The 71,833-nt window shown below is 44.4% G+C and overlaps 1 protein-coding gene and 1 pseudogene across 1 annotated transcript; both read right to left on the bottom strand.

The window, feature by feature from the left end:
• Positions 1 to 741, bottom strand: part of LOC119251120 (high mobility group protein B1-like) — a 2,542-nt pseudogene extending 1,801 nt beyond the window's left edge.
• Positions 742 to 34,740: 33,999 nt separating this feature from the next.
• LOC119251971 (popy Class I histocompatibility antigen, A-1 alpha chain-like) lies at positions 34,741 to 38,484 on the bottom strand. Its single transcript, XM_054698461.1, has 8 exons — positions 38,394 to 38,484; positions 37,830 to 38,099; positions 37,333 to 37,605; positions 36,124 to 36,399; positions 35,903 to 36,007; positions 35,482 to 35,514; positions 35,297 to 35,344; positions 34,741 to 35,134 (listed from the first exon to the last, which is right to left on the bottom strand). Exons 1-5 carry the CDS (start codon positions 38,455 to 38,457, stop codon positions 35,904 to 35,906), a joined length of 987 nt encoding a protein of 328 aa, XP_054554436.1. The 5' UTR covers positions 38,458 to 38,484; the 3' UTR covers positions 34,741 to 35,134; positions 35,297 to 35,344; positions 35,482 to 35,514; position 35,903.
• Positions 38,485 to 71,833: the final 33,349 nt, after the last annotated feature.

Raw genomic sequence — 71,833 nt, 5'->3', positions numbered from 1 at the left:
ACACAGACCTTCCATTCTCATGACCCACATGGTGTGATGCAGGGAGGCTGACACACCTGTCCCTTCACTGACGCCAACATGACAGGACCCTGGACTGTGGGAATTACCCCACTTCTGAGCAGATTCTCATGAGAGGCCATGGGAAGCCGTGTGCCTGTCAGGGTCACAGGATCACCTGTGTCCTGGTCCTCAGAGGACGATAAATGGGACTCTTTTCTCTGTAAAAGGATCCTGAAAATAGGGCCTCCCCTGGTGGTGCAGCGGTTGAGCGCTGGACTGTGAAGCTGCCCGCAGCCTCTGCAGCACCAGTTCGATCCCCGGCCACTGGTGAGGGTCCCACATGGCGCGACAGACCTCTCCTGCCGCCCGCTGCTCCCCTCAGCAGTGCACTTTGGTCCTTCTGCCTGTTCTGTTCCCTGCTCTGGCTCTGGTGAATCCTCTCACCCTCCCGTGCTTCTGACTGTACCCAGTGCTTGTATAAATAAATAAATAAATCTTAAAAAAAAAAAAAGGATCAATGGTGGCCTGTTTTCTGCATTAGCAAATGTCATCCTCTTTTTTGAAATTCAAGTTCACCTTTACAATTGGGGATTTTCTGGGGTGTGAGAGCCCAGAATTGTCCCCTGGTGACCATTCACAGCCAAGGTGCCCTCCTTCTGCAGAGGGGGATTCCTTCTTTTCAGTCAGTGACTCTCCAGCCACCCCAGATGCAGTGTCCCCATATGACAGTGTCACCATCATGGCGAGTCTCAGAGAGGGACCCTTTCCCTTAGCACATAGGGGCTGGTGTCCTGTCTCTTGAGATGAACACATGGGCCTGCCAGAGAGATGCTCAGTCACACATTACCCATCCTTGGAAACCAGGAACTTTGAGTGAGGTGAGTCCCTCCAGGGCCTCTCCCACCGCTGGAGACAAGACTGAGGTCAGAGTCACTGACCCACACCGGAGCCCCAGGCCCTGCACCTGGGAGACTCAGAGCAGATCACGTCAGTCACCTGTGGCTCAGTTTCCCTCTGGCACCCAGGATATGCCATTATTATTAATGAATATTATTGAAACAACTTAACTCATTTTCTTCTTACAACGTACACAGAGCACCTTTACTGCTCACGGTGACTCTGGAGGCAAAAGGGAAAGTGTGACTTCTTCCCAGGAGAGAAGCAGGTCTCAGAAGGGAGGGTCTGTGGGTCACTTGCTCCCTCAAGTAGAAGAGCAGCTCTAATGGGGCCCTGGAGGTGACCTTACCCCTGTGTCTGCAGTGTCCCTGTGGGGAGAGGGGTCTCTAGGCATCTCTGCCCTTGATGTCCATCCTCACTGTCTGTGGCTGCAGAGGCCGTTTTTGCCTGATGTAGAAGCTCAACCTGAGTTCAGAATTCCTCTTGTCCTTTGCTCTCTGGTTTATGACTTGAGCACATTTTTCTAACGGAAATCATCATTTCTCTTAAAAGTCTAAGCTATTCCTTCACTAGAGAATCTCAAACTTCCCCAAGATGCTTTTTAAGTCCAGATGCTCCCCCATCACAGATCTATGAGCATCTTCCATGACTTCATTCACATTTGCTAACCGCCTGCACATCCACCAGGAAAGAAACGAGCATCTGCATTGACTGTGGACCCTAAATAGAAGCCTCACCCTGGAGAGCTTCCTCCTGCTCCTGCGCTGTGTCCACAGGGCGTCTGTCCTGAAATCCTCCCCATCCTATGATAATAGTGTGTTATGTCACTTCACCACCCAGGACTCCCACAAGTCCGTATCCTTTTGATATTGAACATTGATTCCTCATTGTCCCTCTGTATCAAATTTACCATTTTGTGCGGAGGTTTGGAATGTTTGCAGAAAAAATAAAAATCTTCTGCTACTTAGCTCTTAGGATGATATTCTCATTGTAGTTTACAGCCTGTGTTCAAATATCTCAACTTACACTCAACCCAGGGCAGGAAATAAGCCCCTAGACAGCTAGCTTCCTGTGGCCTAAATACTTCTCTCCTTTTGGATCCTATATTTTCCATGAGAGACGAGCAGGAGGAGGTGAGTGTCCAGCTCCTTTCTGGGACCCTCAGCCTCTGTCCTCCCTCAGGCATCAGGGGACAAGCAGGGACGGGGAGTCAGGGTCCCAGCTGTGTCCAGGTTCTGCCATCACTGGCCTGACGGTCTTTTCATTGATTCCCCCTCATGGGTATAGTGAGAATGACTGTGAATATCTTTCCAGCTCAAGGCCTCACATGTCCCACAGCCCTGACTGTCTGGGGCGTCCCCTCCCTTATTTAGTGTCACTTCTCAGGGCTGAGCAGAGAAGGGAGGTGCCAGGTGGCAGCACACACCCTGCAGGGACAGTCACCACTTCCAGCCTCAGGTCATGTGGCTGCAGGAAAATGCCCACTGGCCGAGTCTGCCCCAGAAGGGATGGAGGTGGGGGTTGGGGGTGGTGGTGGTGAGAGGATCTTGCCTCAGGCCAGGGAGAGGTCACCATGACTCTCTGTCCCTCCAGCAGCTGGATGTGGATCCAGAGTCTCATCAAGGCCATTCTATAAGCCCCTCTGCCGGCCACCTCCTTTAGCCTGTGTGCAGGGAGTAGCTCTGCGTGGTATTTTCACCAGCCCTGGGAGCAGGACGCAGGCCCCATCACCAGGAATTAGATCCTGGGCCCCTGGGGTGTGGGTATCAGGCTCTGCCTGGCCCCACACAGAATACTCACATGGAGGTGCCAGCAGCCCTGCCTTTTCCTCTGCTCTGTGACCTCATGATGGTCCCCCTTGGAGGGAGACAACAGCGGGATGAACATGGGGGCTCCCCTTCCTGCAAATCCCTCCTCCCCAGGCCTGGGGGAGCCAGTGCTGCTCTGAGTCTGTCTGGCCACATGTCTCCTGGGCGCTGGGCTGTGGAGTTGGAGAGGCAGCCCTGCAGGGGTCGGGGAGCCAGGGACGGGGGGCTTCTGGCTCAGCAGACTCCAGGCCTTGAGATGGGGACATGGGGTATTTCCCTGAGCATCATCTGCTTTATCAAGGATAGAAGGTGCCTGGGGGGATTACTGTTGGGAGGATGTGAAATTATGTCTGAAAGTGTTTGGGGGGAAAGGATGTCCTGAGCAAATTCCATACAGGCTTTGTGGACTCCACCCCCACTCCGGACCAAAGCCATCAAGACATTGGGAAAGACAAATCCCATCACCACCCAAGGGAGGGTGGCTTGAACCTGAGGGTGGAGTTAAGCAGCCAGGTTTGGTATAAAACCAGACACGTGGGCCTTGGGTCTCTCTTGGCCTCCTGGCTCTTGGCTCCCTGCATGTCATTGGGTTTCCAGGTCGGCAGTACAGGTAGGACGCATTTAAGACTTTATTTCCCTCTTTTCTCCCTGAGCTGTACATTTCCTCATTTCCCCTTCCCTTGTAAATAAACCTTTTATTAACTTTTTGTGTGCACCTGCAGTTGAGTCCCTTTTAAGCGAGCAGGTGAGGACCCACAGTCAGGCAACCTGTTTTATATCAGGGTTGCCCTGTAACAAAAGGACTTGACCCACAGAATGTGACTGATAAAGTATATAATTTATTTCCTTGGACACATTTAAGAGTCACTAATTTAGTAAATTTATAATGTTCACAAAACTGGAATATTTACCTTAAGTTCTTCTATTAATTCTCCATCTAGTTTGACCTTGTCTCATTTATTATACTTAGAAATGGCCTAGACCTGGTTGTTGTTGGGTATTTCTTTGTTCTCTTGCCAGTTGGGAATTCCACATTTTTTGGCTGGAAAATGCTTGATAAGATTTCATGCAGACACTGTGCTGAGGGATGTGACAAATTTACAATTGTCTAATCTTACAGAATTTTTTTAAAAACTAGATAATCAAATTGCCCAGAAGCAGTGACAAAGCCTTTTCTGTAAGACCTGCAAGTTAATCCCTGTAGACTCTGAGAACGACTCTCAGGGACACTCGGAACCTTGAGAGGCCCCTCTCTCCTGGGCCTGTGGGGATCCCAGCACCAGGAACCTTCCACAGTGTGAGGAGGGAGGTGCTGACCAGCTCCCAGCGTCCATCACTCAGGGGGAGGAGACGCTTCCTCAGGTTATGGCCTGGGTGTGACTCATGTTCTTTAGCTCACCAGAGGCCTCACCTCAGGGTCCTGGTGCTTGTTCCTGCTGCTAAAACTGCTCCCAGATTTTCCTGGTGTTGCTCTTGGTCAACAGCTGTGGCCTCAGGAAGAAGAAAAAGAGGGTTGGTCACCACAGATGGATATTCACTGAAAAGAGGGAGAAGGGACAGAAACCCTCCTGGAGTGACCCTACCTTTAGTGACCCCATTACAGCAGATTCCTGCTTCCAGCTCATGAAGTTGACAGAACTTGGTTGTCCTTGTGGGATCATTTTGAAAAGCTATAGAGTGTGAAACAGCAAAGAGCAAGATTCATTGAAAACTTCCTTGGTAAGGAAAAAGGACATGAGATTATACCCTGATTCTGCTCCTAATTGTGCAATCTTGAACACATTACATAATTTCTCCAATCTCAGGCTTATCATAAGTTAAATTAGGGGTAATAAGTCATGTGAGCATATTGAGGACACAGCTATGGGACTGGAAACTGCACCCCCTTCCACCTGAGGGAAAGAAAGTTCAGTAATTGGTGACCCCTGCACACCCCCTCTCAGGATCAGAGGGTTCCCAAGCCTGAGAGACCCTCCTGCTATCACCTGGGAGGGATCCTTGATGAACAGACCCTCCTCCCTGGCAAGCTGAGGAAAGAGGATGAGGGAGATGGGAGACCCATGATCATTCTAGAACAGACAGCAGGACACTGAGGGCAGGGCTGAGAGCAGAGCCAAGTGGCTTTTTGATACTGACCCAGAACGAGCCCCCATCAGGTCAGTGCTGGCCCAGGACAGTCCTCCTTGGACAGGCTGGTCCCAGCATCCAACAGGAGCAGCAAGGGGCACAGGCCCTGTACAGGGGCACTTGCACCCCTGCTTGCCTTTGGCTTGTTCAATAAGTGGATGAAACCCCATGTCGACAAGACTGAGTTAGTTTGCCACTTTCACCAAAAAAATGCCTGATGAATATATCAAGGTCACATTTTTTCTAGAAATAACACAGTGCTTCTGTTTGCCCACACACCCCATCTCACGCAAAGCTCTGTCTTGTCAGGGCTATTGTGTCCTGTTCCTTATCTATCCCATGATACTTCTTTCTCCCCCAGAAATCTCAAGAGGATCTTGGGGTGTGTGTGACATCTTAGACAACCCTGAAGCTCCTCTGTCCTGCAGGTGGAGCCATTGTGATGCTTCTGCTGCCTGTGAGTTTTAGGAGGGAAGTCATTCTGCATCCACGAGTCATTTTTACCAACAGTATCCAGGGCTGACAGAGATGCTGGTGTTGCATGCAGTACTGGGTTGAAAATGCAGGAGCTCATCTCTCTAGAATAGTGCTCAAGTTCATCATAGAGCAAGTCATTGAAGATTTTTCCCAAACATAGACAGTCAGTAAAAGACTTCACTTTATCTCCTATGATCTAGAATGTTCAGCTTTTACAGCACTGGGCGACATTTATGCTTAAGGTATTTGTAAAACACTCTCGGGAATTACTCGTCTTCCTGGAAATAGAAAACTACCTTTTCCTGTGCTGCTCACAGAACCACAAAACTGACCAGAACCCAGTGGGGCTGCTGTCCTCTCTTGGGTGGCTCCTGGCAGCATGGACAGCACATGGCCCTCGGTGGGTCTGAGAGTGACTTGGTTGTGACAAGCCTGGCAGAAGCTGTGGCCACAGGAGGTGCTCCCCGGGCCCCTGTCCCCAGGCAGACGCTGCAGGTCCCCTCTGCCAGGAGGGTCCAGTTGTGGCCCCAAGGTCATGACTGTCCCGCAAGGTGGGTGAGTAAGGGGAACAAATGGTGAGAAGAGGAGACACTCAGGGAGGAGGTGACCACACCTGCCCTGGTCAGGCTGCAGGAACCTCCTCCCTGCCCCGCACACTCTCACCTCTCCACTCTCTGCTCCCCATGGCGCCCCAGGCCTGTCTCAACATGGACCCTCACCTGCCTTCTCTGCTCCCCACACCAGGCAGGGAGGGCTCACAGGACCTGGCATCACCTCCATTATCTCCCCCACCTCATCTGCCTCCATCACCAGAGCAACATCGGGAGGATTTTTTTTTTTTAATTTGACTTATCAATAGTAGGACGGCCTGGGCAGGTAGTGAGGCACATGTCACTAAGAGGATTCAACCTCACTCTGGATGTTTCCAGTGGATGTGACCACACTGAGGCATCACCCTCCTCAGCTCTGAGACCCTTCCTCACTGCAGCTGCCACAGCAGGGGGTGGGGGAGGGGGCCTGGGCTGAAATGTTTATTTTGATTTTTGTCCTTTTGTTCTGTTTTTACTGTTTGTTTGGGTCAACATTTTCTCCCTCTCCCACAGTTTTCTTTCTTTCTCTTTTTTTTAAGATTTATTTATTTATTTATTTATTAACCTGGGTTATAGTCTAGAGCTGCAGGGGGGTGAGAGGATTCACCAGAGACAGAGTAGGGAGCAGAACAGGCAGACTGACTGAAATATACTGCTGAGGGGAGCAGTGGGCGAGACAGGAGAGGTTTGCTGCACCATGTGGGTAGTTCCCTAGTCAACCTAATGGAACTCATGTTAAAATGATTGGCAATAGCTTGATAGCTTTAACCCCAGGGAGGTTAAAGCAACCAGGGAGGTCCCTCCCACAATTTTCTATTTCACATCAGTATTACCACAACAAAAATAATAGAACTTTTACAGTAAAAAAGAAAACACTTAACTCCAATCCTGGTAGCTAATGTGGTAACAACACTGTTTTTCACCTCCTCTTCCAGTGTGGACCAGGACAGTCATCCTGAGCACAGCAGTGAGGAAGGGAGGGAGGGAGGTGGGGGAACCAGCCTGGGTTTATCTGAGATCCTCTCCCTGCTGCACATGGAGGGTGACCCTGGGGAGATGGGAGAGCCCCAAAATGAGAAAGAAACAAAATTCCACCCAATCTAACATTTTCCCCTCCTCCAGGAGCTGAGGTAGACCCTGCTCCATCTCTGCCTCCCTTCCTGGACTGTAGACAAAGGCTCAGCTCAGTAACTGGGGTGGCCTGTGCTAATCCTGCCCCTGGGCCAGGCCAGCAGGGCACATACTCCTCCCTCCCCCTGAGGGACTCCCTCCAGCTCTGGTCTAGAGAGAAAGAAGCTGCAGCCCATGGGTGCAGTGACCCCCTGGGAAACAGAGGGGCTGCCAGGCTGGAGCTCCCTGACTCCAAAGAAGATGAGCCTGGAGTGAGCATTAGAGGAGGAGAGAGGGAGCTGTCAGGGGGGGCTGCCCCCACAGCCCAGCAGGGTCCCACCCAGGCTCCCTACACCTAACATGAGAATAGTCCCAACCCTCTCCTGTCTTCAGATCCTCTGATGCCTCAAGTCCTGCTCCAATCCTGCTTCTCCATGGAACTGTGGTTATTGGGGTGTTGCCTGACACTACTCTCTGTGGGATTTGAATTCATTTATGCCGGAGCTTGATGTACAATTGTCCTCCCATTGCCTTATGTGTGTGCCCTGTCTCTCCTGTCACACACACACACACACACACACACACACACACACACTCCCCTCTCCTTGGGAACCAGATCCTCACTCAGCACTGGGGGTTACTCTGACCCTCTGTCTCTGGTCCCCTCAGAGCCGCCCTCTCTGCAGTGTCTCTACTCAGCAGGTCTGAGCAGCCCCAGGAGTCCCTGCACTGCTGGAGACCCGCCCCAGCTGGAAGTCCTGTCAGGGATCTCAGAAAGGAGAGGACGGAGTCGGTGAAGTCTTTTTCTCTTTCTTATCTTTCTCTGGAAGGGCTGACGGGAAGTGGAGCGAGGTAGGAGTGAGGAAGACACAGACACCTTATTTCATGCAAGTATCTCCCGCTGAGGGTCTCAGCGGGTCTTTATTTACACCTTTAGGCAAGCGGTGGGATTACATCAGTGTAAGCATCGAGACAGAACAGAAACAATCAATACATATTTTCTCATAAACATGCAAAGACTCCCTAGGTCTCACACCTAAAGGGCAATACTCTGGTGACCTTAAGAACAATTAGTTTCCTAGGTACAGCTCATTCACTAACATAATCAATCATATATGACAGCACAACATTTGTCAGCAATTAAACTTTCCCAGTTATAAAGTGGGTGTAAAATTCCTATTCTATATTCAATTACTAAAATCAATATATCTCAATTAACTTGGTTAATATATTGATTACTTCAAAGTGGTCTGAAACAACTCATCAAATTTAAGTAAGTTCCACTGAAGTCTAACTCCTAACTAGAAATTCCTAACCTCCACATGGCCTGCGAACTATTGACCTCTTGCAAACACCAGGAAATGTACTGCTGGTGTAAACATGCACCCCCCCCTCCCCCGCCCGTGTCAGGCTATGGCTTCCAAGCACAGTTGGTTCAGGGCAGCTTATTCTCCATAGTTCTCAGGGCCAGAACATTTCTTTCCTAACTATGCGTTTTGCATTATTTACTGTCTGATACTAATTCAAGAGCAAGAATAAGAAATCAATTAACGTCTAGGTCCAAATTGGGTTTTCATATGCCCATTAATGACTAACTCACTTCTGCATTAACCAAGAACAAAGAGGAGAGCTTTAGCAGGCATTGCCATGGAGACTCCCTAGTTCAGATCTTCTTTGGGAAGTGCAAGAACTCCCCTCTTCTGGGAAGTACAACTTTCCCTCTTTGGGGGAGCACAGAAACGCCCCGCTTCTTGGGAGTCTCCCCCAATGCCCAGACCATGTCAAGAGATAGCATGGGAGGCGCAGCCTGCCGCACTGCACCTCCTGCCTCTGCCCTTGTGGGAAATCAGCCCCTCGCCCTGCGTGACAGGGAGGAGGCGAAGGCAAAGTCCTGAGGTCAGTGGTTGGTGGAAAGGACAAGGTATTTTTTCCCTTGGTTTAAAATAGTTTCTTTATTACTGTATTTTTGGGGTAACACTCGTTTACACTCTGCACATGACTCGAAGTCTGAGACTCACCTCCTCAGATGTGGGTTCCTGCTGCACCTCCCCCTGCAGTGACCCTTAGGGCTAATGGCTTGCGCCACGGTCCCTAGGTCCGGCTGGGCAACCAGCGCGCAGGCGGAGAACAGCAAAACCCCCTGAAGATATACTTGCTGCACCTCCTCCTGCAGTGACCTCTAGGAATCCCTAGGTCCGGCTGGGCAACCAGCGCGCAGGAGGAGAACAGCAAAAAACCGCCTGAAGACATAGATAAGACGGAAGCCTGTTGAAAGATAACGACCACCAGAAGCCACTACAGGAATGCTGTCCGCTCGGAAACTTATCTCACCTTCTCTAGACCCACAAACTTTATTCTAATACAACTGTCTCTCTAAAATCTTTTCTCTTTCTCTGTTTAAAAGGTCATTGGTTTGCCGATTAAAAAAGAACATACAAAATCTAATAACTAGGCTGATTCAAATGAAACGTTACTAAACTCTGTGTATTAATTGAACTGCTAGCTTAATAATTTCTCTGTTGTATACTTAGCCTTGTTAGTATTAATCTAAATGATAAAAATATTACATTGTGAAAAGTAAAATTCACCTGTGTTAATTAATAGTAATAGTGAGTAGTTAAAACAAAAAGTAATCATATAAAACAAAAAGAAAAATTAATAGCCTAACTACTTAGAAATGCGCCTGGGTCCAGATGTAAATCACTGCCCTGTCAATGATAAGCTAAACCTATAAGCAAGCTGATTTCTTCACTGATGTTCGCCATTCCTATGCTTTTAGAAAACATATATATACTGGTCACCAACTCAAATAAAATTACACTCAGATTTTCACTCTTGAAGTGTGTCTGTTTGTCATTTCTTTAACCGAATCCCTGACCACCCTGCGCAGTCTCTCAACCCTGAGACGGCCTCATCGTCTACTGCTGTGCTGGTCCGCGGCAGGTGGCGCCTGAACGTGGGGCCCGAATTCAAATATTGCTGAGTTTTTCCACCCAAAGGAGAGGTGAGTAACGAAGAGATTGCGCTTGGGTAAGCTATCTCCCTTCTTGTGTGTGAGTGTGAATGTGATTCCCTTAAAAATACCCTCTTTTAAAAGTCAGGGATAGGATCCTCACTGAAGCGTCCGGAGCTTGCTGATAAAGGGTGATCAGTTTGAAATAGTGAGAAGTTTTTCTAAGAGTGAATGCTCGTGGTGCTGTGTGTGTGTGAGAGTGCATGAATACGGCTCCACGGCCTCGTAGCTACGGAGTCTGAGTGGGCTGCACCCGCGATTCCCGTGGAGGAAGTCATATGGCATAACGGTCATCTGCTCTTCGGAGTAGCCTGGTCCGGGACTTATACGGACAGACCTTAGCTAAGACGCCTCCGCAAGTTCCCGCGAGGGACACGGGCCGGACAGCACAGTTGAAAGAAATCTCTGCTTGAGTGAACGAAAGCACCACGAGACCATGGGTCAACAGCAGACCAAAAATAGAGATCTTTTTCTATCTATATTAAAAAATATGATTGAAACACGAGGTATTAAGGTAAATAAAAAAGCTCTACTGCAACTTTATGAATTCATATTACGGGTATGCCCGTGGTTTCCAGAAGAAGGCAGTCTGTCACTGGAAACTTGGAAGAAAGTAGAAAAAGAAGTGAGAGAGTTTTATGGCCTTCATGGACCGTCTCAGGTTCCGAAACAGGCTTTGTCTTTGTGGGTACAAGTTAAAGATCTGCTGGTTGATGCCACTGACGCAGAATTGTGGGAAGGCCAACAGGATGAAGTTCAGGATAATCTTAAAAACAATAATGATCCAAACACGTCATTATTCGCTCAAGCCTCTGCTCCCGTATTGAAGGAATCCCTTTCCCAGTCAGAGGATGAGTTTAATGATCATGAATATACTGAAATGCTAGATAAATTGACTTTCAAAAATGATAAACCCTCCCGCCCAACCGCTAACCTTTTTCCAGTTGTTACCAAACCTACAATTGCATTAGATAATAATCCTAATCATATCAAGGCCCATCGAGGGCCGCTGGGTGGCATTCTAGGATCAGCAAGGGAGGCCAGTAAGACGGGAGATTTTTCATTTGCCTTTCCCGTGGCCGGACCTCCGACTTTGACTCGTGCTGATGACGATGGCCCTGCATGGGAGGCCATCCCTATAAAAACCCTAAAAGAATTACAGTTAGCTGTTCAGACAACAGGTCATAACTCCCCTTATACTTATCAAATTATTGACATGCTATCGGCCACTTGGATGACCCCTTATGATTGGCATAATCTTGCCAAGGCTGTACTTCCCTCGGGAATGTATGTATTATTTCGCATGGAATATGAGGACCAAGTACATGCCTTCTTTAAAAAATATGATGATGAGGTCAAGGCTGAGAAAATTTCCCTTTCTATGTTCATGGGAACAGACAAATATACTGAGGTACGCAGACAGACTGCCCTACCAAAAGATGTCTTAGTCAAAATTAATAAGTTGACTGGAAAAATCTTCCTTCACCTGAACATAAGCCTGCTAACCTTACTGATATACACCAATGCCAGGATAAAATGTACCAGGATTTTGTGGCCAGATTAAAAAATGCTCTGGATAAGGTTCTTCCATCTTCCAGAGTACAACATTTGTTGTTTAAACAACTTGCATGGAAAAATGCTAATTCCCTCTGTAAAAAACTAATTAGACCTGAAAAAAAAAAAAAATTCAAAAACTTATGGCTGTCTGTATCCCTAAATAACATCAAAGAGGACTCAGCTGACAGCCCCATATCAACAGAACAATTACCTAAACAGATAGGTCGTTTTTTTTTTGCCTGGCTGGAGGCAAAATGAAAGATGCAAAACAAAAGGTAAAAGAGAAAATAGCCTGCAGTATTAGAGAAAGTGATCAGAATTCTTGAAATAGTTAAATTGTTTTTCAAAAGCCAAAAGTCAATCTGACTCCCAATTATAAAACCATTCCAAAATCCAGCCCAAATTTCCAGCTCGGACTTGACTAAAATTGTTGAGATAAAAATAAAAACTCAAAAACAAATAAGAGATAATGTGACATGATCTTAAATGGAAAAAAAAAAAAGCTCCAATCTTTTCCTGTTAATTATTTGGGGAAGAGGCTAGGTTCCCCCTGGTGAAGTTTTGCCATTTGTTTCTTTAAAAATAAATAAATAAATAAATAAATAAGGCATTTATAAATAATAGTATTCAAAGTTCATTCACAATTGTTAAAGTGATAAAAAATGGTTAAATATGAGTGTATGAGACTATATGACTATAATATGACTAAAAGGTTTTTATTAAAATAGTATAAACCCACTGCAGTGGGCTGGTGGAGGCTGCCCTTGATCTCAACAAGCAGCTGCCTGGACTTTTTCTCCAGTGTTGGGATCACTGACAGGTCTCTACTACCTTCCTGCTGTGAAGGACTAAACTTTTCTATTATCCATCCACCTTAAATAACTATTTTGGTTCATTCTAAAAAAAAAAAAAAAAAAAAAAAAGTTCCATTTCCCTGTGTTTCTCTGATTTTAAAGTCTAAATTGTCTTAGGTAAAACTACTGAGTTACTTTTGACGTGCTAACAAACTATACAAAATGCTTATTGGTTAAATAAAAGCTTTTAATTTTACTTATTGGACCTGTAAAAAATTAAGTTTCTTGTTAAAACAAACTAACCTGGTAAAACATAAAGTAATAATACAGACATTTTTGAGCTAAATTCTAAACCTCAAATTTTACAGGCAGACTGTAAAAATTTATCTCTTCTCCTGTTTTCAAGATAACAGTGTTCTTTTATGTTTTAAAATATGACCGTTCCCAGTGAGATAATGTGTTAACAACCTAAAGCCAAAAAATCATTTCTTAAAAATGTAAACTCCAAAAATATTTTCTTATCAAAAATAATTAGTAAAAACTGCCATGACTGCTGTGGTCTCCAGCCCAAAGTCTTTGGTAATAATTAAAATTAAACACTTATTCTGTGTACAGATTTTAACTGTTAACTCATTAAAAACCTCAGTATCTTCATACATATTGGTAAAATAATTGTGTTTCAAAATATATGCACATGGCCAAAATTTTAAATGTATATTTAAAAAAAAAAAAAATCTCTGTATCTGTTTGTCTTTCTTTGTGTTTGTTTTGTTTTTTACCTCCGGAGGACTAGTTATAAACGGCGCCTATATAAGTTCTAATAAAAACAAATTTTGAGATCATAATCCAAATTTTTAATATACAAGAGCTAGTTCAAATCTTATGATATAATTCAAAACATATATCCTTAAAGTTATAGTGTTAAATATTAATAATCTACTCTGTGTAAATGTATCTTTAAAGTATTCTTTCCTTAACTAGAAATATATATATATATATATATATATATACTTATATATGTAAATTTTTTGTCATATTAAAACCAAGCTATACTGTTTTTAAGTCAATTTTAAAAATCTGCAATGTTTTAAGTAGCATTTTGGGGTGGTGAACACACAAAGCACCTCCTTGTGTTCTGGAATACTGAAAGAAAACCAACATCATGATTTGTTGAAAGTTTTAGTGGTGTCTGAAGAAAAGAGGGAGAGCAATTAATAACTGATAGTAAGTAAAATAAAAAGAAAAGGAAAAGTAGTTTTGTCTTAAAATTAAAATATCTGGTTGTGCCAGAATGTGAAAGAATAGAGAAAAAGCTAAAATTGAGGGTATGTAGTAAGTTGTAGAAGGTTTGAGGGGAAGTGAATTTTATTTGCCTTGATTTATAAAACCTGCAAATAATGAGTTTGAAAAAAAACAATGATATGTGTTGGAAATTTGACTGTATTGCATTATTTAATCAATTTATTCACATAATAAAAAAGATTAATTAATACTAAAGCTTGCTTTCATGTGGCCACACAGGCCATTTCAGTAAAATTGTCAACACTGTAATACTAAACTAAGCCAGTATCTTCATAGAAATTTAATATTGTTGTTTCTGTTGTTTTTCTAATATTTATGGCAAAGCTTCCCGGAAATCTAAATTCAAGTACAAATTTGGTAGCCTGTCATTTGGCTGATGCAAGGAAATTTTGTGGAACCTCAGTAGAGCTCCTGAGACACTCCACAAGTTTTCTCCCTTTCCTCTGGGAAAAGCCGTTAGATAAATTTGTTCGATTTGGTTTACCTAGTAAAGTAAAACTGGAAGGGAAGCATTGTCACTTGGGAAAATGGTAAAACTTTGGCATGTACAAAAATGTTAACATTGGTTTTCTAAAACAAAATCTTTCAATACCTAATATGTATGTAAATTGTCAATAATTATTGTTGCCTTGCAATATTATATACTTCAATGGTTTAATGTCTGCAGGACTTGTTTCTACACAAAATAAGAAAAAAAAGGCCTCAATTGATTCAAAATGATAAACTTTTGAGAGTAAAAATTTTCTACAAAGAACTGTATAGACTGTTGAAAATACACCTGATTTTTACTGTTTTGTTTGACATAACATTGAAAATGTTTTTACGTTTTGCCTTGATTCAACAAAATTTTCTTGTTTTGACTGACCAGACTCTACAGCAATGTTATATATATATATATATATATATTTTCTTTTTCTAGCAGAGCTAACCTTTTGTGTGGCTTTGAGTACAATTCTTCCAGGGAGTAACATAGAGCTAAACTAAAATGTAGAGAAACTACTGCTCTGTTCGTAGGGTTCCAGAGACCTCTGAAAATGATGAAGAAGCTTGCCTCCATTGGCAGGACTGAATAACCCGGTTCCCTGGACAGAAAGCTCTGTCATGAAGCCTGAACTCTTTCGTCTTTTCACTGCCTTTGATGATGTACACTTCAAACAACCTGGACAGGACACCGCTAAGATCCCAGTGCGTGCCTGCGTTGGATACCCCTTTGCTCTGCTCCTGGGAAATGCTTCATCCACACGTATCCAATCCCGTGGGAACTCTTATTCTGTCCAATGTTCCGGTTGTGTGGTTACTAATTGTATTACCCCCTCTCTTGCTCGTCTATATCCTGTGGTGGTCTTGCTCAAAAGACCCCCCTATGTTATGTTACCTGTTGATTTACATGATATGCCTTGGTATGATAATACTGCCATGCAAATCTTGGATGAGGTGCATGCTCTTCTTCGTCCTAAACGTTTTATTGTTGCTCTTATTCTTGGTATTGCTGCATTAATTTCCTTAGTTACCTCTTTAGCTGCTTCCTCTGTTGCTTTAATTCAGGAAGCTAAGACAGCTTCTTTTGTGAATGACCTTACGAAAAATGTGTCCATGGCGCTCTCTACACAGCGGGACATTGACTACAAGTTGGAAAGAAAGTTAAATGCTCTGGAAGAAATTGTTATTGCTATTGGCGATGAGGTTCAACTCCTCAAACAACTGTCTACTCGATGCCATGCTCAGTTTCGTTTCATTTGCGTTACGCCTCTGCGTTATAACTCTTCCTTACATTGGAATCTTACCAAACATCACCTATTGGGTATCTGGCGTAACAATGACCTTTCTCATGACCTCTCGTCTCTCCAATCTGAAATCTCTGCTGTCAGTAAATCTCATCTGGATACTTCAGTCTCTTCCTTTGCCCATTCTCTAGCTTCTACTCTCCAATCTTTGACTCCTACTCACTGGTATCATCTTGTTCTTTCCTTCATTGCTCTTTCCCTACTTGTCCTTCTCCTTTGTCTTTTAACTCCCCTCTGTGTCCGCTCACTTCACAGGTCGATCTACCGCCTTCAATGTGACATGTACGCCTACCAACTCCGTTTTAAAAAAAACAAAGGAGGACCTGCTGCACCTCCCCCTGCAGTGACCCTTAGGGCTAATGGCTTGCGCCACGGTCCCTAGGTCCGGCTGGGCAACCAGCGCGCAGGCGGAGAACAGCAAAACCCCCTGAAGATATACTTGCTGCACCTCCTCCTGCAGTGACCTCTAGGAATCCCTAGGTCCGGCTGGGCAACCAGCGCGCAGGAGGAGAACAGCAAAAAACCGCCTGAAGACATAGATAAGACGGAAGCCTGTTGAAAGATAACGACCACCAGAAGCCACTACAGGAATGCTGTCCGCTCGGAAACTTATCTCACCTTCTCTAGACCCACAAACTTTATTCTAATACAACTGTCTCTCTAAAATCTTTTCTCTTTCTCTGTTTAAAAGGTCATTGGTTTGCCGATTAAAAAAGAACATACAAAATCTAATAACTAGGCTGATTCAAATGAAACGTTACTAAACTCTGTGTATTAATTGAACTGCTAGCTTAATAATTTCTCTGTTGTATACTTAGCCTTGTTAGTATTAATCTAAATGATAAAAATATTACATTGTGAAAAGTAAAATTCACCTGTGTTAATTAATAGTAATAGTGAGTAGTTAAAACAAAAAGTAATCATATAAAACAAAAAGAAAAATTAATAGCCTAACTACTTAGAAATGCGCCTGGGTCCAGATGTAAATCACTGCCCTGTCAATGATAAGCTAAACCTATAAGCAAGCTGATTTCTTCACTGATGTTCGCCATTCCTATGCTTTTAGAAAACATATATATACTGGTCACCAACTCAAATAAAATTACACTCAGATTTTCACTCTTGAAGTGTGTCTGTTTGTCATTTCTTTAACCGAATCCCTGACCACCCTGCGCAGTCTCTCAACCCTGAGACGGCCTCATCGTCTACTGCTGTGCTGGTCCGCGGCAGGTTCCCTCACCCCCCACCACCTCCAATGCACCCAGAGTCCTCCCCTGTGTTCCTCTGGGCCTTCTTACTCCTTTTGCTCCCCAACCTCAACCCCCTCTGGTGCCTCAGTTCTGGAGCCAGACTCCAAGGGCTTGGTTAGGTTTTCTCTGTTCCTTTGCTGTGTTTCTGTGTATCACACATACGAATCATGTCATCTGGTGTTGGTGGATCTCTTGATTTATTTCACTTAGCATAATATTACCCATTTCCATCCATGTTGTAGTAAATTCAAGATTTCATCTTTTTTCAATATGCAAATATCTCCCACCCCATAGGGTGTCTACATATAATGACAGTTTCCTTTGCTGGGCAAGAACTTGTCATTTGATGTGTCTCCACTGGTCTGTCTTTGCTTCTCTTTCCTTGGAGCACAGACAATATCGAGGGCAGTGAGTCTACTGTGTAGGACACACTATGGTGTCCACATCATTGTACATTTGTCTAAAACCCACAGTACAGACACCCCCAAGAGTGACCTCAACGTGCAGGCAAGGGCCATGAGAGATGATAATGTGTGGGTTCATCTTGTGGCAGATGTGCTGCTGTGGGCTTAGCATGTGATTAGGACATGATGCAGTTGAAAGGATTTTAGTAGGATTTAATTTTAAAAGTATTATTTCATATCTACAGGAGAAAATTTTACACTCAAGAATTTATGTAGCTAAATGAGTAACAACTTCTTCCGCCACAGCCTTCCAGTGAGCCAGGTCACCTGCTCAAAACCAGTTAGCAGTTTATCATTTCTCTTTCCAGAAAAATATATCTATGCCTGTATCTAGTCATTAGTGTATACTACTGTATGAGTACAAGAGTTTAAGACACAGAGTGGGAGAAGAGATTTGCAAATCAAATCATGTATCTGATAAAGGACTTGTATCTAGAATTGATATTACAAATGAAGTCTTACAACTCAACAATAAGAAAAGAAATGATCCAATGTAAAAAATGCACAAAGGACTTCACCAATGAAGGATACAGATGCCAAATAACTGTGATGCTCAATATCACAGGTTATTAGGGAAAGACAGACTGCTACAGGGCAGCCCCAATACAAAATGGGGTGCCTGACTGTGGGTCTTCACCCGTGCGCTTAAAAAGACTTATCAATACTCTACTGCAGGCACACGCAAAAGGTTAATAAAAGGTTTATTTACAAGGGAAGGGGAAATGAGGAAATGTACAGCTCAGGGAGAAAAGTGGGAGATAAAGTTTTAAATGCGTCCTACCCTATCTGGAATCCCAAATGGCACTCTGAGAGCTGGCTGCAAGCCAGGAGCTGTGAAGCCAGGAGGCGAGGAGAGAGCGAGAGACCCCAAGGCCCACGTGTTTGGTTTTTTATACCAAACCTGGCTGCTTAACTCCACCCTCAGGTCCTAGCCACCTTCCCTTTGGTGGTGATGGAATTTGTCTTTCCCAGTGTCTTGGTGGCTTTGGTCTGGAGTGGGGGTGGATTCCACAAAGCCTGTATGGGATTAGCTCAGGGCATCTTTTCCCCCTAACAATTCCCCCCTTCCACTTTTTGCCACCACTTCCATGGTGATTGAGATCAAATATGTGGATGCTGGGATATATTCTCAGATGAAAATTTTCCAGGGTTCCAGTGTTAAAGAAAACCAGTTACTCCAGGTATTGTCCATTGTGGAAAGCAAAGGTCCTCCATTCCTGGAAAAAACAGTTCATCAGTCCAAGCCAAAAAAAAAAAACAAAAAAAAAAACCCAAAAAACATCTGGAGGCATTAGCCAAAACAAAACAAGACAGCAAATATGTCAAAATCACAGGGAAAAAATTCTTAAAATGGTTCAACTTATGTAAAAACAAATTCTCTCAACCTTGATCCCAAATTTTTGAACAGCATAGCAAAAGTTTGCAAACTAAAGGTGCTTTTAAACCATATTGCCTATTTTTGCATAAAATCATAGGGCAGAATAACTAAACAGCCATTTTAGCTGGCTTAGTTGGAATACTCCATATAGGATCAGAGCAAACCATTGACATCCGGTCCATGTAGGCTTCAGGAACAAAGTTGGTCTCATCAGTCTCCACCTGGGCTTTCCTCCTCTCGAGGGTACCAGGGACTTTTCATTGGCCGGGTTGTCCAGTCCTGCCCATGGAGGCAAGCTTCCTCACTTCCTTTGGATGTCTCTGGAACCCTACGAACAAAACAAACAGGTTCTCCTCTTCTTGGTTCAGCTCTGTTTCAACTTTCTGGAAGAACTCCACTCATAGCCACACAATGAAACTTATGTCCAATTTTTTAGTTTAAGCAAACAAAATCCCTATGGAAGTTATGCAAAAACAGACTCTGAGGTAAGTAGTAAAAGATTACTACCACTATTTTTATTCTGTGTTGGTATCAAGGGGAGAGAAAATGCAAACACAAGTTAGCTTTGCTGGAAAAGAAAATTGCAACCTTGCTGCAGATCCTGGTCACCAAAACAAGAAAACTTTGTGGATTCAGAACAAAATACAAAAAAAATTACCAGTATTATGTTAAAGAAAACTTAGTAAATATCAGGTGTATTTCCAGGTCTATTCAATCCTTAGTAAGAAAGTTTTACTCTCAACAGTTCCATCAATAGGAATCTGTTGAGACCTTTTCTCCCTATATTTCCAGAAACAATTTCTGTAGATATTAAACAATTGACGTATACAATATTACAAGGTGACAATCACCATTGAAAATTTACATTCATATCAGGTCAAGGTGTTACCCATTTTCCCTTCTAGTTTTACTCTACTAGGTAAGCTAACTAGAACAAATTCATCTAGTGCCTTTCCCAGGACGAAAGGGAGAAACTTTGTGGAGTGTCTCAGGAGCTCTACTGAGGTTCCACAAAATTTCCTTGCATCAGCCACATGACAGGCTACCAAATTTGTACTTGAATTTAGATTTCTGGGAAGCTTTGCCATAAATATCAGAAAATTAACAGAAACAACAATATTCAATCCCTATGAAGGCACCGGCTTAGTTCAGTAGTACAATGCTGACAATCAAACCATAACTTTTGTGTTTCCTCATAACTGGAGACTCTTTTTTGTTTTTTTCAAGGTCTATGGGCACCATGTATACCAATTTTTAACCAATGGAGGACAAGACAAGGACACAAGGAAAGGACATACAGACATACAACATATAGACACAAAGAGCTCTTCAGTTACCATTTATCACGTGTGGGATATCTCATACAACTGCAGTTTCACTCATAGGCCAAAGTAACAAAAACAAGCAGAGAAAAGAAAAAAAAATCTCAAAGTTAAAAGCAAAAAGTTAAAAGGAAATACCAAAATCAAGATTGAAAGCCTTTCTGTGTAAAAAAAAAAAATTGGCAGCATATCCGTGATCCTAGATGTTATTTCACGTCTCCTAAACTTTGAAAGGAAGAAGATTGGTTAGAGCATGTTAGTTTTCTCGGGGTTTCTTCAGAAAAAGTGAGTCATTGGGTATCCTGCAACAATAATTGGAAAATAAGTCAGTAACATTCAAGTTTTTGTCTGTTTCTTAAACAAATATCTCAAGTCCTCGATGGGTTCACAAGACCAATGGGACTTCGTCTCTGGGTCAGTTCCCTCTGGGGCTTTCTTAACTGTGGAACGATGTACCCAGGGTTTTATGCCTGCAGGTTTCAGAGAAGTATGTGTGCTCAGCAAAACGTCATAGGGACCAGTCCATTTTTCTGACAGCTGGTTTTGAGCATCCCTGCCCTGCCGGTCTTTAGTAAGACCTGATCTCCAAGTCTGAAGGGATGCAATGGTTGATCAGGAGGCATAGAGATCCTCAAGGTTGCAAAGTTATGAATTACTGCCAGAACCTCCTGGATGTGTTTCACATATTGTGTGATCCGGCAATCTTGTGCTATTTCTGGACTAGCCTTCAGAATTGAGGCCTGGAAGGGTCTTCCAAACACAATCTCAAAGGGGCTTCATTGTAGCCCACTTCTAGGTGCCACTCTTATCTGGAGGAGGGCAAGGGATAGTACCTGGTCCCAACGAAGGTGTGTTTCTTGGCACAGTTTTGCCAAGGTTTTCTTTAAGATGTGGTTCATTTTCTCCGTTTGTCCAGAAGACTATGGTCTCCATGCAGCATGCAATTTCCAGTTGATTTGTAATGCACTGCTTACTGCATGAGTAACGTCAGACAAATGCCGGCCCATTATCACTCTGGATAGAGTCGGGCAACCCAAAGCGAGGGATTATCTCCTTCAGCAGATGTTTTGCAACCTCGGAAGCTTTTTCCGTCTTTGTGGGAAATGCTTCCACCCATCCCGAGAACATGTCCAGAAAAACCAACAGGTATTTGAAGTTGCCCGTTGTTCTAGGCATTTGTGTAAAGTCCACCTGCCAGTCCTCAAAAGGGCACTTGCCCAATATTTAACCCCAATGGCTTTAGGGTGGGAGTCAGTCTTGGGGTTATTCCTGGCACATAGTTGACAACCTCGGGTGATCCACTGTGCTATTTTATGTAAATAGGGGCCCTTCAAATATGGGCGCACTGTTTCTAATAAGGCATCTCTCCCATAGTGAGATCCTTCGTGCAGATGTTTTAGCACCGGATATACCAGGGCCTCCGGGTGGAGTATCATCCCATGGGAGTTTACTCTCCAAGTGGAGCTGGGGTCAAACTCAGTAAATCCCCATGCACGAGCTCTCTCCTCATCCTGCTCGGTGTATTCAGGAGCATACTGAGTCAGGTCCACAGAAGGATGAGTGCACCCTGGAGAGTAGAACGGGCAGCGGCCTTAGCCACCGGATCAGCTGCCCTGTTGCCTTTTGCCATGTCAGACCCATCCTTTTGGTGGCCAGGACAATGCATCACGGCAACAGATGATGGTAAACTACTGCCTTTAAGAGGGCCAGGATTTCTAATGGGTGTTTGACGTCCTTGTTACTGGCAGTAGGAGTCCCTGCTCCTTCCAAATGGCCCCATGCATGTGTAGAATCATAAAAGAGTACTTGGGTCAGTAAATATTGTGGCAGGCTGCGCCTCCCATGCTGTCTCTTGACATGGTCCGGGCATTGGGGGAGACTCCTGAGAAGAGGGGAGTTCCTGTGCTCCCCCAAAGAGGGAAAGTTATACTTCCCAGAAGAGGGGAGTTCTTGCACTTCCCAAAGAAGATCTGAACTAGGGAGTCTCCATGGCAATGCCTGCTAATGCTCTCCCCTTTGTTCTTGGTTAATGTAAGTGTAAGTTAGTTATAAATTGGCTTGTGAAAACCTAATTTGGACCCAGGTGACAATTGGCTTATTGTTCTTACGCATGAACTATCACAAAAGAAGTAAAAATTGTTAAAGGTATAGTTAGGAAAGAAATGTTTCGGCCCTGAGAACTATGGAGAACAAGCTGCCCTGAACCAGCTGTGCTTGGAAACATAGTTAACCTGGGGGGTACCTGTTTGCAGCAACAGTACATCCCTGGTGTGTGCATAAGGCCAACAGTTCGCAGGTTGTGAGGAGGTTAGTTATTTCTAGTTAAAAGTTAGATTTCTGTAGAACTAAACAGTATTGATGAGTTACTTTAGATCACTTTGAAGTAATTGATAATAGGCTAGATTAATTGAGTATTAGGGAATGGGTTGATTTTAGTAATAAAGCATAACAGTGGACTTTCATGTCGACTCCAAAATTAGGAAAATTAGGAAAGCTTGACAGGATGATTGATGGTTACTGAACACTGTACTGTCTAAGACAATTGATTATGTTAGAAAAAGAGTTGTACCTAGGAGAGTAATTGTCCCTGTTGATTTTCTTAATCAGGACACTTAAATAAGTGTCCTTTTGTAGAATAAGATCAAGAGGGTCTTTGTATATTCGTGAGAAAATATGTAATGATTGTCTCTGTTCTGCTTTGATGCTTATGCTGATGTAATCTCACTGCTCGCCTTAGGGTATAAATAAAGACCTGCTGAGACCCTCAGTAGGAGATACTTGCATGAGAAAAGGAGTCTGTGTCTACCTCACTCCTACCTTGCTCCACTTCCCCTCAGTCCTCTGAGAAAACTTGGCCAACGCCATCCTCTCCTTTTGGAGACCCCTGACACGATTTCTAGCTGGAGCTGGTCTCCGGCAAAATATATTGACTCTTTTACCTTTCGAGAATTCCAATGCACGGGTCAGGGCTATTAATTCAGATTTTTGCGTTGATGTACCTGCCGGAAGAGCCTTGGCCTCCACGGTGTTCTGGCGCATCACCACTGCGTATCCCGCACATCGACGGCCTTGGTCCATGAAGCTGCTGCCATCTGTAAATAGCTCCCACTCTGGGTCTGGCAGAGGCTGGTCAGTCAGATCTGGTCGGCTGGCATACACAGTGTCTATGGTTTCTAAACAGTTATGGATTAAAGTGTCATCTTCAGGTCCATCTGCATTGCTTGGAAACAGTGTGGTGGGATTCAGGGAATTAGAAACCTGCAGCTTCACATTAGGATTGTCCAACAGAGCTGCTTGATACTTTCCCATTCATCCAGCAGTCAACCAAAGTCCACCCTTCTGCTCCAGCAATGTCAAGACCTGATGTGGCACACACACAGTGATGGGCTGACCCAATGTAAACTTCTCCGCCTCGTGTAGGAGGTCACCAGTGGCAGCCACAGCACGCAAACATGGAGGCCATCCCTTAGTGGTGTGGTCCAATTGTTTGGACAGATATGCAATGGGCTGCATTTCTGGCCCCAACAATTGGATCAGCACTCCTAGGCCAACCCCCTGTCTCTCATGTACGTAAAGTCTGAATGGCTTCCTAAGATCTGGAAGCCCTAATGCTGGTGCTGAGATCAACTTTACTATTTCATCAAAGACCTTTTGACATTCTGGAGTCCAAGAAAAAGGTTCAGAGTCCAGGCCTTTGAGAGCATCATATAATGGTTTTGCTATTAATCCAAAGTTAGGAATCCAAATGCTGCAAAATCCAGCCATACCCAAAAATTCGCGCAACTGTCGCCGGTTGCTGGGGACTTAAAGGGCTGAAATTACCTGTTTCCTTTCTGTCATCAGGCTCTGTCTGCCTTTCTTAATTTCAAACCCCAAATACATCACCATTTGTTTACAGATCTGTGCCTTTTGAGGTGACACCTCATAGCCACATTCTGCCAGGTGGTTCAGTACAACTATGGTATTTTCCAGACAAGATTTGCAATCTGGACTTGCAATTAATAAATCATCTACGGGGCCTCCCCAGTGGCGCAGCGGTTGAGCGCTGGGTTGCGAAGCTGCCCGCGGCCTCTGCAGCACCGGTTCGATCCCCGGCTGCTCCCCGGCCACCGGAGGAGGGACCCACATGGCACGCAGACCTCTCCTGCCGCCCGCTGCTCCCCTCAGCAGTGTCCTTCGGTCCTTCTGCCTGCTCTGCTCCCCGCTCTGGCTCTGGTGAATTCTCTCACCCTCCCGCGCTTCTGACTGTACCCAGTGTATGTGTAAACAGAACAAACAAACAAACAAATAAATAAATAAGCATGCCTCTATAAAAAAAATTAAAAAAAAAAATCATCTACGTATTGCAACAAGATGCCCTGGTTTAATTGAAACTTCCTGAGATCCCAGGCCAGTATTTCCCCAACAATAGTTGGGGAGTTCTTAAACCCCTGTGGAAGCACAGTCCAGCAATACTGGAGAGTGCTCGTGGAATTAGGGTCTTGCCACTCAAAGGCAAAAAGCAGTTGATCCTGGACATCTGTTGGGATACAGAAAAAGGCATCCTTAAGGCCTAATACTGAAAACCATCTGAAGTCACCAGGTATGGCAGTTAATAAGGTGTAGGGATTAGGCACGGTGGGATGCAAATCCCAAACAATGTCATTAATGGCCCTTAAATCTTGGACAAAACGGTACTCGCTGTATGGGGTTTCTTCACTGGCAGAATCGGAGTGTTGTACGGTGAGCGGCAGGGCCGAATGAATCCAGATTGAAGGAAACTTTTCAATACTGGCTCAATTCCCCTCAAGGCCTCCTCCTTTAAGGGGTATTGCTTCCTCCTCAGGGTTCTGCTCCCCTCTATCACTTCTGTATTTACAGGCTCTGCATCTTTCACACGTCCTGGGGTACCATCAGCCCATACCCAATTACTTACTCTTTCAACAATTTCTGGAGGTAAAATTTCACCTTTTGGTGGAACATCTTGAGTAAGTAACATCTGGAACCACAGAGCATGCTCTGGAGGTACCTGTAGGTGAGGCCTCTCATGTTTTGTTGAGAATATAATTTGTGCGTTGAGCTTACTTAAAAGGTCATGACGAAGTAGAGGGATTGGACACTCTTCCATGTATAGGAAGCTATGCTGGAGCTGTGTGGTGCCCAGCCGGCACTCCAAAGGTTGTAAGGTTTTCTGTTGTGGCCTTCCCGTAATCCCAGTGACTGCTATAGTCTCTTTGCTCATTTTAGTTAATTTTTTTTTTTTTTTTTGTTTAGAAGAAGAAAAAGTTTATTGAGGAGAAAAAGAGCAAAAATAAAGTGGGACTCCCAGGCCAGGGAACCAGGCCGGGAGGGGCAAGGAAGCCAAAGTGAAGTCGTGTCTCAGGGAATATATACTTTCTTTCCCTGATTATTCTAAAGCTCCACCAGTCTCTTTGTGATTGGTCAGTTTTTGGCTGTTTTACTTAATTTGCTACTAAGTGGGAGATCTTCACATTCCTTATCTAACAGGTCTGTCTTTCCCCATTTGTTACATCTTTATCTTTATGGTCTAGCCCTCCCGGTGAGCATCTTTACACTTTATCTTATCATCTGAAGAAAACCAGGACCATCCTTAACAAGATTATCTGTGGTGCTAGGATGTTTGTTTTTCCCAGTGGAATTGGTTTCATTTCCTTGCTCATCCTTATCTCTGAAGCCTTCCTGAATTTTTCAGAGGTCCCCTCCTGCACTGTCCCTAAAACTGCCTAATAACCCTAGCTTGCCCTGTCTCATTCCCCCCTTTTACAAATGGAGCCCTAACTGCAGTTAGGGAAAAGGGATGTAGGTCTGATCAATGACTGCTTCCTGCTGAAAGTGGGCGACGTGGGGAGACAGTTAGGGTTCCACAGTAGGATGACGATCTAAGGGACCCCGGAAGATGGACTGTGGAGACAGCATTTTGGGTTTCATTTGAAGGACCATTTGGAGCTTGATGGCCTCCAGGTGAGCGGAGATGATTCCGAGGAGAGTATTAAGGATGCAGGGCCCAAACAAAAGAACAATAAAGAGAATTAGTAAGGGAACGAGAAAAGGCAGTAGCCAGGACAGAAGTTGTCCTTTTATAGAAGCAAAGATTGTCTGTGTCCAGCTAAGCCCTTGCCCTGCCTGTCTTTTGAGATTATTTACAATTTGTATATTTTTTAGTATTTTTAAATTTTTTTCTACCTCATGAGAAGTATTTATTTAAAAGCAACATGTTTTATTTAAGAGGGCACAAACTCCTTTAACTTTAGCCATCGGCAGGTCTAGGGTTCTGTGATTTTATATTACCACTAAGACTAGGGATTTTAAGGAGTAATGTTGGGCTAGTGCCCCAAACACCTGGAGGTGTTGTAGCCAAAATGACAGAATTAGTGAGACCTAGGACTTCAGTACCATTTTATATTTAGTAGTAGCAGCTAGGAGAGCCAATAGTGGCTGTGGAGGCTGCTAGTTTGGAATTTCTCCATCTTAATAGGAAAACAAAACTAAAAATGTATAAACAAGTAGCCTTGTAGCCAGCAAGGTAGTAGTGTTGTAAAGTATTTTGGCTCAGGCTGGCCATTTGTACAAGTGAGGGGGACAATTGACCAGTAGGTCAGTTCAAAGAATTGGAGTAAGGCAGAGTAAGTGGCCCCTTATTTACCAAAAAGGTGATGTTTATGTCTGCCACTTTCAGGGTCACCCGAGGCTTGCCCATATAAATAGTAAATAGGGGAGTATCTCTCACCTCTGGGCTTCTTCAGAGAAGATCTTCTCCAAAGCAGGGACATTCCTACAGTTAAGTCAGAGGTCATCCCATCTGACCAGGACCATATATCATGGTCTCTCGACTGGCTCTCAGCTGTAGGATGCCAGGAGAGATGTCGAGACTTGGGTCTAAGTGACTAAGAGAAGCAACAGGTGAGATAGGAGCCAATTACTCCTGAAAATTGGTCTCAATTTTAAGATGCAGGAGAGATGCGTGCCTCTTTTGCATGGCTGACGAGGAGGCTCCCATCTCAAATCTTGTGAATCCCGGACGAGCCCCCAAAATGATACCGAAATTGTTAGGCCTAGTCTCCCAGCCAGGATCGGATTTCAGGCTGCAGGGTAGCGCTGAGCCCCAGCCACTAGACACCCCCACGGGTTGATGTCTCACGAAGCCACAGCAGGAACTTCGCAGATGCTCAGGCAAGCAAGCCAGAAGCGCAGGTTTGTTTAGAAGAAGAAAAAGTTTATTGAGGAGAAAAAGAGCAAAAATAAAGTGGGACTCCCAGGCCAGGGAACCAGGCCTGGGAGGGGCAAGGAAGCCCTCATTTTAGTTAATTTTGAATTCAAAACTGAGTATGTCACTCCAGTGTCCACCAAGAAATCAATCAGATGATCCCCCACAGTGAGTGTTACCCGGGGCTCTGAGGGGGTTATTCTAATGGACTTCTTTAGATCTAGTGGAGCCCCGGGCACCGCTATTCTTCTCTGAACCTTCTCCATGAACTATCACTTGTCTCCTTTCCTCCGCAGTTGACTCTAGATTCCTTCTACTCTCTCTATATTCTCTTCTATCTTCACCTGAGGCTCTACCCTGTGCTGTCATTGGTCTCCTTTCCTCTGTACTGGGTTCTCGATTCCTTCTCTGACTGTATTCCCTATCGTCATCTGAGCCTCTACTCTGTGCTAACATTTGTCTTCTTTCCTCTCTCCTTGGTTCCTGGTTCTGTGTGCTCCTTCTATATTCCCTCCTGTAACCCTTGCGTGAATCATCATATCTTGGTGTCCTCAGTCTTCTATCCTGCCTTCTGTAAATATTGCGTCTGCCGCTTCCCTGTAATCTGGGACAACTGTACTTCCAATGTCCCTCTTCCCTACAGAAAGCACACTGATTTCTTCCTAGGGGTTCACGTCTCTGTCCATTATTGTTTCCCTGAACCCCTGTTCTGTGCTCTCTTTGTATGAAAACAGTCACAGGTTTCGGTCTCCTGTCCTCTCTATTATTATAAACCCTAAATGTCCACTACCTGGGACAGACTCATCTCTGTGACGCCGTCCACCTTAGCTAACTTTTTCTTTATGTCTGGGGCACTATGGGTAATGAACGCCATAGTGATCAGACGAGCATTTTCTGGGGCATCTGGGTTTATATCCATATGGTTGGTGTACATTTGAATAATTCTTTCAAGGAACTCTAATGGATCCTCATTAGCTCCTTGTTCAAGTTGTAATATTTTGTTAAAATTTTTTTGTTTGGGGATCCCCTGCTCCAGTCCTACCAATAAACATTTTTATACAGATCCAACATTGCTATTTCTCCATTGTTAGGGTCCCATCCAGGATCTACCTCTGGGACAACAACCTCTGGCTCTGGGGATTGTCTATCCTGTTGGAGACAGTCAGCCTCCTCCCTGGCTTTCCTGAATACCATTCTCTGCTCATCCAGCGTTAATAAAGTATGCAGCATGGACTGTATATCTGCCCAGTTAGGGCAGTGGGAGACGAAGATAGAGGCAAACAAGTTTGCCATCCTCTTAGGAGCTGCTGGTACGAGGGGACAGAGCTCCTCCAATTTAGGAGGTCCGCAGTACGAAAAGGATGGTGTGACCAAAGGTACCCAGCAGGTCGCCCATGTTCATTCAAGACACCCATTGGCATCTGGCGAAGAGGAAACTGTCCTGCCTCAGGGTGATCCTTCCTGCCAAAATGGGTGCTGCGTCTAGTGTGGGGAGGAGACGCCATTTTAGTTTCCTCCCCAGAGGGCAGTGGAGGCTGTGAAGCCTCAGGAGTCTGCACAGGAGGGGCCTTGATGTACTTAAGGTATTTAAAATATGACGCTCCTCCTCTTCTTACTCTGCCCTCTGGCAGTCCTCATGGGAAGGGGAAGGTTTATCCTTTCTCTGTGCCATCAGCCGAGCCTCCGCCATATCCAATTTATGGAGGGCGGCCTATATCTGGTCCTGCATACTTTTAAAAGCTGACTCAAAAATGTTACAGTTTTCATCTCTCATACACTTAATAGTTAAATCAAGGGCCTGATTTTGTTGTTGCATGGCCAGGTTAAGGGCCTGATATTGTTTTTGCATGGTTAAGTTAAAAGCCTGAATGTGTTGTTGCACAGTCTCAGTATGTGAAGTAGAACATCTACCTCTCATAGAAACAAGAATGTAGCAAATGGCGCTTACACATATTACCAAAAAAACACCCAGAAGCACAGACTGTAAAGGGATGGCTTGTAAACCACCCATGTATGTACACAATAGTAAAATCACGTGCCATACACCAGGCTTCATCAAATGATTTACATTAATGAAACTGGTGTTAATATTTAATGGAAAAAGGCTACTTAAATTCAAGGCCGGGAGGAAACTGAAAGAACTCAAGCTAGGGATAAAACTGTACAAGCTCATGCTTGAGGCCATATTTGAGTCAAATACACACCCGCAAGAGCTGTACGTGCAGGAAAAGTAAAAAGTAGACTTTACAGGACTTGAGACAAAGATTACACTGTGAGTCCTGCAGACCTAGTGCGCTTATGGTGACCAATGCAAGGAAAGTTACTTTGGGCTGGTCAACCGCGGGTGTAACTTGGAAACCACATTGGGTGCCAAACTGTTACAGGGCAGCCCCGATACAAAATGGGGTGCCTGACTGTGGGTCCTCACCTGCGTGCTTAAAAGGACTTATCAATACTCTACTGCAGGCACACACGAAAGGTTAATAAAAGGTTTATTTACAAGGGAAGGGCAAATGAAGAAATGTACAACTCAGGGAGAAAAGTGGGAGATAAAGTTTTAAGTGCGTCCTACCCGATCTGCTGATCTGGAATCCCAAATGGCGCTCTGAGAGCTGGGCTGCAAGCCAGGAGCTGTAAAGCCAGGAGGTGATCCAGAGAGCGAGAGACCCCAGGGCCCACGTGTCTGGTTTTTTATACCAAACCTGGCTGCTTAACTCCAACTTCAGGTCCCAGCAACCTTCTCTTTGGTGGTGACGGGATTTGTCTTTCCCAATGTCTTGATGGCTTTGGTTTGGAGTGGGGGTGGAGTCCACAAAGCCTGTATGGGATTAGCTCAGAACATCCTTTCCCCCTAACAAGACTAAAAACAATAGTGATACCACTACATGCTTATTAGAAGGCAAAGTCCCCCTAAAATGTGCAACTCCAAGTGCTGCCTGTAGCAACAGGACCTCTCATCACTGCTGGCAGGATAGGATGTCCCAGTCACTAGGGAGGGTCTGACATTACTTTTAAAGCCAAACAGCAAACAACCATACAGTCCAGCGAGCACTGTCCTTGCTATTTACCCAACTAATCTGAAAACTTATATTTGCAAAACAAACAAACAAACAGACAGACAAAACAAAGCCAAAAAATTCTGCATGGAAGTCACTGTGTCATTATCGACTTCCCATGGAAGTCCCATGGGATCTGCCCATGGGATCTTCCCATGGGATCTGCCCATAGTGACTGCCTTCCAGAACCAACAATAACTAAAGAAAAGAAAAAGAAATGTGGGGCCTCCCCTGGTGGGGCAGCGGTTGAGCGCTGGGCTGAGAAGTTGCCTGCAGCCCCTGCAGCACCAGTTCCATCCCCAGATGCCGGCAAGGGTCCCACCCACATGGCGCAGCAGACCTCTCCTGGCACACCTGCTGCTCCCCTCAGCAGTGTATTTCGTCAGTCTGCCTGTTCTGTGCCCTGCTCTGGCTCTGGTGAATTCTCTCACCCTCCTACGCTTCTGACTGTACCCAGTGCTTGTATAAGTAAATAAATAAATCTTTAAAAAAAAAGAAAAAGAAAAGTGGACATTTGTACACCTGATGTGCTGATGGAGAACGGCCTCAAAACGAGACCATTGGGCCTGAGCAGCTCTGCTCACAGGTGTCATCAGCAGAGGCAAGTTTGAGAAACTGTCAGCCAGAGGAACTAAGGAACTGTGGTTGGAACTTCATGTGGTGTCCTATGTGGGCTGTGGGAGCATGAAAAGAGCATTAGGAAAATTAAAGAAATCCAAATAATGTGTGGAGTTTAGTGAAAGTGCATCAATATTGCTTCCTTAGCTTGCAAATGCACTTTTTAACAGTTTGGAAATGATACGGGTTATATAGGAGCTCTGCTACCTTTGAAACTTTTCTGTAAATCTAACAGTATTTTTTAAAATGTTGTTGAGGACCTCCTGTGGTGGCACAGGCGGTTGAGCGCAGCTCTGTGAAGCTGTCCACAGCCTCTGCAGCGCCGGTTCAATGGCCATCGGTGCAGGAGGGTCCCACGTGGAGCGGCAGAACTCTCCTGTCTAGCCTGCTGCTCCCCTCGGCTGTGTATTTTGTCAGTCTGCCTGTTCTGCTCCCCGCTCTGTCTCTGGTGAATCCTTTCACCCTCCTGCGAATCTGGCCTGTACCCTGGCTCTTGTATAAATAAATGAATAAATCTTTAAACAAATAAAATAAAATAAAATGTTGTTTAAATTAAAATAACTTTTTTTTATTTGAGATTTATCCAGTCATGCACACAAGAGCTGGGGTACAGGCCAGAGATGCAGGGGGTGGGGGTGGGGGTGAGAGGATTCACCAGAGACAGAGCAGGGACTGAATAGGCAGATTGACTGAAATACACTGCTGAGGGGAGCAGCGGGTGAGACAGGAGAGGTCTGCTGCTCCCTGTGGGTTGCTCCCTGGCTGTGGGGGATCCAACTCGTGCTGCAGAGACTGAGGATTGCTTCATAGTGCGGTGCTTAAACCCTTGCGCCACCAGGGAGGCTCTAAAATAACATTTTAAAAATAGTTCTCAACAAAGTTATAGGTTGTAGAAGGAAAATTGATTAACTTCCCAGTTTTCCCAGATACTGCATTCAAAGGACTGGAGAGAGGAGTTCTGGGAAGAAAAGCTGGAAAACTCACACACAGGGCAGGCTCTGGAGTCGTCTCTCCTCTGAGCCCTGCTTCTCTGACGCCTCAAAGAGCATCTCACCCCAGGACGCCGCCCTCCTGGACCCCCAACTCTGCCCACCTCAGCCCCCGCCCCGTCCTGGCGGCGCCACCAGAATCCGGAACAGCGCGGCAGCGCCCCCGTGTGGCCACAGGGCTGAGCACAGGAGCCCAGAGCTGCCCTTTCTCCTGCTCAGCCAGGCCCTTCCCAGGGCTCCTTGAGCCCCCAGCGGCAGGACAAGGTCCACTTTCCGATTAGGGGTTCTCCAATTGACCACTAATGAGTAACTATCGGTATAGGTCTCTGGAAAGAGCCAGGTGTCTAGGTCATAACAGTCGCTCCCCCAGTTCTGGGTCCCCAGTTATACAGGTGCCCTCAATTTCTCTGGATGGGAACTTGGACTCCAGAGTCCCTGTAATCTGTTCCTGCTTCCAGGGATGAATGTGCCTCTTCTGAGCATCAGCCCCAAATTCTCCATCCCTAGGGCAAGGGGAGGGGCCAACTAACAGACTCTCAGGCTCTGTTCTAGACCTTCTGAGTCTTCGTGAGTGTCCAGGTGACTCCTGTGCTCACTGAAGGGGGGGCTCCCTGGTCTCCATGTCTTCTCCCTGCTCCTTTCTCTTGTGTAGTCATCACTTTCTGGGTGACCCTTACATGCTAAAGACTGCAAATATCATCAAAACCACATCACCTCCCAGATCTTTTTCTTACCTCAGACATTTCAATTGTGCCCCAGACTTATCTGTCCAATTGCCAACATCACTTTTATTTCTTATAGATTTTGATTCAACATTCCTAAATTGAATGCCTGGGATGCCCACATATGGTTCTTCTGGGGTCTTCCCCATGTCACTGAGGCTCCACCTCTCTGCCTGCACAGTCTGAAACACTGAGTGTCATCCTTGACCCCTTTCTCACATCCCAGCAGTAGGAAACACTGTAAAGTCCATGTCTACATGTCTACATACGCACAGTCCTATCACTTCCTATTATTTCCCTGCTCACCCCCAACAAAGCCACCAACCTCTCTGTCCTGGTACCAGCACTGGTTTCCTCCATTTCTCTTCCCACCTCTCACCCTTCCATGCTGCACAGCAGCCAGACTGAGGCAACAGAGACAAGTCCCACAGGTGTCTATCTGTTCAGAAGGTCTTGTCACCCCACATCTTACTAAGGGAGTCAAACCCTTCCAACATCCTCAGGCCTGAATGATTTGGGTGCACACAGATCCCATCTCAGTTGATTTCTGCTCCAGCCCTTGGTCTCCCTGCTCATGTCCATCACACAGACACATTCCTACTTGGGCATCTGCACTGGAGGTTGTCCTGCCTGGACTGAACTTCCCTGCACATCACATCCTTGTGGGCAATGTGTCCATCAGGCTTTTTCTCAAAGGTCACTTCACTGAGACCCACACTGACCATGATGGGAAGAAAACCATCCTGTCGCCTTCCCACATCCCTTACCCACTTCTAACCAGACATGCGTGGCTTACTGTCTGGTCTACTGTCACACAGTCCCCAGTCTCCCCTCCCCACTAGGCCACACTCTCCACAGGGTGCAAGTTGTGCATGTTTTGAGTTCATTGAGGTTTCCTATTAGCATAAACAGTCAGGTGTATTTCTTTTGAAAAGAAGATTCTAGGGCCTCCCCGGTGGTGCAGCGGTTGAGCGCTGGGTTGCGAAGCTACCCGCAGCCTCTGCAGCACTGGTTCGATCCCCGGCCACCGGGCGAGGGTCCCACATGGCGCGCAGACCTCTCCTGCCGCTGGCTGCTCCCCTTAGCAGTGTACTTCGTCTGTCTGTTCTGCTCTCCGCTCTGTCTCTGGTAAATTCTCTCATCTGCCCGCACTTCTGACTGTACCCAGTGCTTGTATAAATAAATTAATAAATCTTAAAAAAAAAGAGAGAGAAAAAAGAAAAGAAGATTCTAGTTTTTTTTTTTTTTTTAAGATTGATTTATTTGTGGCTAGAAGAACTATTGTGTAGGTCAGAAATGGGTGGGTGGGATTGGTGAGAGGATTTATCAGCGACAGAGTTGGGAGAAGAATTGGAGGATTTACTGAAATATAAGGGGAGCAGCAGGTGAAACAGGAGAGGTCTGCTCGGCCACATGTGGGTTAGCTACCCAGCTAGGGATTGAACTCAGGGTATGGAGGTGATAGTGCTGAGACTTAACTCCTGGGCCATCAGGGAGGCCCGGGTTCTTAGGCTTATAGGCCTTATTTTTCAGCCAACTATGAAGGTAACTGACTCCATCAACCCATGGGTCTTGATTAGCACCAGCACTGGGGTTACTACAGTTAAGGGCGGGGTACTACAGTTAAGGGCAGGGTTACAGAGAGAAGCTGTAGAGAAAAATAGAAACCTATCAGGAACTTATTTAAATCCATCAGGGAATTGTCAAATCCTCCTCTCTAGCAATAGCAGGATTTTGTCAGAAAAGGTGGAAATAATAATCCATAAAACATTCCTAAAATGAGCCCAAAAGTTAGAGGAGTCTGGAAATTCATCTCACCAGACTCCTGTACAGGGGACACCCTGCACCTTGTGGGGACAGTAACAGGTGCTCCTGCTGCTGTCAGAGACAAGGACCAAGAGAACATAAGGCCTGGTCTCTAAACATCAAGGAGAACAGGCAAAAAGAAAAAAAAAACCCAAAGTAGGAAATAGGAATCCATAGAAAGGCTAGACCCTGAGCTGAGCCTGGGCTGACCCGGCCACACAAGCACTCCCTGCCCAGACATGGCAGCACAAGGCCAGGTGGGGTATGACCCTGTGTAACAGGCCCTGCTGGAACAGGTGCTCCTGAAGGACAAGGACAAGAACAAGGAGCAGAGTTGACCCGAGGAGTGACCACGTCAAAGCCCCCGATGCACTGAGCACTGACTGGACACAGGCCCTGTCCCCTCAGCTCCTCACAGCCTCTCCCGCCCCCACCTGCACAGACTCAGCATAGCAAACACATCATTCTGGAAGGCTTCCCATTTATTTCATCTCAAATTTTAGGAATCATTTTTATTAGCCCATCAAACCCACTGGCCAAGCTTACAAACAGAAATTTTAGAACTTGATTATCATTTCAAGAGGGAAGTAGTTACTATTCTTGAGGAAACACAAAGATAGGTAGACACAGGCTAAGCTGCCTCTGCTGGAATAGGAAAGTCATCAAAGAAAAACAATGGTCAGTGTGGGGAAGGGCCTGGTGGGCAGGGCTGGGCCAGTCTCCCCAACTCCTCACATTGTCTAGTAAGAACAGAGACACATTCCGATGCCTTTTGCAGCAAAGGAAACCAGCAGACCTTGAAGTTACAAAGTGGGGGTGAGAAGAAATCCTGCATCACTCAGTCCACACAAAGTAGCTGGCTGAGACTGTGAAGGAAAAGGATCACAAAAAATGCAAAAAAATACATTAAGTGTCCACATTGTCAATAGCCCACTGCATCCTCAGAATGTCCCCCTCACAGCTTCCCCACATCCTGGTCCCATCCTCTCTGGCCCAGCCCCTCCCACCACAGGCCTCCAGGGCCTCACCTTTAGCAGCTGTGAGAGACACATCAGAGCCCTGGGCACTGTCGCTGCCTAGGGGAGAACAAAACAGAATCTGGTCAGAGCGACAGAGAGAAGAGACCACAGAGGGGACTGATAAGGGTGACTCCCCCAGGGGTTCCATCTACACTGCCCAGGGGCTCATGGACCAACCCCTGATCCACACTGACCTGCAGCCTGAGTGTAGCTTCCTCCTTTTTTTCCTGTGAGAAGAAACATCATGTGAGACCAGGAAGGAGTCAGGCCATGAAGTCCTAAGGGAATCCCCAAGTCTGGACCACAGGGAAGTTTCCAGAACTATAACTGGACACTTAGGGCAAGACCAGGAAATATGAAGAAAGGCGATGAGAGGGGAATGGACCAAAACTGCCTCCTGGGTCTGCCCTCAGCAGGGACCTTCCCTTCTGCCATTTTCTGGAATCAGGGCCACATCACCAGCATTATCAAGGTGAACAATTTGATTCATTTTCAAAAATGCTTTACAAAAGAGGGTTGTCAATTAGCTACAGACTGGGGAACACAGGTAGAGCACGTTCTATCTGTAGCCTGAAAGTTGTCCTAGTGGACAAGATCCCCCACTCCCTTCCTTACCTCAGCGCTTCTTCCTCCACATCACAGCTGCAGCCACCGCAGCTCCAAGGAGAACCAGGCCAGCAATGATGCCCGCGGTGGGGACAGAGGACTGAGGAGGTGGCACTGGAAGGGAAGAGAAGGTGCGACTCTGAGCCCCAGGCCGTTATCTGATGCTCTGAAGGTCTCCAGAAGGGCTCCTGATGCCCCTGAGAAGCTCTGAGCCCACATTCCCTCCTTACCCCAAGTCAGGACTTGGGGCTCCAGCAGCCCCTCATGCTGCACAAGGCACGTGTATCTCTGCTCCTCTCCAGAAGGCACTTCCACAGCTGCCCACTTCTGGAAGGTTCCATCACCCCCAGGCCTGGTCTCCACCAGCTCCGTTTCCTGGGCCAGGTCCTCCCCATCTCGCTGCCAGGTCAGGGTGATGTCCGCAGGGTAGAAGCCCAGGGCCCAGCATCTCAGGGTGACTTCATGCTCAGAGGTGGGGTGGTGGGTCATGTGTGTCTTTGGGGCATCTGAGGAGAAGGGTGAGAACTTACACACTTTGGTTTTTCCCTCATGGACCTGAAAAAGTCTGTGACCATCCTCAGAATGGACAGGGCAGTGGGGTTAGAAGAGGAAGCACAAAACCTAGAAACAAGCCTGGTCTGGGATAATCTCTTATTCCTTAGATCTAGAATTAGGGCAACAGGCTCTGAATAGAAGGAGGCAGTTCTCTAAGAAGAAGAGCACAGACTTTTGGGGACAGACCTAGTCACTCAGAAAAGCAGGAGTCAGATTCCCTGCTCTGTCTCTGGTGAATCCTTTTGTCCTCCACACCTCTGGCCTGTACCCCAGTTCTTGTATGTATAAATAAATAAATCTTTAAAAAAGAAAAGAAAAGAAAAGAAAAATGTCCTCTGACCAATAACAAGACCCTGAGAGAAACACTGATGGTTCCCATGAGGGCTGCCGGGTCAAAAGGATCTGTGAACGGAGATTTCAGAGCAGGTCTCCCCTCTGGCTTTTTTCCTCATGGACTGAAAAAGCCTCTGTGACCATCCTCAGAATGGACAGGGCAGTGGGTTTGGAAAGAGGAAGCACAAAATCTAGAAACCAGCCTGGTCTGGGGAGTCTGGGATAATCCTGGGGACTCAGAAAATAGGAGTCAGAAGAGAAAATGTCCTCCGACCAATAACAAGACCCTGAGGGAGAAACTGATGGTTCCCAAGAGGGCTGACGGGTCAAAAGGATCAGTGAAGGGAGATTCCAGGGCTGGTCTCCCCTCAGGTTCAGGAGACACTGGATCCCTTAACTGTTCTGAGGAAAAGTGGGGTCCTCTGGGGAGTCAGGAAACCCAGGGGGCTCCTCCTCCCCTGACCAGAGAGGGGGCGCTGCTGTGACCCTGACGCCACCCTCCCCGCGGTGCCGGCCTGAGGGGGGTTGGGAGACCTCGCGGCCCCTCTTACCTGAGCGCTGCAGCGTCTCCTTCCCGCGCTCCAGGAATCTGCGCAGCGACTCCACGCATAGGCCCTGCAGGTAGTTCCTGACGCGCTTTGTCCAACCTTCCTCCTCCCACTTGCGCCGGGAGATCTGCGCGGCCGTGTCCGCCGCGGTCCAGGAGCGCAGGTCCCCGTTCAGGGCCAGGTAATCGGCGCCGTCGTAGGCGTACTGCTTATACCCGCCGAGGCGGCCTTTGGGTCCCACGTCGCAGCCAAACATCTGCTGGAGGGTGTGAGAGCCTGTCCCCGCCCCGTCACCCCGCGTCACCCCGCGGTCACCCCGCCCGCCCCCGCCGGGAATAAACCGAAACCGACGCGGGAACCCCGCGGGAAAAGTCCCGGGGCTCGTCCCGGGTCGAGGGTCCGGCGGGTCCCCCTGCCTCGGGGGACGCTCGGGCCGGGGTCTGGGGTCCCGCCCGCCCGCGGGGGTGGGGTCGTGAGCGCCCCGGGCCCGCCCCGCTCACCGTCCTCGCTCTGGTTGTAGTAGCCGCGCAGGGTGAGCAGGTTGTCCCGGTACACTGCTACTTTGTTCCTGAGGATCCGCGTGTCCCCTTCCCAGTACTCCGGCCCCTCCTGCTCCGCCCAGGGCGCCCGCGGCTCCATCCTCTGGCCCGGGGAGTCGCTGTCGAACCCCACGAACTGCGTGTCGTCCACGTACCCCACGGCGATGAAGCGGGGCTCCCCGAGGCCAGGCCGGGACATCGCGGTGTAGAAATACCTCAGGGAGTGGGAGCCTGGGGGCGGGAGGGAGACCCGGGCTGGGGAGACGGGGCGGGAGGGGAGGGGTGCGAGGGGGCTCCTGAGATTGATAAGGGGCTGGGGGACGTGAAGCATGAGACTCAGGTACCATGAGGAGGAGGGGCTGGGAGGGACAGAGGGACCAGGGCAGGTTGGGGTCATGGGGGACAACAGGGCCAGCGGTGGTGTGGACCGGCTTTTCCAGGGGTCCTGTGCCCCACACCCCAACCCCGGGGTTCCACAAGTTCCTCCCTCCTCTGAGGCCTTTTCCCTCCCGAGCCCGCACTCACCAGCCCAGGTCTCCTTCAGGGCCAGGACCCCTAAGAGCAGCAGCAGGAAGGTTGGGGGCCTCATGACCAGAGCTCTTGGGTCTGGGGAGATTCTGAGTCCCGGAGGGTAGGTGGAGACTTTGCAATTGGATCCCCCGGGATGCTAATTGGCTGCTCTGGAGACCTCCAGGCAATGGGGAGTGAGATCTGGGGTGAGTCATCAGTATCCAGGAAGGAGGGCCCCGACACAGGTTGTGAGAAGTGAAACTGGGGAGATGGTGAATCTCCAACAGGCACCTTCCCCGCCCCAGACATGGCTCAGAGGGCTGAGACTCTAAGAACACCAGGGGACCTGGGACTTTGCCTGCTCCCTCTTCTCCTGCACCAACACCTTTGTCACAGGATCTCTGCAGAGTTTTTTTTTTTTTTTTTTAACATTAAGTTGTACACGAACTGGGGTACAGGGCAGAGGTGTGGGAGGTGACAGCATTCACCAGAGAGAGTGGGGAACAGAATCCGCAGTTAGACCAAAGTACACTGCTGAGAGGAGCTGCTGGTGAGTTAGGCGAGGTCTGCTGTGCCATGTAGGTAGCTCCGTGGCCTGGGATTGAATTCACACTACAGAGGCTGCGGACAGCTTCACAGCGCTGTGCTCAACCCCTTGCACCACCAGGGAGGCCCCAAAGAGTGGTACATTTTGATGAATAACTAAAATTATACGATAAACTGACCAAAAAAATGCACACAATACATGCTGAGCTAATCATAATTATAATGTTATTATGTTGGGAGGACGAGGTTGTGTGAAAGAAGAGTCAATTCAGTGAAGATGAGACATAAAACTCAAAAACAAGGAGTACAATTAGCCTTATATTGGAGACACAGAAGTAACAAATAGTGAATGCGTTAAAAAGAAAAGCAGCTTGTCTGAATCCCTGTGTTTACAGCAGCACTATTTACAATAGCTAAGCTTTGGAAACAACCCAAATGCCCAAAAATAGATGACTGGATCAAGAAGATGTGGTACATACACACAATGGAATATTACTCAGTAATCAAAAAAGATAAACACATGCAGTTCGCAGCAACATGGAAGGAGCTAGAAGGGATTATGCTCAGTGAAATAAGCCAGAAAGAAAAAGAAAAATATCGGATGGTCTCACTCATAGCAGGAATTTAGAAAACCTAAATAAGGGACCAGGAAAAAGACTAATTAATACAAAGTAAAAATCAAAATCAACAAGTAACTATAAACCAGAGACATACTGGGCGGGCGTGGGGGGAGGGGCGGGGAGAGGAAGGATTAGGGTCAAAATAAGGGGGTGGGTGCAACTGTATGGGGAATATAACCAAAATGAAAATGCCTACATAGTGCAAAAATGAAAAATGATGTAAGAATTATATAAAATAAAATATTTAAAAAAAAACAGGTTGTCCCTGAGATTCAGGAAGTGAGGCCCATAGAAGATGGAGACATCTGTCTCCCTAAAAAGCCTTGTAGAAGTGTGGACTTTTAAAACTATGTGCACATGTCTATTTGGAAAAAATTGAAAGACAGTCTAGCAGGTGAGAGAATGGGCTCACTGAGGATCTGACCCTACAGAGTGTCATAGACATGGGGTAGTAGAGGAGGAAGTCATGGGGTCATGGGGTCAGGTGGTGGATTTATGGGGGGGAGTTTGTACTGGTTTAATTATATTTTTGAATGGGAGCTATTACAGCATGTGTGTGTGGCAGAAAGCATGACCCACAGGAGAGTGGGATATGATGACCCAGGGGACAGAGAGGCCTGATCCTGCACCCAAGCTGAGGGGTGACCTTAGACAGGAGGGGACCTTCTACTATCACTGGGGTGAGGGCAGCGGATCCAGGTACAGGTGTGGGGGTGATGGTGCTGTTCTCACCTGAGTGCTTCATATTTTAAGGATGAAAAAAGAAATAAACTAATCATATAAGAGTCAAGGGAGGGGAGGTGATGAGGGGCTGAGTAGGGGGGAGGAAGTGAGAAGTAGCTCTCTCAGGAGGGGTAGGAGTGAGCTGACCTGGGAAATGGAGGTGACAGAACTGAGGCCACTGGGCTCTGTGCTGAGAGAGAGAGAGAGAGAGAGAGAGAGAGAGAGAGAGAGAGAGAGAGAGAGAGACTGACTCAAGTAGCAGCAGCAGGATCTACAACAGACAAGGAAAGAATGAAACAGTCTTTCCAAGTGTAAGGACTACAGTTATTTTTACTGTCCCACTTGTAACATTATATATATGTTTAAAGTTTTATTTTTATTCTTTATGCATGAGAGAACTGGGGTGCAGGCCAGAGGTGCCGGGGGTGAGAGAATTCACCAGAGACATAGTGGGGAACAGAAAGGCAGATCTACTGAAATACACTGCTGAGGGGAGCAGTGAGTGAGACAGGAGAGATCTGCTGCACCATGTGGGTAGCTCCTGGTCAGGGATGGAACTCAGCCCACAATGGTGATAGCACTGAGACTTAACCTCTATACCACCAGGGAGGCCCCACATTTTATATATATAAATATTTTTTTTACAATGGATGTACATTATAGCACATATATTCTACATTATACATATAAATCTAATCAGAGTAAAACATCTTTTCCTAAATTTTAAAAAGGAAGGAGAGTGTCTGTTGTCCCGCTCAGCGCAGAGCTGAAGGGCTGGGCTCTGAGTCTACTCTGGGCAGGGCCCTCACAGCCCTTCCTCCTCCTCAGGGTGCTGCTCTCGGTGGGGCCCACGCGGGGTCTCCCCTTTCTAAATGGGTGTGGCCATTTATTATTATATTGTAAGTTCTGATGCTTTTAAGAATGTGGCATTTTTAGCTATTTTCAGTGGGAAGGAGTGTCCGTCCATCCAGCCCAAATTTGTCAGGTGGAAATTCTAAGGCAAAACAGTTCAGTGACAAGATGGCAAGTCCTAGAATAGCAGGTCAGAGCCTGAGAACACGTGGCTGAGGAGATCTGGGGAGTGTTTCATAGTGTCAGGGATTGTCATCTAATTTGTTTTTGATAATAAATTATTTTGATAATAACTAATATTTGTTATTTATGACACACAGAGGGTTCATAAATGCTCAAGAACATACACAAATAAGTCATGTCATCCTCTAGTCAACCAAGTCTCCTCTGCTCTAACCTACTGCAGTCAGCAACTTCTCATTTCTCTTCTCATAGTCTGTGCATTTATGTTAGGTCAGGTTTGTAAAAGCTTGGGTCACAGACTGGGAGAAAGTATTTGCAAAACATGACTCGAGATATAATACATGTTTTAGAATATGCATGGAACCCTTCAAATTCAACAAGAACAAATAACATTTTAAAATTGAGCAAAACTCTGAACCATGTCCAAGGAAGCTATATTGATGGCTAGTAGGCATATGAACAGATACTCACCATCTGTAGGGTAAATGGCTTTCAGGCTTTTCTGCCCTCCCACCATTAGGATTCCCTGCCTGGAGGGGGTACCTGCAGTTGTGAGCTGTCTGTGGGCCATGGGAGGAGTGTTGAGATAGTCACCAAGAAGCAGCAGAAGCAGGAGAAGAAGCAGGTAAGACGTAGGAGAGAGAAGGGGAGAAAGAAAGCCAGAAGAGAGAGAAGCCCAGAGTGAAGACTTGCTGCCAGGCCTCCAGGCCCCCTGGCACCCCTGCCTGTACACATTACTTGGTTGCTGCACTACAGGTAAAGCTCAATAAAAGCCTCTTAAAGCCACCCAGGGCTCCAGGAGTCTCTTTTACCCATCTGCTTGAATCATAGAAAAGCTGCTCTGGGGCCTCCGTGGTGGTGCAGCGGTTGAGCACTGGGTTGCGAAGCTGCCCGCAGCCTCTGTAATGCCAGTTCGATCCCTGGCCACCAGCAAGGGTCCCATATGGTGCGCAGACCTCTCCTGCCATGCCCACTGCTTCCCTCGGCAGTGCATTTAGTCAATCTGCCTGTTCTGTTCCCCGCTCTGGCTCTGGTGAATTCTCTCACCCTCCCGCTTTTCTGACTGTACCCAGTGCTTGTATAAATAAATAAATAAAGCTTTAAAAAAAAAAAAGAAAAAACCTGCTCTGGTGCCCATCCTGCCCCTACACCATCATATGTTGAAAGACATATATAAATGCAAATGAAAATTAAAGCAACAAGGACATGCAACACACCTATAATTTGTCCTAAATCCAAACACTGGTGCAGCAGTCCCCCTTTATCCACATGGGATGTATTCCAGGACCCCCCACTGGATGCCTGAACCGCCAACAGTATGGAGCCCAGTATACACAAAGATTTCCCTGCACATACATACATATGATACCTTTACTTTATGAATTAGGCACCGTGTGATTAATAACAATTCATTTTAGTGTCTTTTGCTGTACAGAAACTTTTAGTTTGATGTAGTCAAAGCTGTTTCTCTTCTTTGTTTTCCTTGCTTCTGGAGAAGAGTCCTCAAAGATGTTTCTGAAGTTTATGCCACAGAGTGTTTTACCTATGTTTTCTTCTGTACATTTTATGGTTTCAGGTCTTACATTCAGGTCTCATCCATTTTGAGTTGATTTTTTTTTTTGTGTATGGTGTGAGGTAGTAGTCTAGTTTCATTCCTTGCATGTGGCAGTCCAGTTTTCCCAGCACCATTTATTTACGAGATTTTCCTTATTGCAGTGCATATTCTTTGTCCCTTTGTCATAGATTAGTTGACCATATATGCATTTTTTTTCTGGGCTTTCATATTTCGATTCCTTTTATCTGTGTGTCTGCTTTTGTTTTGATACTACACTTTTTATTATAATGCTTTGTAGTACAGTTTCGAGCCTGGGAGTGTAATGCCTCTATTCTCCACTCTTCTGGTAAGGAGAGCTTTTTTGCTATTGGGCTTTTTTGGTGGTTCCATATGAATTTCATCAATATTTGTTCCATTTCTTTGAAGAATGTCATTGAGATTTCTATTGGAATTGCATTGAACCTATAAATTGCTTTTGGTAGAGTGGCCACTTCGATGTCTTCTCATAATTACTTTATTTATTTTTGTTAATTAACTAATTTATTTTTTACATAATTGTTCATTTTTAAGCAATATTTGCTTCCCCCCACACCCTCAGGTGTAGTCCCCATAGAATTTCCTTCACCAGGGCCTCCCCTGGTGGGGCAGCAGTTGAGCCCTGGGCTGCGATGCTGCCGGCAGCCTCAGCAGCGCTGGTTCTATCTCTGGCCACCAGTGAGGGTCCCACATGGCGCGCAGACCTTTCCTGTGATGCCTGCTGCTCCCCTCAGCAGTGTATTTCATCTGCCTGTTCTGTTCCCCACTCTGGCTCTGGTGAATTCTCTCACCCTCCAGCGCTTCTGACTGTACCCAGTGGTTGTATAAATAAATAAATAAATCTTTAAAAAAAAAAAAAGAATAGAATTTCCTTCACCAATGCACCCATGCACCATCACCTTAGTCCCCTGTGCTCCTCACTCTTTCCCTCTGATCCCTCTCCCTCCTCCTCCCCTGCAGGATGTCTCTGATTTATAATTGCCTGTTTCGCTTTGTTGTGTTTTGTACTGTTTTTATGTTTTTACACTGATATCTTGTTTGTTTCCCCTGTATTCCTGCTATAAGTGAAACCATCTGATATTTTTCTTTTTCCTTCTGGCTTATTTCATCGAGCATAATTCCTTCTAGCTCCATTCACATTGCTGTGAATGGCATGAAATTATCTTTTTTGATTGCTGAATAATATTCCATTGTGTGTGTGTATATATATATATATATATATATATATATATATATATATACACCACATCTTTATCCAGTCATCTATTTTTGGACATTTGGGTTGTTTCCAGGTTTTACCTATGTAAATAGTGCTGCAATAAGCATAGGTGTACAGGTGTTCTTTTGAATCAATGTTTTTGTGTCCTTTGGGTAGATCTCTAGGAGTAGAATTGCCAGGTCATACGGTAGCTCCATTTGTAGTAGACTGAGGAACCTCCAGACAGCTTTCCATAGTGGTTGGACCAGTTTGCACTCCCACCAGCAATGTAGGAGAGTTCCGTTTTCACCACATCCTCACCAACATTTGTTGTTGCTAGTTTTTTTGATATGTGCTATTCTTAGTGGTGTAAGGTGGTATCTCAATGTGGTTTTGATTTGTAGTTCCCTGATTATAAGGGATGTTGAACATTTTTTCATATGCCTGTTGGCCATTTGCATTTCCTCTTTGGAGAAGTGTCTTTTAAGTCCTTCCCATTTCTTGACTGGATTGTTTACTTTGTTTTTGTTGAGTCATGTGAGTTCTTTGTATATTTTTGTGATCAGTCCCTTATCAGTTGTATGAGGTACAAAAATTTTCCCTCAGTCAGTGGGGTGTGTCTTTGTTTTGGTTAATTTCTCTTTTGCTGTACAGAAGCTTTTCAGTTTGATGTAATCCCAGGTGTTTATCTTTTCCTTGACTTTCTTTGCTTTGTGTTATGAGTCTTTAAAGATGTTACTGAGATGTATGTCTTACAGTGTTTTACCTATATTTTCTTCTATATATTTTATGTTTTCAGGTCTTATGGCCAGTTCTTTCATCCATTTTGAGTTGATTTTTGTGCACAGTGAGGTAGTGGTTTAGTTTCATTTTCTTGCATGCGGTGGTCCAGTTTCCCCAGCACCATTTATTGAACAAACTGTCCATGTTCCATTGCATATTCTTTGCTCCTTTGTCAAAGATCAGTTGTCCATATAAATGAGTCTTTATTTCTGGGTTCTCTATTCGGTTCCATTGGTGTATGTCTGTTTTTGTTGCAATACCAAACTGTTGTAATTATTATGGCTTTGTAGTATAGCTTGAAGTTTGGAAGTGTGATACCTCCTTTCTCCTTTGTTTTCATCAGTAGGGCTTTGGCTATTCGTGTTTTTGTGTTTTTTATTTTTTTTGTGGTTCCATATGAATTTCATCAGTATTTGTTCTATTTCTTTGAAGAATGTCATTGAGATTTTTATTGGCATAGTGTTGAATCTGTAAATTGCTTTTGCTAGAATGGCTATTTAAATGTTAATTCTTCCAATCCATGAGCAGGGGATGTCTTTCCCTTTCTTTGTGTCTTCTTCTATTTCCTTTAACAGTGTTTTATTATTTTCTTTGTAGAGATCCTTCACCACTTTTGTTAGGTTTATTCCCAAGTATTTGATTTTTTTGTTTCAATTATAAAAGGGATGGTTTTCTTGATTTTTTCTTAATGATTGATTGAGTGTTGTGTGTTGACTTGTATCCTGCTACTTTACTAACCTGGTTGATTATTTTGAGTAGTTTTCCTGTGGAGTTTTTAGGGTTCTCTATGTGTATTAGCATATCGTCTGCAAAGAGTGGTAGTTTTACTTCTTCTTTCCCTATTTGGATTCCTTGTATGTCTTTCTCTTGTCTTATTGCCCTGGCTAGGACCTCCAGTATTATATTGAAGAGCAGTGGTGAGAGAGGACATCCTGTCTTGTCCCTGGATCTTAAAGGAAAGACCTTTAGTGCCGAGGGCCAGCAGTTTAGTTAAAATGTGAGCCGCCTCAGCATTAGGTATAGTTTTTTGGACAGCATCCATTAACCGTTACAAAAAGTCTTAATAAGATTCCTCAGGCCTTTGTTTGATGTTAGCAAGGCCAGAGGTTTTCATTTCACCAGCTGGCAACCGGCTCCATGCAAAAACTGCAGACTCACGCACAAGACGGAAAGCTGGAGGCAGAATACGGATCTGAACATTATTTTCACACCAATCATCTTGACCCAGAACCATTCCAAGCGGGATTTCATCATCAATCCTTTTCATTCCTCTATTATATTTCTTTACTAGCCTCTGTGCCTCCTCCTCATAGTTTGCTCTCCACAACAAATAAGCTCCACCAGATATACTAGATTTAGCCGTCATCTGCCAGTCAAGAGGAGTGAGAAAACAACTAGCCACTGACTCTATAAGCTACAAAGTGTAAGGAGAAGTAGCCCCTTAATCAGCAGTTGCTCTTTTTAGTTTCTTTAAAAGCTTGAAAGGGAGGGGTTCCTATTGAGGTTGTTCAAGTTCGTTATTAACATTGAGCAGATAAGACACTGGCAAGCAGCTAAGAAAAAGGGCCTCATACTGTGGGGCCAAAGGTAAAAGGGCCTCACATTGTGGGGCTGAAGAAAAAGGGCCTCACACCTCACACCATGGGGCCTAAGCTCAAAGAACTTCACACCTTCACACCGTGGGGCTGACATCCCTTTGTTTTTTGTTCTTGGTCATAAAAAGAGAAAAAATTATCAGAAAGTATGTTAGGCAATAAATTATATGTAGCAGCATACTGTAAATAAATCGCATGGAAAATTATCTATTTAAAAATTAGTTATTAAACAATTTGGCCCACTTGACAATGGGAGACAATTTATTGTACATGCCTGACAAGCAAACCAGCGCAACAATTATAGTAAGTCCTTTTTTTGCTTTTTTAGAAGTTTCTTAGGAAAATTTTTAAATGAAGTTAATAGTGTTAAGGAGTTTCTACGTAGAAAAATTTCTGATAGCTGAGAAGCAGTTGGTCTTCGGCTGAAGGCCATATGAATAGAGGAGTCTTTGGATGCTTAGGCTTTAGCTGATAGGAGTGTACCAATGGCTAGCAACTGTTTTAGGAAATTGTTTAACTGAAATAATAACTTTTAGTGTAAGGCTTAGTTTTCTATTAACCTTGAAGGTTGCCTTCTTGAGGAAGGTACACAGCAACAAAAAATCTAAGAGATGCACTGATTGTTTCTGCTTTGTTTCTATGCACATGATAATATAATTTCACGGTTTACTAAAAATGTATAAAGGACCTGCTGAGCGCCTCGGCAGGAGATAACTTGCACCAAAAAGAAGAGTGCATATCTGCCTCATTCTCTTCCCTTCAGCCCTAAACTTGTTGCCCAAGCCGTCTCATCCTTTCAGGAACCCCTGACACGACATTTTGCCAAGGCTGGCCCTCGGCACTTTAGCTTTTTGCCATTGAGAATAATATTGGCAGTGGGTTTACATATATGGCTTTTATCATGTGAAGATATGTTCCTTCTATCACGAATATTTCAAGGGTCTTCATCATAAATGGATGTTGAACTTTGTCGAATGCTTTCTCACCATCTATTGATATAATCATGTGGTTTTTATTTTTCTTTTTGTTGATGTATTGGATGACACTGGTCGATTTTCATATGTTGAATCATACTTGTGGCCCTGGGATGAATCCCACGTGATCGTAGTGTATTATCCCTTTGATGTATTGTTGGATTCTGTTGGTAAGGATTTTGGTAAGGATTTTTGCATCAGTGTTCACAAGGGAGATTGGCCTGTAATTTCATTTTTTGTGCTTTTTTTGGTTTTCATATTAGTGTAATGTTGGCTTCATAGAACATATTTGGTAGTATTCCTTCTTTTTCAATTTTTTGAAAGACTCCGTGTAGGAGAGGCACTAATTCACCTCCGAACTTTTGGTAGAATTCATTTGTGAAGCCATCTGGGCCTGGGTTTTTGTTTTGGGGGAGTGCTTTGATCACTGCCTCAATTTCACTGCTTATAATTGGTCTGTTTAGGTGTTCTATTTCTTCTTTGTCCTACTTTGTATGACTATATCATTCTAGGAATTTGTCCATCCTTCTAGATTCTTAAATTTGCTTGCATATAAGTGTTCATAGTAATCTCTAATTCTTCTTTTGATTTCTACTGAGTCTGTTGTGATTTCTCCTCTTTTGTTTATAATCCTGTTTATATGTGTTTTCTCCTGTTTTTTCTTTGTGAGCCTGGCTAGAGGTTTGTCTATTTTGTTTATTTTTTCAAAGAACCAACTTTTGGTTTCATTGATCTTTTGGACTTTTTTAAAAATTTCATTTTGTTCATTTCAGCTTTGATTTTTATCTTTTCCTTTCTTCTACTGGTTTTAGGTTTTTGTTTGTTTATTCTTTTTCTAGCTCTTTGAGATGTGAGATTAGGTTGTTTCTTTGAGTTATTTGAGTTCTTTTTTATTTCTTGATGTGAGCCTTTATTGCTACATATTTTCCTCTTATTACTGCTTTTGCTGCATCCCATACATTCTAGAAAGTGGTGTCCTCCTTGTTGTTCTACTCAAAGTATTTTTAAATTTCTTCTTTGATCTCCTCATTAGTCCAGTGGTCTACCAGTAGTTTGGATTTCAATCTCCATGAAGTAGGTGGGTTCCATGTTTTCTTTTTATGATTTATTTCTAATTTGATGTCTTTATGATCAGAGAAGATAGTTGGAATGATTTTGATCTTCATTTATCTGTTGATGTTCATCTTGTGGCCCAGTATGTGATCGATTGTGGAGAATGATCCGTGCACACTTGAAAAAAATGTGTACTCGGTTTTTTTTGGTTGCAGTGTCCTATAGATGTCTGTAAAGTCCATATGTTTTATATCTTTATTTAGGGATCTAGTGTCTGCTTATTTTTTGTCTCGTTGATCTGTCCCTTGGTGAGAGTGGGGTGTTGAAGTCTCCCACTATGTATGTATTTTCTTTAATGTCTGTTTTCAGAGCTGATAATAATTGCCTAATATATTTTAGTGCTCCTTCATTTAGTGAGTATATGTTGATGAGCGTTATGTCTTCCTGATGTATTGTCCCCTTGATCATAATGTAGTGTCCATCTATGTCTCTTTTTACCTTTTTAAGCTTGAAGTCTATTTCATCTGATATAAGTATAGCTATTCCTGCCTTCTTTTTTGGTCCATTTGCTTGTAGGATTGTTTTCCAACCTTTTACTTTCAGACTATGGCTATCTTTTGTGGCTAAATATGTTTCCTGGAGACAGCAGAATGCTGGATTTTGTTTTTTAATCCAGCCTGCTACTGTGTCTTTTTATTGATGAGTTTAGTCCATTTACATTTAGAGTTAATATTGATATGATGGCATCTGTATTTGCCATTTTGTCTATTTTGTGATTTTATTCCTTGCTTTATTCTGTTCTTCTTGTTCATTCCCCTGTTGGTTTTGGCTTTAGGTCTTCCTGTAGGATTTTTTAGGAGTAGAGGTTTAGTTGTAATGAATTTCTGGAGTTTCTGTTGGTCTGAGAAGGTCCATACTTTTTTTTTTTTTAAGATTTATTTATTCATTTACCCAAGAACCGGGGTACAGGGCAGACATGCGGGAGGGTGAGAGGATTCACCAGAGCTAGAGCAGGGAACAGAGCAGGCAGAATGACGAAACACACTGCTGAGGGGAGCAGCGGGCCAGGCGGGAGAGGTCTGCTGTGCCATGTGGGACCCTCACCGCCTGGCCAGGATTGAACCGGTGCTCTAGAGGCTGCGGACAGCTTCACAGTGCTGCGCTCAACTGCCTGGGCCACCAGGGGAGGCCTGAAGGTCCATACTTTTTCTTCATAGAGGAAGGAGAGTTTTACACGGTTAAGTATTCTTGGGTGGCATTTGCTATCTTGAAGTTTGTTGAATATGTTACTCCATTCTCTTCTTGCCCATAGTGTTTCTCTAAGGAAGTCTGAAGTTAATCCAATTAGTTTTCCCTTATAAGTTATATGTTTCTTCCCCCTTGCCAGTTTCATTATTTTTCCCTTGTCTTGGACTCTTGCCAGCTTTACTATTATGTGTCTTGCTGTAGTTTTCTTTTCATTGTGGTTATTGAGAGTTCTTCTTGCTTCTTGTATGTCTGTATTTGCCTCCTTTTTCATGCTTGGGAAGTTTTCTTCAATTATCTCCTTGAGTAATTTCTCAGATCCTTTGTCTCTTTCCTCACCTTCTGGAATGCCTATAACTCTTACATTTCCTCTCTTCATGGAGTCTGATAATCGTCGAAGATGTCCTCATACTTCTTCCTTTGAACGTCTCTGTCCTTTTCTCTTTTGGCTCTTTCTATTTCTGTATCCTCGTGAGGACTGGTCCATTCTTCCATTTCTTTGATTCTGTTTTCATTCCTTTCCCAGAGTTCTTTATTTCCTCCTGTAATCTTTTAATCTCCTGCCTTTCTATTATTTGCTTTTTTAAGGTCTCAGTTTTGTTCTTCACTTTACTGATTATTTGTCTCAAATAATTTTTTTCCTTTTTGTTTTCTTTTCTTTTTGTTAATCATGACAGTTATTAATTCTCTATCTGACAGGCAGAGAAGTTCTTCCATGTCATTGTTGAGTTCTGGTGACTGTTTTTCTTTTTGTGGTGTGTCCTTCCCCTGCATACTTGCTTAGTTATTTATATTTTTCATTCTCCCTGCTGTTTGCTTTCTAATTAGTTCTATGTGTTGGGACGTTGTGCCACTGGTGTTGGCGGGCATCTCTTTGGGGTGCTCCTTCAGGGGTCTCTGAAACTGTTTACCAGACTGACACCGGCAGTGGTTGGCCAAAACTCCACCAGCGTGTTGATGCTGTGGCTGTGTTGCTGGGCACTGTCCCTTACAGTTCCCTTCCTCCATATTTACTCAGTTCCAGAAGGGAATCAGTTAGTTGGTGATTTTGTTCTGGTCACTAGGTGGTGCCAGAGACATATACTTGCTGACCTGTGCTTTTTCCCAGTTTGTTCTCTGAGAAATGAAGTGGGGGGAAGGGAACACCTCAATTCTGGGGCTATTGCTCAAGCTGGGTGGGTGTTGTGTCTGCCCCATGTTTACCTGGTGCTGTGCCCACAGCTTTATGGATCCTGTGCCCTGAATTCTGCACTCTGGGTGTCATTTTCATGGTTATCAGATAAAAAGGTTGGCTGTCATCCTGTGTAGTGCCCACTGTTATGGTGCTTCCCTAGCCCTGGATCCTGTGCCTGGCTCTCAGTTCCAGAATGGGGTCTTGCTCCATGCCTTGTTTCCCTTCTTACCCCCTTTTGCATGGCCCACCCCCTCTCAGAGCCTGTAGTTGGTTTTTGAATCCCTGCCTCTCAGAAGTTTGTGATTTTGCTCTGATCACTAGGGGGCGCCAGAGATCTTTCCTAGTATCCTTCCAGAACTGTGCTTATTCCCCCTGTGGGTCTCCAGGAACAGAGTAGGGGTGGCGTGGAATGGTTCAACGGGGGTAATGTAGCTGCTTGTGCCCTGCCATCGTGGGGATCCCGTACCCCTAATTTCGTGCCCTGGTTCTCAGCTCCGAAGCCCTCAGATCTGGGACTTGGGTGGTAGCACAGGTCAGTGTCCACAGAAATGGCGCCTTTTGCACCCTGCTCCTGTGCCTGGGAGCCTGGTTTTTGATTATGCAATGAGGGTAATTCACTTCAGTGATGGCTCTGGCGAGTCTCCCCACAAATCTAGGCAGAGAGTGAGGGGGCCTGGGGAACCGCGATCCACATATGCTTTTCTAGAGCCAGTGCTTTTCTGCACAAGCTTACTGGCTGGCCTTGGGCTATTTGCAGGTCTCTCCAGGGAGTCTTCATCTTCCCCTAGTGGTGCCTGGAACTGTCAGCTCACCTCTGTGGCAATTCCAGCATGGTTCTCTACAGTTCCCATTCGTGGGGTGTGATGCCTACAATAATTCCTTTCTACTCACTGTTCAGCTTGCTCTCTAGTTGCTTCTTGTTTTTGTTTTTGTTTGTTTGGTTTTTGTTTTTCTCCTTTCTGTTGTTTGGAGTGAGCCAGCTTTTTGGGTTGGGGAGGGGTGCAGGGTTCTGCTGCTTTCCTCTCTTCTCCTCCTCTTTTGGCACCTTTCCTCTTTGGGCAGTTTGCCAGAGTTGCCCGTTTATCTTCCGTGTCCCGGTTCTCGCAGGGCTCACATTTATGTTTTTTTAATCATGATGGTATTATTTATTTATTTATTTATTATAAATTTTATTTTTATATTCCCCATACAATTGTGACCCCCTTATTTTGACCCCAATCCCTCCCCTCCCCATCCCCCATCCCCCATAGAATGTCTCTGGTTCATAGTTGTTTGTTGATTTTGATTTTCACTTTCTTACAGTTATTCTTTTTTCTGGTTCCTTATTTAAGTTTTCTAGATTCCTGCTATGAGTGAGACCATCCGGTATTTTTTCTTTTTCTTTTTGGCTTATTTCGCTGAGCATGATCCCTTCCAGTGCCATCCATGTTGCTGCAAATTGCATGTTTTTATCTTTTTTGAATGCTGAGTAATATTCCATGGTGTATATGTACCACATCTTCTTGATCCAGTCATCTATTTTTGGGCATTTGGGTTGTTTCCAAAGCTTAGCTATTGTAAACAGTGCTGCTATAAACATAGGGGTGCAGGTGCTCTTTGGAGTTGATGTTTCTGTGTCCTTTGGGTAAATACCTAGTATAATCATGATGATTTTAAATTCTCTGTCTTGCATGTCATTTTTTTGAGTTCTGGTTTTGGTTTTCCTTTTGTAGTGTGTCCTTCCCTTGAGGCTTGCATTGTTATTTATGTTTTTCCTTCTCCCTGTGGTTTTTTTCTAATTTGTTCTATGTTTTGGAACACTGTGCTGCTGGTACTGGCAGGCATCTCTTTGGCGTGCTCCTTCTGGGAAGTTGGGAACTGGTGGTCATATCGAGTCCAGCACTGTTATGGTGGACTCCACAAGGGTAGTGATGCTGTGGGTACATTGATGGCCACTGTCCCTGAAGATACTCTCCCTCTGTATTTACTCAGTTCCAGAAGAGGATCAGGGGGTCCCTGGCTTACAACAATGGCACAGGGGCTACATTTTCCCAGTGCGCATGCACAGTTCACCTTGCTGGCAGATCCCACCTTGTCTTTACTCAGTTCTAAAACATTGGCGTGGGGCCTGCAGCAGCCTTCCTCAGGTGTGCACTATACTGCTCACCTTTGTGGAGCCCAACCTCCCTCAGTTCCAGAGGAGTATCTTTGGGTCCCTGCTTCCAACAATGGCTCAGGGGCTGCACTTAACCTGGTGCCTGCAGTTCACCTTGAGTGCATATCCCTCCCTGTCTCTATTCCTATCTTTTATTTTCGATCTAAGGTTATCTTCAGAGCTTAAGTGTGTTTTCTGGAGGCAGCAGAAGTTTGGGTTCTGCTCTTTAGTCAAACATGCTACTGTGTCTTTTTTTATTAGTGAGTTTAGTACATTAACACTTAAGGTGATTATTGATACATGGAGGTCTGTTATTGCCAGTTTGGTTATTGTTTCATGGTTCTCTTCACTGCCTTGTTCAGTTCTTCCTGTTAATTCCTCTGTAGGTTTAGAATTTAAAGCTTCTTGCAATATTTCTTGGAGTAGGGGTTTAATCATAGTGAATTTCAAAGATTGTGTTTGTATACGAAGGTCCTTATTTTTTCCTCATAAAGGAAGGAGAGCTTTGCAGTTTAAAGTATTCTTGGCTGGAATCTGTTGCCTTGGAGTTTTTGAATATGTTGCTGCGTTCTCTATTTCCTGTAGAGTTTCTTCAAAGAAATCTGATGTCAGCCTTTTTGGTTTTCTTTTATAGGTTATCTGTTCCTTTTCCCTCATCAGCTTCATCATTTTTTTCTTTGTCTTGCACTCTTGGAAGCTTCCTATTATGTGTCTTGCTGTAGTCTTCTTATCTTATGGTAGTTTGGGTTCTTCTAGCTTCCTGAATGTTTATTTTTCTTTCCTTCTTCAGGTTTGGGCCGTTCTCTTCCATTATTTCCTTGAGTAGTTTCTCAGTCCCCTCATCCCTCTCTTCTCCTTCTGGGATTCCTATAATTCTTATATTTCCTTTTTTCAAGGTGTCATGAGAAGTATTTCTTCATTTTTTTGGAGCATTTGTTCATTCTCTTTCCGTTTTGGTTCTTTTCATATCTGTTTGATAGTACTGATTCATTCTTCCACTTCATCTCTTCTATTTTTGTGGCTTTTTTTCCATAAATTTTTAGCTCCTCCATTGATCTTTTAACCTCCTCCAGTTCCTTCACATTCTTAGTTAAGATTCAGCCTCTTTCTTCTCTTCATTATGTTTTTCATAGCATTCTGTTCCTTTTATTCTTCTTTTAGTATATATTTTTAATTAATGTGATTCTGAATTCTTTACCTGTCAGGCAGAGAAATTCTTCCACATTAGTGTCATTGGGTCCTGGAAGCTGATTCTTTCTGTGGTGTATTGTTCCTAGGAGGCCTTGCTTGGCCACTTATATGTTTAATTTTCCTCATTGTTTGCTTTCATGTTTGTTCTTGGGGTAGGGCCATGTGACTACTGGTGCCCGCTGGCATGACCTCCGTGAGCTTTTACCAGGGTGTGTATGGATCTGCCTGGAGCTTGGGCCACTTTTGGTGGCGGGTGGGTGCCAATGCTCCTGCTGCTCTTCCTTCGGCTCCCACTTACTGGGCCTCTTCTGATGGCCAGTGGACGGGTCTACATACTGCCTGGGCTCCTGTTGCAGGTGGGCGGGTTCAGGGTGGGGTTCCTGTGGTATCTGTTGACCAGACTGCTGCGCTGGTGGGTGGGATGTCCCAGGGCTCTCACCTTGGTGTGGGCAGATCTGCATCTGTCTGGGCTGCTGTGGCAGCTGGGCAGGGGCGGGGGACCCTGTGGCTTCTTTTGACCAGACTGCTTAGAGTATCCAAAGGCCCCTGATATAGGACCCAGTGCTGCGAGTCTTTCGCTGTGGGCCTGTCTGCTTTCTGGTGTAGTTGGGGAAGCTGAGGGTCCCTGATGCAGGGCAAGGCGACCACGAGGTTTAGGCCTGTTCCACTTGGAAGCATGGGCTGGTTAAGTGGTGTGGCTGATGCTTGTTATTTCAAGGTTGCTTCTTGTTTGGCAGGTGGCGCCAGAGGGTTGAGTGGGTTGCACCTCTCAGCAGGGGCTTACTCCTTAGTTGAGTCTCAGGGAAGAGAAAAACAAATTAAAGTAAAGTTCGGACCACTCCTGTGGATCTGGCAACCGTACCCTAGACCTGGGTTGCTTGCCTGTGGGTATCAGAGGGTTCCAGCTGTAGTAAGGTGGGGTACTAGAAGTTCCTGGCTGGTACCCTGTTTGGACTTTAAGATATTGGCTGGCTTGGTGGGCTAGGCTACCTGGTTTAGCCAGGTGCCTGTGGAGAATGGGCTCCTCCATTTTTGCCCTCTTTTGGTTCTTGGGTGTCCTGGAGAATTGCTGGTGTTCAATGCATCTGGGTTTTGCTAAAGGCTCATTTTCAGTCTTTTTTTTTTTTAAAGATTTTTATTTATTTATACAAGCACTGGGTACAGTCAGAAGCGCGGGAGGGTGAGAGAATTCACCAGAGCCAGAGCAGGGAGCAGAGCAGGCAGAAGGACTGAAGTACACTGCTGAGGGGAGCAGTGGGTGGCAGGAGAGGTCTGCGCGCCATGTGTGACCCTCCTCCGGTGGCCAGGGAGCAGCCGGGGATCGAACCGGTGCTGCAGAGGCTGCTGGCAGCTTCGCAACCCAGCGCTCAACTACTGCGCCACCAGGGAGGCCTATTTTCAGTCTTTTTTTAACGTTATGTTTAGGAGAGAGGTTGATCCCATCTCTCTATTCTGCCATATTGTTGACATCATTCTCCCAAACCTAATAAATTTAAAAGGACATAAATAGTATAATGTATGTTCACTCACAGGGCAGGAAATTCAATAACTAAAAGAAATATGGGAAACTCACCAATATGTGGAAATGCACTTCTACATAACCAAAAGATCAAAAAGATATCAAAATGGAAATTAGAAAATGCTCTAAGAATAATGAAAATGAAGACAGAGCATGTAAAAATTTATTGGATGTATTCACCCAAAGCAGTGATAGTGAAGGCAAAGATAAACAGCTGGGACTACATCAAATTAAAGAGCTTCTGCACAGCAAAAGAGACAATAACAAAAACAAAGAGAAACCCCACCAACTGGGAGAACATTTTTGCACCCAACACTAATGATAAAGGACTGATCACAAAAATCTGCAAAGAGCTGATGAGACTCAGCAACAACAAAGAAAATAATCCAGTCAAAAAATGGGCAGAAGAGCTAAAAAGAAACTTCTCTGAAGAGGAAGTGCAAATGGCCAACAGACATATGAAAAAATGTTCAACATCACTTGTAATCAGGGAAATGCAAATCAAAACTACCATGAGATACCATCTCACACCAGTGAGAATGGCACATATTAAAAAAACTAGCAACAACAAATGTTGACGAGGGTGTGGAGAAAAAGGAACTCTCCTGCACTGTTGGTGGGAGTGCAAACTGGTCCAACCACTATGGAGAGCTGTGTGGAGATTTCTGGACCTACTAAACATAGAGCTTCCATATGATCCAGCAATTCCACTCCTAGGTATTTACCCAAAGGACACAGAAACATCAATTCCAAAGAACACCTGCACCCCTATGTTTATAGCAGCACTGTTTACAATAGCTAAGCTTTGGAAACAACCCAAATGCCCCAAAACAGATGACTGGATCAAGAAGATGTGGTACATATATACCATGGAATATTACTCAGCATTCAAAAAAGATAAACACATGCCATTTGCAGCAACATGGATGGCACTGGAAGGGATCATGCTCAGCGAAATAAGCCAAAAAGAAAAAGAAAAATACCGGATGGTCTCACTCATAGCAGGAATCTAGAAAACTTAAATAAGGGACCAGGAAAATGAATAACTATAAGAAAGTGGAAATCAAAATCAACAAAAAACTATGAACCAGAGACACTCTATGGGGGGTGGGGTTGGGGAGGGGAGGGATTGGGTTCAAAATAAGGGGGTTGCAATTGTATGGGGAATATAAAAATAAAATTTATTTATTTAAAAAAAATAATTAAAAATAAATAAATAAATAAAATGTATGTAAGAAAAGTAAAAAAAATATATAATTAATACATTTATATATTAGAATAAAAAAATTTATTGGATGTATTAAAGTAGAATGTAGAGGGAAGTTTATAGCTGTAAGTGAATACATTAATAATGAAAATTCACTAATCAATTACCAAAAGGTCCTATTTAAATCAAAGGAAAAAGAGGAGCAAGCTAAACCCAAAACAAGCAAAGGAAGGAAAACATTAAATAGGTCAGAAATGAATGAAATAGAGAAAAGAGACACAATACATTAAAATAACTAAGTCAAATGTGTTCCTTTGAAAGTTCAGTGAAACTGACAAATTTTCAAGTAGACACATTAAAAAAAGAAAAAAAAATCAAATTTCTCATATCTGTAGTGAATGAGGAAATTTATGTGACCATATAAAAATAAAGAGAATTATAAAATAACTCTATGAAAAAGGATATGCCAATATTAGAGAACTTAGATAAAAAGGCAGATTCATAGAAAAATATCAACTACTAAAGTAGTTGATGAAATGGGCAATGTGAATATACCTAAAATATATTCCAAAACTGAATCGTTATAAAAACTACCCATATATAAAGCTCTGGCTGAAATGTCCAACTGGTGACCAAATGTTTAAAGAACTGTAGGGCAAGTGATTATCAGGCTTTTCTACCTTTCGCCCTTAGGATTGATGATGGATCCCAGTGGTCCTAAATGCATGCCTGATGACAGACACCTGGAGTAGGGTGTGGGCGTGTGTAGGTGGGCACACCTGGGCTGAGACTGGCTTATAAGGGTGGTGTCATGGGGATGCCATCAAAGAGAAGAGAAAAAGAAGCAGAGAATGAGAATGAGAATGGAACCAACAGAAGAAAAATGCCAGAGAGCCCAGAAAGAGTGGAGACTTGTGGTGGGGGCGCGGGGCACAGGGAGGCCTGCCAGCCTCCTGGCTCACCAGCACCCCTGCCTGTCTTTTACATGGAAAAATCAATAAAAACATGAAAAAGCCACTGAGGGTCCCAGGGCTCTCCTTTACCAGTCTGCATAGGATCCTAGAGATCCTGATCTGTGCCATCCTGCCACTACAAAATAAATAGTAATTCTTCACAAACACTTCCGAAGAGTAGAGGAGGTAACACTATCCAATTTATTATGAGGCCAATATTATTCAGATACCAGAACAGACCAAATTATAACAAAAAAAACTGCAGGCCAATATCTCTTATGGATATAGGCTCAAGAACTACTCAACAAAATATAGTAAATCAAATCCAGCAACATATAAAAAGAATTATGCAGAATAAGTAGTATTTATTCTAGTAAATAAAGCCTGAGTTAACATACAATTCAATTACTGTAATACACCAAACTAACAAAAAACAAAAATCTCAAGCTTATCTCAGAATGTGTTATAAAGGATTGGACAAGAAGAGCCTGGCAAGTTGGCAGCAGAGTGAAGATACCAGGCTCCCCTTCTTCTTATATTCACACTGTAAGGGGCAGGACAGGACACAGTGCAGGTTTTCTAGGATTCCATGCAGACCGGGTGAAGGAGGAGTCAGAGTCCTCAGTGGTTTTATGCAGGTCTTTTATTGGGGTTCACCAGGCATATGGCAGGCAAGGGTGCTGGGGGGCTGGGAGGCTGGCTGAATATATTTTAGGTATATTCACATTGCCCAGCAAATAATCACTCTATCTGGGCTCTCTGGTGTTCTCTGCTTCTGCTGCTTCTTCTCTGCTTCTCTCTCAGCTTCTCTTTCGACTTCTACTGCTTCTTTCTCAGCTTCTGCTGGCATCCCCGTGACGCCGCCCTTAAAAAAGCACAGTCTTAGCCCAGGTGAATCCCATCTACCTATGCCCACACCCTGTTCCAGGTGCCTGCCATCAGGCATGCATTCAGGACCGGCAAGGATCCATCATTTGTCCTGATGGCGGGAGGGCAGAAAAGCCTGACATTTTTCCTTACCCTACACACACTAAATTACAGCAGAACAAATTCATAATCCCTGAAAGATAAATTGACATCTTCAGCATGTGATAGGAGCAAAAGACCAGCAGAATTGGGGTGGGGAATCTTTAATCGAACTGTGTGTGCAGTGATACAGGGGATACAGCTCATGGGGGGGGGGCGGGTAGCTGCTATTTGGAGACCCTACATAGGGGCTTAACCACACTGGGGACTTTGGAGATCCAGCTCTGGAGACTTCGGAAGGTGTGCACAGAGTTGGCCTCCAGGACAGGGGATGCACTGTTGGAGAATGTAAGGGCAGGAAGGGCCAGTGCAGGTTTTCTATGATCGGAGCAGATGAGGTGAAGGAGGAGTCCTGGAGCCCTCGGTGGCTTGTCAGGCTTTTATTGGGATTTTACTGGGTACACGCCGCAGGCAGAGGTACCAGGGGGCCTGGCAGGTCTCCCGCCCTCCAGCAAGTCTTCACTCTGGGCTCTGCGGTGTTCTCTCATGGCCTTGTTCTCTGCTCCTCTCGTGGTTCTCTCTGCTGTTCCATTCTTTCATTCTCTTTGCTCTCTTGGTGTCCCCGTGACGCCGCCCTTATAAGCCAGCTTTAGCCCAGTTGTACCCACGTGTGCATGCCCACACCCTACTCCAGGTGTCCGCCATCCGGCATGCACTCAGGACCACAAGGATCCATCATCAATCCTAATGGCGGGAGGACAGAAAAGCCTGATACTTTTTTCACTTACCCTACAGAGAACCACAGGGACAGGGTGCAGAGTGATGACTGATGACACTGGTGCTCTCAATATAGAACAGCTTGAGCCCAAACTAGATGGGAGAGCCAGATGGGATCACCTGTCTCTCCTATAAGAGGCTGTTATTTCTAGTGAGAGATTGTGATCTTCTAAATCTCCTTACACAATCTCCTTACTCCCACTACCCACCCACTCCCCACCCTTCCATTTTCCCACCTCACACACCCCCTCCCACCTGCCCCAAACGGTCAAAACACAACTAAATACATCTGCTAACTGGTATTTAATATCAACTGGATTTTAACCCCAGGAGAAAGCAACCCAGGATAAAGCTGTGCACCGGAAAGCCCAGTGTATGTCCAGTGCTGAATTAAGTTCTCAAATTTAGCCTAGAGGTTGAAGTTAGCATAAGGCTATTCAAGATATTTAGAGTGACCTAGGGGAGGGGGTCACAGTGGACCCCTCCCCATGACTCTGGTACCTACAGCACAGGAGGAAGTTTGAGTAACTGATAACTCACTGGAGCTGATTTTTCAGGCCCTCGGGCCCTAGGCCTTTCCCCCCACCCCATTACTCCTTATCAGTAACAGTTCTCCAGTCACCAGAACAGGTACAAAGGGGCAGTCTGCAATTGAAGAGACAGAAGAATATAATGAAGAGACAGAAGAATAAATCACAAATGGAGCAAACAACAGCCAAAAATCTGAGAGAAGCCTCAGTCCAGCAGAACTGTGGCATCTGCCTGAAGAGGAGTTCAAATAAACGGTTTTAATAACACCAGTGAACTTAAAAAAAAAAAAGGGATGTTGTAAAACAGGAACAGAATAAAGACTGAGAAAATATGAGACTGTAACAGTTAGAACCAGTGGATCAAATATATTAGCACCAGATTAAAAAATACAGGGCTTCAATAACAGACAAACACAAGTAATGGAGAAAATTCATGACTCAAAAAGCACACTTTCAGAGAAAACACAAATAAAACAACTAGTGAAAAAAATTTAAATGAAAATAGTAGAAGAACTCTTTGGGATAACTTAAAGAGAAATAACATCCACACAATGGGTGTCCTAGAAGGAAAAGAGAAAGACTAAGATACAGAATATTTATTTAAAGAAATAATTGCTGGGGCCTCCCCGGTGGTGCAACGGGCTGCACTGTGGAGCTCTCCACAGCCTCTGCAGCGTGGGTTCGATTCCCGGCTGGCCAGGGATATTCCCACATGGCATGGCAACCTCTCCTGACTCGCCCACTGCTCCCCTCAGCAGTGCTTTCAGTCCGTCTGCCTGTTCTGCTCCCCGCTCCTCTCACCATCTCGTGCCTCTGGCCTGTACCCCAGTTCTTGTATAAAAATAAATAAATCTTTAAAAAAATAATAAAGAAATAATTGCTGAGGACATTCTTAATCTGGAAAACAGATGTTCTGATGAAACAAAATACTATGAGATAACACACACCAATAAACAACAAACCTGTTTAAACCAGTGATGACAGAATACTAACAACACTGAAAGTAAAACAAGGTAAAACTGATCAGGCTGTCAGAGGATTTCAGTAGAAATATTACAACCAAAAGGAAATACCAGGAGATATTTAAAGTACTCAAAGATAAAGATTTCCGCTCAGAACACTTTACCCTGCAAGATTAGTGTTCAAGACAGACAAGTAAGAAGCTTTAGTGGAAAGAAACAGCTCAATTTATTGACACCACTTGCACATGAGACAAGTGCAAACAGGATAATAAAGAAATAGAACAACTAATACAGAAGTCCCGAAGCCCTAAAGCATATAACAAGAGGAGACAGAGAGAGACAACGTGGCCTATCAGAAGACACTGAGACCAGACAGACCAAAGGCCACAGAAACATCCTCCATAAACTAACTTTAGTAGGACTTAAAACAAAATCAAGAGAAGTAACACGTAAGACAATGGGAGTGAAGCCCAAAGAAAAATAAAAGGACAAGGCCAACAAGTGAAAAAGACAAGACAAAACAAAAAAATAAACAAAAATAAACTGGCAATAAACACTCAATCAAATAACCATCTTAAATGTAAGCAGTTAGAATTCACCATTTAAAAGGCACAGGTTGGTTGAGTGGATTTCAAAACAAAGTATGACCTATGGCTGCTTACAGGAAACCCTTTTACCAACAATATTAAGCACAAACTTAAAGGCAGGAAGACAAGTCTACAAGCAAATGATAACCAAGAAAAGTCAGGAACTATGGACAGATCAAAAAGACATAAGAAAACAATAGCCCTAAATGAGGAGCTTGACCTAATAGGCTAAATGGACATCTACAGAAGATGCCACCCAAAGACAGCTGTGTGCACAATTTTTTTCAAGTGCACTTGGCACGTTTTCAATAATAGATCATATTCTGGGATGCAAATCTATTGTCAACAAAATGACAAAAGTGGGATTTGGACCTAGTACTCTTTTGGACCATAGGCCATAAAGCTAGAAATCAACTATAAAAAAGGAGAAATTATAAATACACAGAGCCCAAGCAATATGCTGTTTATTGGATAAAAGTAGTTATTGGATAAAAGCATAATTAAAAACAGAAGTCAGTAATACCTTGAGACTAATGAAAATGAGGATATGAGCTACCAGATACTAACAGGTGCAACAAAAACTGCTTGGAAAGGGAGGATAATTGCAATACAGACCCACGTTAATAAGCAGAAAAATCCCCCAAATTAAACTTTAATGCAAGATATAAAGCAACCTCAAAAAAGGAAAAAACAAGACCCAAAGTTATTAGAAAGAAGGAAATAGTAAAAATAAGAGCAGATATAAACTAAATAGAGATCAAAAAGACTATACAAAAACCAATAAAACTAAGAGTTGGTCCTTCCACAGATAAACAAAATAGGAAAAACCTCTAGCTAGGAGAAAAAGGAGAAGTGAAAAATCATTAATAAACAGGATGGAAGAGGTGAAATTACCACAGATAGCACAGAAATACAAAGGATTATAAGAGATCACTATTAACAAGCAGATGCCAAAAATTTTTTGGTAACCTAAAATAATGGACACACATCTATATCAATATAGTTTACCAAGATTTAATAAGGAATAAACAGATAATTTAAATAAACTTATCATAAGCATGTGAAATTGAAACCAAAATTTTACAAAAGTCCCCAAATCAAAAGTCCCAGGTCAGACAGCATTGTTGATAGTCTGGGGGTTCCCTTCTATATAAAAAAGTTGTTTTTGTTCTGTTGCTTTTTTATTATTCTCTTCTTATCTTAACTTTGACAATTTCACTATCTTGTGTCTTGGTGTGGGACTCTTTGGAAATCTCTTGGCTTCCTGGTTCTAGATGTCTCTAACATTTCCCAGGTCAGGAGGTTTTCATTTTTTTAAATAAGCTTTCTTCCCCTCTCTTCCTCTCTTCTTCTGAGACCCCTATAATGTGAATATTGTCCACATGATGGAGTCCATAAGTCCCTTAATTTATCTTTCATCTTTTTTAATCTTATTTCTTTTTGCTGGGTACAATGTAGTTTATTGATGGTACAAGATAAGGCAGAGTGCCCTAAGCCTTTTCCCTTCTCCCGGGGTTCTGGGATGGACCAGTGATGAGTCAGGAGATTCTCCATGTGTTGCGTGAGCAGGGCCAGGACTCCCCAGTAGCTGATGGCCTTTCTCTTCCTTCTCGTGCTGTAGCTGGGGCTGGTGATCTGGGGACTCTTATTCCTTGGAGACCATGTGGACCAGGGGGCTCACCACCCTGTTGCTATAGACAAATTCAGTGTTATACCAGGAAATGAGTCTGACAAAGAGGCCATTGAGGCCAGCACCAGCCCCAGCATCAAAGGTGCAGTTGTGGGTGACACTGTTAATGTTGCTTGGAACACCTGGTCCTCAAGGTATCCCAGAATACCCTTGAGGGGGCCCTGAGATGCCTCTTCACCACTTTCTTGATGTCTTCAAATACAGCAGCTTTCTCCAGCTATAGGTCTGATCCCCAACCAACATGTTGGGGGTGGGGACACGGAAGGTCCTGCCAGTCATCTTCCTGTTCTGCTCAGAGATGTCCTTGCCCACAAGCTTTGGGGCACCAGTAGAATCAGGCATGATATCCTAGGCAGTCAGCCATCACATAACAGCTTCCCAGAAGGGCCATCCACAGTTTTATAGGTGGCAGTGGTGTCATGGATCATGGTCATGAGTCCCTCCAAGATACCAAAGTGGTGGGTGACCTTGGTTGGGGGACCAGCAGCTGGTGGTGCAGAAGGTATTGCTGACAATCTTGAGGGAGGTGTTATACTTCTTGTGGTTCCTGCCCATCACAAACATGGGGGCATCAGCAAAAAGGGCAGAGATGATCCTTTTGGCCCCACCCTTTAGGTGAGCCCTGGCCTTCTCCAGGTGTCCTGCACATCCCAGGCTGTACATGTTTGCTGTTGATTTGGACAAATGGAAAAAGAATCTGGGAGCCTTAGGACCTCCCCTGGTGTCACAGGCGGTTGAGCACCGCTCTGTGAAGCTGTCCACATCCTCTGCAGCGCCAGTACAATCCCGGCTGACCAGCAAGGATCCCTGATGGTGCCGCAGACCTCTCCTGTCTCGCCCGCTGCTCCCCTCACCAGTGTGTTTCCTCAGTCTGCCTGTTCTGTTCCCTGCCCTGTCTATGGTGAATACTCTCACCCTCCTGCACATCTGGCCTGTGCCCCAGTACTTATATAAATAAATAATAAATAAATACATTTTAAAAAAAAAGAATCTTGGAGCCTTAGATATGTCTGACATTCCTTTGATGCTGAAACAGGGGACCAAATAACCCAGGCAAGCAGGCAGGGAGGGAGAGACAGAAAAAGACCAAATATAAACTGAGCCTCCTAGCCCCCTTTTTACTGTTATGTGCCCATAGTCACATAACTGACACATTGTTACAACTAGGCCCATCTGTTGTTCATTGGATTTTGGGGGGGTGCAGGAAGAGCTTGAGTTACTTCAGGATCTTTACACCAGGGTAGTGAAGACAGCAGTGGAATCTCCAACATATTCATCACAAGTATCACCCATTTAATATTGGAAAGATGGCACTCTGGAAGATAGAGATGGGCTTTCTGTTGATGGCAAGTCTAGGTGCAGGCATGCACAGGGTAGGTTCACTGTCAATTTGGGCAGATGGATAAAGAGAGCCCTGCTTCTCTGGAGGCTTTAATGGTCTCTCAAGGAACCAGGAACACAGGTACACCAGGCAGGGAGGCTGGCATGCCAGGAGGCAGGTGTGGACTGGGCTGGGGTCCAGAATGTAGGCAGCTTCCCAAAGTGAATTCCACACACTTTCTCTCTCATCTCTCTCTGGCATTCTCAGTCTCCTGTGGTCTCATGGTCTTGTAACCAAAAGACCAGATTCGGGCGACCTGTCACCACCAAATGCCGATAGAGTAAATATAGGAATTGAATCTTTAAAGTGTGCTTTAATCAGACAGCCAACAATCTGGAAGATGGAGGGTTAATACCCTAAAGAAACTGCCTTCACATTTCATTTCCAGCTGCCTATTTATAGTGAGATGAACACAGACAGTTCAGCAGTGAGCAGGCCTTCACTGCTGCCAGGAGATTGTGATGTCCACTCCCCAGAGCTCCTTGTCGCCCTCCTGGACACCTGGCCTCAGGCTCATCCCCCTGTGCTGAGGCTGGTCTTCAGACAGCACTGCTCCCTGCAACCTCCAGATGCGTGCTTGGGCTAGAAAATTAACTCAGAGCAGACAGGCCATAAACAATACATGTGTGCAGATTTCCTACTCTACCAGCTTAGTGTCTCACCCATCTTCTCCCCCTCCCTAGCCCTTATCAGTCTTGTCTCAGAGTGATCCTCTCATAGGGCTGCTGCTGTGCTTTCACTGCTTTTATCCCCCTCCTCTAGGCCCACATGTGCACGCCCAGTGCTGAGGTCACAGTGATCACCCCAGCAGACATCTTCCCTGTCCTCTTCCATACACTCTAGGTCACCCTTATCACAACACTGACCACCTTCTACATGAACACTCTCCTTACTTACTATCGTAAGGAAAATGAGTAGAGCAGGCTATATTTCAGCTTTCAAACAACAGACAGCCTATACCCTGAAAGGCTTTTTTCTACCATTTGAACATGTAGCAAGAAACAGATAGGCCTTGTGACACAAGACAGCAAGGGACCCAAAAACTGGCCAAGGACACTGCCCAAATAGTTTACTGGTTGCCATCTGAGTTCTTCACCCACGTGTACAATTGCAAGACTACTCAGGTTCAAGAACAACAATAATGGTATTTATTTGACAAGCCAGGGAAAAAAAGAGTTACTGAGGCCGAAAATGGCCATTTATCATACCCGAAGCAATATCCAGTGTTTTAAAGTACTAAACACAAATGCTCCCAAGATGGTGTCTTCCCGCCACTGAGAATGAGAGCTCCAATCTTGAACAAAAGGCCATGCTCTGAAGATGGTGTTTTCCTGGCGCACATGGCAGCCAGACTATAGGCCAGGTTCCAACTCATGTAGACAACAGAAGACACAATAGGAGACACTCACCTGCCGAGTTGCCCCAGCACAGCACCAGACAAGTGACAATCAAAGCAGCAGCTGCAGCAGCCAAACAACCTGACAAATGGCCACACTCATGCAGCTCAGCCAGGTGCCTGGCTCCAGGCCTTGGCCTTCCCTGCCAGACTGTAACAGCAGCAAAACCAGGAGCAGTTTCAGACACTTGGCTTCCTAAAAAGCCTCCGAATTTTTCTTCTCTGAGGTTGGCTGCTGGAAGCCTCTCTACATCCTTCAGAGGTCCACAACAGCCTTCTGGGAGATGAGCATGTTGGGGGCAGAAATCCCTGACCCCAGAATTGCTAAAGATCTGAAAATGCTGAAATCCCGAAAGCTGAATAATCGGGGGCTGCTTCTGGTGTCCCTAATCTGAGGTCTTTGGAACTGAGAATGAAATTTGGGGTGTGGGATCCCCACAGCAGTGGGTCACAGGGCAGACACAGCACCCCACACCATTGAGGCACTTCATGCCACCCCTACTCTCTTCTCCAGAGACCTACACACAAAAAGCACAGTTCTGGAAGGATACTATGAAAGATCTCTGGCACCACCTAGTAATCAGAACAAAATCACCAAATACCTGATAGGTGGAAGTCAGGGATTTCAAAACCACCTCTGGCTCTGAGAAGGGGTGTGCCATGCAAACGGAGATGAGAAGGGAAACGGGGCATGGAACAAGACATTCAAGGTCCCATGTGACAGCCTGCATTCTGGAACAGAGAGCCAGGCATGGGATCTGGGGGGTGGGACACTGCACAGGGTGACAGCCAGTGTTTTGGATCCCAGAGCCCTGGAACTGAGAACTAGAGTACAGAACTCAGGGGCACAGCACCAGGTGAACACGGGGCAGACACAGCACCCAGCATGAGCAATAGCTCCTGTGTTGAGGTGCTCCCTTCTACGCCCTCCTTTCCCAGAGAAATACGGGGAAAAAGCACAAGTCAGAAAGTTCAGGTCTCTGTAGCCACCTAGTACCAGAACAAAATCACCAACTAGCTGATTGCTGGAAGGCAGAGAGGGACACCTTATTGGACTTCCTGCTGCAACTGAGTAAATACAGAGGGAGGAAACTATAAGGGACAGTGCCCAGCAACACAGCCACAGCATCAACACCCTGGTGGAGCTTTGGCCTAACAGTGCTGGACTCGGTCTGGTAAATAGTTTCTAATACCCCTGAAGGAACACCCCAAAGAGATGCCCGCCAACACCAGTGGCACAACATCCTAACACATAGATCTAATTAGAAAGCAAACACCAGGGAGAAGAAAAAATAAATAACGAAGCAGGCCTGCAGGGGAAAGACACATCACAAAAAGCAAAGCAGTCACCAGATTTCAACAATGACGTGGAAGAACTTCTCTGCCTGTCAGATAGAGAATTAATAAAAATCATGATTAAAAGGCATAAAGAAAATTAAAAAAAAAAAATGATGTGAGACAAATAATCAATGAACTGAAGAATGAAAATGAGACCTTAAGAAAGGAAATAAAAGAAACTCAGGAGATTAAAAGATTACTGGTGGCAAAAAAAATCTGGGAAAAGCAATGAAAACAGAATTGATGAAATGGAAGAACGGATCAGTACTCTCAAAGATACAGAAATAAAAATAATGAAGAGAGATAAAGGAATGAGGAAATTTTTCAGCAATTATCAGACTACATGAAGAAAGGAAATATAAGAGTTGTAGGCATTTCAGAAGGCGAGGAGAGAGACAAAGGAACTGAGAAATTATTCAAGGAGATAATTGAAGAAAACTTCCCAAGCATGAAAAAGGAGATGAAGATAGACATACAAGAAGTGAGAAGAACACCCAGTTACCACAATGAAAAGAAAACTATGGCAAGACACATAATAGTAAAGCTTGCAAGAATCCAGGACAAGGAAAATATAATGAAACTGGCAAGGGGGAAGAAACAGATAACTTATAAGGGAAAACCAATCAGGTTAACTTCTGACCTCTCCAAAGAAACACTACAGGCAAGAAGAGAATGGAGTAACATATTCAGCAAACTTCAAGACAGCAAATGCCAACCAAGAATACTTTACCCTGCAAAGCTCTCCTTCCTCTACAAAGAAAACTATGGACCTTCTCAAACAGAAATTCCAGAAATTCATTACAACTAAACCCCTACTCCAAAAAAATTCTACAAGAAGTCCTAAAGCCAAAACCAACAGACAATGAATAAGAACAGACTAAAGCAAGGAACAAAATCACAAAAAGACAAACAAAATGGCAAATACAGATGCCAACATATCAATATTAACTCTAAATGTAAATGGACTAAACTCATCACTGAAAAGACACAGAGTAGCAGGCTGGATTAAAAAACAAACATCTAGAATAGGGATCTTTGCCTTTGTGTCTGGCACCACTGAAACTACTTGGAACTGGGAAAGGGCTGCCAGAGGTGAGCTGAGGGATCCCCACAAGCCAGGCCCTGTCTGGTAGCCTCCAATCAGAGCCCTGAGCTGGCTCCAGCTAAAGCCAGGGCAGACTGCCAGTGCAAGAAAGTGCACTCCTGACTCACCATTTTAGAATAGGAATCTATGCCTTTGCGTCTGACACCACTGAGACCATTTGGAACCAGAAAAGGGCTGTCCCCACAGCCAGAGGTGAGCTGAAAAGCCCCCACACACCAGGACCTGTTTGGCCACCAGTTGGAGCCCAGAGGGGGATACAGACTTTGCCCAGGCAGACCACAGGTGCAGGGAAGTGCCCTTCTGACTTGCCATTCTAGAATAGGGATCTCTGCCTCCAGAACCCACCAAGACCCTGTGGAATTGGGAAAGGGCTGCCCCCACCCCCAGCCAGAGGTGAGCTGAAGACCCCACAAGCCAGGCCCTGCCTGGCAGGGAGTTGGAGCCCAGAGGGGGATCCAGCGATTTGGAGCCCAGCAAGCAATCCTGCCACCCCACCTCCAGGGCAGTCTGTGGGACCTCAAGAATTAAACAAACACCTTTGGAATTAAACAAACACAGAAGGAGGAGATACTCTGTGACAGCGGTCATTAACATATTCATAGTACCACTGCCCTAATGGACTTCTGACATAACAGTATTTGACTCATTTGGACCACCAGTTTCCAACATCCCAGAAAAAGCACACCAAAAAGATGCTGGCCTGTACCAGCAACACAGTGTCCCAATGCACAGGACAAATTAGAAAACAAGCAGCAGGGAGAAGAAAAACTACAAGTAACCAAGCACGTCCTCAGGGAAAAGACACACCACAAAAAGAAAATCACCCACCAAATTGCAACAACAGTGACTTGGAAGAACTTCTGAGCCTTCCAGAAAGAGAATTTAAAATTGCCATGATTAAAAAACTGTCAGAAGTCATTAAGGAAAACACTGATAAGGGGGAAATAATCAATGCACAGAAGAATGAAATTGAGTCCCTAAAGAGGGAAGTGAAAGAAATGCAGGAGATCAAAGGATTAATAGAGGAGCTAAAGAACTCTGGAAAAAGCAGTGATAGCAAAATAGATGAAATGGAAGAACAAATAAGTACTCTCGAAGATACAGAAATAAAAAGAACCAAAGCAGAAAAGGAAAGAGAAGTACAAATGAAAAAGAATGAAGAAAGACTTCGGGACTATCTGACTCCATGAGGAAAGGAAATATAAGTGTTATAGGAATCCTAGAAGGAGAGGAAAGAGACATAGGAACAGAGAAAATATTCAAGAAAATAATTGAAGGGAACTTCCCAAATGTGAAGAAGGAGCTGAAAATAGACATACAAGAAGCAAGAACACCAAACTTCCATGATGAAAGGAAAAATACAGGAAGACACATAATAGTAAAGCTCCCAAGAATCCAAGACAAGGAAAAAATAATGAAGCTGACAAGAGGGAAGAAACAGATAACATTCAAAGGAATACCAATCAGGTTGACATCAGACTTCTCTGAAGAAACTCTACAGGCAAGGAGAGAGTGGAGGGACATAGTCAACAGACTTCAAGACAACAAATGCCAACCGAGAATACTCTATCCCACAAAGCTTTCCATCCTCTACAAAGAAAGAATAAGGACCTTCCCAGACAAACAGAAACTCTTGAATGTCATTACGACTAAACCCCTACTCCAAAAAATACTACAAGGAATCCTAAAGCCAGAACCAACAGAGGGATGAATAAGAATGAAACAAGACCAAAAAAAAAAAAAATTACTAAAAAAAAAAAAAACAGAGAAAAGTCAAACAAAATGGCAAATACAGACGCTAACATATCAATATTAACCTTAAATGTAAATGGACTAAACTCTTCAATAAAAAGACACAGAGTCGCAGGCTGGATTAAGAAATAAAAACCAACCTTTTGCTGTCTCCAGGAAACTCACTTTACTACAAAAGATAAAAATAGACTGAAAGTAAAAGGATGTAAAACAATCCTACAAGCAAATAGACCAAAAAAGAAGGCAGGAACAGGTATACATATATCAGATAAAACAGATTTCAAATGCAAAAAGGTAAAAAGAGACCCCAACGGTCACTACATTATGATCAAGGGGACAATACTTCAAGAATAAACAACACTCATTAACATATACTCACCAAATGAAGGAGCACCAAAATATCAGACAACTATTATCATCTCTGAAAACAGACATCAGAGAAAACACATATGTAGTAGGAGACTTCTACACACCACTATCAACAATGGATAGATCAACAAGACAAAAAATAAGTAAGGACACTAAAGCTCTAAATAAGGAACTAGAGTTCATGGGCTTAACAGACATCTATAGAACACTAAACCCAAAAAAATCTGAGAACACATTTTTTTTTGAAGTGCACATGGATCATTCTCCAGGATCGATCACATACTGGGACACAAGACAAACATCAACAGGTACACCAAGATTGAAATCATACCAACCATCTTCTCTGACCATGAAGGCATCACACTAGAAATAAACCATAAAAAGAAGGCAAGGAACTCTTCTACCTCATGGAGATTGAAACCCACACTACTGGAAGAGGAGATCAGAGAAGAAATTAAAAAATGCTTTGACTTAAACGACAAGGAGGACACCAATTTCCTAAATGTATGGGATGCAGCAAAATCAGTTATAGAGGAAAATATATAGCAATACAGGTTCACATCAAGAAACAAGAAAGAACTCAAAGAAACAACCTAATCTTGCAGCTTAAATAACTAGAAAAAGCACAACAAAACCCCAAAACCAGTAGAAGAAAAAAAATAATAAAAATCAGAAACATTAATTCCAAAGGGCATCTGCATCCCTATGTTTATAGCAGCACTATTTACAGTAGCTAAGCTATGGAAACAACCCAAACGCCCAAAAATAGATGACTGGATCAAGAAGATGTGGTACATATACACCATGGAATATTACTCAGCATTCAAAAAAGATAAACACATGCAGTTTGCAGCAACACGGATGGAGCTAGAAGGGATCATGCTCAGTGAAATAAGTCAAAAAGAAAAAGGAAAAATACCGGATGGTCTCACTCATAGCAGGAATTTAGAAAACCCAAATAAGTGACCATGAAAAAGACTAATTAATTGTACTAATTAATACAAAGTGAAAATCAAAATCAACAAGCAACCATAAACCAGAGACACACTATGGGGGTGGGG

Source organism: Talpa occidentalis, unplaced genomic scaffold (assembly GCF_014898055.3).
Source record: "Talpa occidentalis isolate TD23 unplaced genomic scaffold, MPIMG_talOcc4v2.1 talOcc4.2, whole genome shotgun sequence".
Classification (NCBI taxonomy): domain Eukaryota; kingdom Metazoa; phylum Chordata; class Mammalia; order Eulipotyphla; family Talpidae; genus Talpa; species Talpa occidentalis.
Note: the sequence above shows the minus strand (reverse complement) of the source record. Positions and strands in the feature narration are given on the sequence as shown.

Coding starts and splice junctions, on each gene's coding strand:
- LOC119251971 (XM_054698461.1), bottom strand. CDS start 38,457: ATGAGGCCCCCAACCTTCCTGCTGCTGCTCTTAGGGGTCCTGGCCCTG. Junction 37,606..37,829: donor CTACAACCAGAGCGAGGACG/GTGAGCGGGGCG, acceptor GGGCGGGGACAG/GCTCTCACACCCTCCAGCAG. Junction 36,400..37,332: donor GGAGACGCTGCAGCGCTCAG/GTAAGAGGGGCC, acceptor CCTTCTCCTCAG/ATGCCCCAAAGACACACATG.